The following is a 53,484-nucleotide window of genomic DNA, read 5'->3' on the forward strand; positions in this document are numbered from 1 at the left end:
TTATGTCTAGGGGTCCTAGCTACATGGTCTGTAACCTGACTCATTATGCCTAGGGGTCCTAGCTACATGGTCTGTAACCTGAGTTGATGTGTGTATAAATATGAGAAGTCAGCTTATTCAGCCAGGTGTTGAATGTACCCAGGAGACAGCAACTTACCGAGATCAGGGCTAGCTCCATCTTGACCTCTTGGTCGGCCAGTCTAAGCAGATTATCCATATGTTCATGGTGACAAAGTAAATGTGTACAGAAACCACACTACACAAATATATGCCCAACTAAAAAGGTTTTCTAACACAACAAAAACAAATAACATCTGACTGAGAGGCTTCTGTCCTCCTCTCTCTCTCCCAGACTGCCATCACCTTCATTGGCTGCACCTGATGTGCTTATCAAGGCTTAGCTCAGCACCTAGACCCTGTTGGTGCTGCCCCCTGGGGGCAGAGGGTGGAAGTGTATCCTGGATAGTGTGTGTTTGCCTTTGTTCCAACACTAACCTTTCCCCCATATCATTACACAGCATAGTGCACTACTGTTGACCAGAGCCTTATGGGTAAAACTCAGGCTGTTCTACTCTGTTTACATGACATTTATTCACCGGTTTTTTCTTCTTCTCTCTGTTTTCCCTGCAGCACTGAGTTCATGGAGGATGCTCGAGCCATAGGCTGTGTCTTGCCATCTGTGCGGTCAGCATTACTCCAGATGACCATGGGACTCACCACTACCAGTTGTTATTAACGTCTACGTTAAGCAGTTAGTCACACCAGGGTTGGGGTCAATTCCATTTCAATTCCAGTCATTTTTTAAAAACATTTATCATTGAAAAGCATTGAAGAGAATTGGAATTTCAGTGTACTTTCTGAATTGACTGGAATTGAAATGGAATTGAACCCAACACAGAGTCACACCACTGTCAAGTTACCTATTATTTTACACAGATAGATGTGTTATCATGTGTATTATTTTACACAGATAGATGCGTTATCATGTGTATTATTTTACACAGATAGATGTGTTATCATGTGTATTATTTTACACAGATAGATGTGTTATCATGTGTATTATTTTACACAGATAGATGTGTTATCATGTGTATTAATTTACACGGATAGATGCGTTATCATGTGTATTATTTTACACAGATAGATGTGTTATCATGTGTATTAATTTACACAGATAGATGCGTTATCATGTGTATTAATTTACACAGATAGATGCGTTATCATGTGTATAATTTTACACAGATAGATGTGTTATCATGTGTATTAATTTACAACTGGAACAGTAGACACTTCTGCAGCTTCAAGATGTTTTGCAATAAATCATGTTGCTTTGTGCTGGGTTTCAATCAATGAATCAATATTTTTGAGTAAAATAAACATGCTTACTACAGATTCTGGTGGACTGAGTTTTCATATTGTACCGTGGTTCCTATGTGATAAATGAACTCACACCCGAGTGGTACGTTTTGGTGTATATGTCTAATATTGTAAGAAGACATATTATTATATATAAATCATAATGTCCATCCCTGGCTGAGTGCTACACTTCAACAAGGTATTGTGTCTATGGCAGTATGGCTACATTGAATCTACACTCCAGAACTGTTATAAATGGTACATAGTTCAATATAAATATACAAAGTAACATGTGGAAGCAAAAGGCTGCTGCAGGTGCTTGAGGGTCGCTCAAGGAGAGGTCAAGGAAGGTCAATGTTTTGCCAGCTGTTACTACTGTAAATGAATAGCTTTTCCTTGTCTGTGTCCGCCCACTGTGACGTCCGACCCTCTGTGACCAGCGCCCACTGGTTTGAGTCCTCCGTGAATAACAACACAGCAGAGCTACCTGGAGAGGAAAAGGCGGAGCCAGAGGGTTTACTCACGTCAACGTCCGTCCACGGAGAGCACAGCGTTACTCACTGTGCTTCTATAGGTCTAATAAGCAGATCGATAGATAGCTGGTCACCTGCCTTCCCGCCTTCGGGACAACAACTCATTATCTGTATCTCTGCTACTACTGCATAGATTTAAACTAGGGGGCGTTACCCGACCTCCCTTTCCCCAAGAGGAGCCAATCAAGACAAAGCTTTTTTTTCTCCACCTGACCATAGATAATGATAGAGAAAGCACTGAGTATGCAAATCATTTAAGAACACCTGCTCTGTCCATGACATAGGCTGACCAGGTGAATCCAGGTGAAAGATATGATCCCTTATTGATGTCACTTGTTAAATCCACTTCAATCAGTGTAGATGAAGGGGAGGAGACCTGGTTAAAGGAGGATTTTTAAGCCTTGAGATAATTGAGACATGGATTGTGTATGTGTGGCCATTCAGAGGGTGAATGGGCAAGACAAAATATTTAAGTGTCTTTGAACGGGGTATGGTAGTAGGTGCCAGGCGCATCAGTTTGTGTCAAGAACTGCAATGCTGCTGGGTTTTTCACACTCAACAGTTTCCTGTGTGTATCAAGAATGGTCCATCACCCAAAGGACATCCAGCCAACTTGACCCAACTGTGGGAGACATTGGAGTCAACATGGGCCAACATCCCTGTGGAACGCTTTCAACACCTTGTAGAGTCAACATGGGCCAGCATCCCTGTGGAACGCTTTCAACACCTTGTAGAGTCAACATGGGCCAGCATCCCTGTGGAACGCTTTCAACACCTTGTAGAGTCAACATGGGCCAGCATCCCTGTGGAACACTTTCAACACCTTGTAGAGTTAACATGGGCCAGCATCCCTGTGGAACACTTTCAACACCTTGTGGAGTCAACATGGGCCAGCATCCCTGTGGAACGCTTTCAACACCTTGTAGAGTCAACATGGGCCAGCATCCCTGTGGAACGCTTTCAACACCTTGTAGAGTCAACATGGGCCAGCATCCCTGTGGAACGCTTTCAACACCTTGTAGAGTCCATGCCCCGACGAATTGAGGCTGTTCTGAGGGCCAACTCAACATGACGAAGGTGTTCCTAATCTTTGGTATACTCAGTGAATGCAGTAGTTATTAAGCAATAAGTCCCGAGGAGGTGTGGTACATGACCAATATATCACGGCTAAGGGCTGTTCTTATCATGATGCAATGCAGAGTGGCTGGATACAGCCATTGGCTGTGGTATATTTATTTGCCATATACACAAACCACCGAGGTGCCTAATTGCTATTATTAACTGATACGTAATTACAGCAGTAAACCCGGTCTGATTTACCACAGCTTTCAGCCAATCAGCATTAAGGGTTCAAACCACCGAGTTTATAATTCCCATTATAGCATCTGTGTGTTTGGGGCAGCGCCATTGAGGCAATCTCCATTTTGAAGTAGTACATTGAGGAGGGATCAGGAGGGATCAGCTAATGAATTTGGAAGTCCCACCCAGTACATTAATATGGTGGAAGCCAAGAATGTCTATTATTTAGTCATGTGACCGTTCTAACAATGGAAATACATGTCTTCAAAGATGGAAGGCAGGCGGGAGGAGGAGAGATCAGGTGGGACCATTCTAGCCAATGAGGGGGCAGATACACATGTGAACAGGCCATAGAGATCGACAGAGGACTCATCTTTGTACCTGTGCCATTAAGATGTAAAGGCCTGATCTGCTGTGAAGCCTTTCATGGGCTCCAGACCAATTCTGATATTTTGTGTGTTTTTTTTTTCTTCCCCCGCTGATCTTAACTTTTTTGTTTTACATAATATCTCCGTCTTCATTTCCTATGACTGAAAACAGCTTCTGGACATCTGAACAGTGATCACTAACCTACAATTTGGATGACAATTTTCTACTTCAACAAGTTGTCAGCTCTGAATGTTCTGTTTACTCCAGACCAGGCACTAATTCCCCCAGGAACTCGAAAAAGGAAGTGACGGCGCAAGAAGAGTTGGCATCCTGACTAAACTACATTGGCGTGTAAATAAACCACCTCTGTCCTCCGTTCTATTGGCTAACGGAATATTCTATGTTGTTGGGTAAATAAAACACCTATACCCTCCGTTCTATTGGCTAACGTAATATTCTATGTTGTCGGGTAAATAAAACACCTATACCCTCCGTTCTATTGGCTAATGTAATATTCTATGTTGTCGGGTAAATAAAATACCTATACCCTCCGTTCTATTGGCTAATGGAATATTCTATGTTGTCGGGTAAATAAACCGCCTATACCCTCCGTTCTATTGGCTAACGTAATATTCTATGTTGTCGGGTAAATAAAACACCTATACCCTCCGTTCTATTGGCTAACGTAATATTCTATGTTGTTGGGTAAATAAAACACCTGTACCCTCCGTTCTATTGGCTAACCCGATATTCTATGTTGTCGGGTAAATAAAACACCTATACCCTCCGTTCTATTGGCTAACGTAATATTCTATGTTGTCGGGTAAATAAACCGCCTATACCCTCCATTCTATTGGCGAACGTACAGTCACTGAAGAACAAGCTGTGCGAGTTCCGTTAGAGACTATCCTATCAACGTGACCTGAACAACTGTAATATTGTTTGGTTTTCTGAGTCGTAGCTGAACAAGGACATGGATGATATACATCTAGCTGGTTTTTCCAGATGGATGGCAGCCTCGGGTAAGGTGAACTGAAATATGTTTTACCTCATTTCTACCAGCATTTCACTTGTGCAACTAACTCTAGATAACCTTTACTCCGCACAGAAATGCATACAAGGCTCTCCCTGGCCCTCCCTTTGGCAAATCTGATCATAACTCCTGATTCTTCCTGATTCCTGTTTCCAAGCGATACCTAAAACAGGAAGTACCAGTGATGCATTCGATACTGAAGCGGTGGAATAAAGCGGATGCTAAGCTACAGGACAGTTTCGCTAGCGCAGACTGGAATATGTTCATCCGATGACATTGAGGAGTTTACCACATCAGTCTCAGGCTTCATTAATAAGTGCATCGACGATGTCATCCCAACAGTGGACCGTACGTACATATCCCAACCAGAAGCCGTGGATCACAGGCAACATCCACACTGAGCTAAAGGCTAGAGCTGCCGCTTTCAAGGAGCAGGACACTAATTCGGACGCTTGTAAGAAATCCGGCTATGACCTCCGATGAGCCATCAAACAGGCAAAGTCTCAATATAGGACTAAAATCGGATCAAACTACGTCGGCTCTAATTAATGCTCATCGGATTTGGGAGGGCTTGCAAACTATCACGGATGACAAAGGGAAACCCAGCCGCGAGCTGCCCAGTTATGCAAGCCTACTAGACAAGCTAAATGCTTTCTATGCTCGCATCAAGACAAGCAACACTGAACCATGCATAAGAGCACCACCTGTTCCCGGACGACTGTGTGATCTCGCTCTCCGTAGCCGATGTGAGTAAGACCTTCAAGGCCCTGAGGCGAGACAGATTACCAGGATGCATATTCAGAGCATGTGCTGACCAGCTGGCAAGTGACATCACTGACATTTTCAACCTCTCCCTGACCCAGTCTGTAATATCTACATGTTTCCAACAGACCACCATAGTCCCTGTGCCCAAGAATGCCAAGGTAACCTCTCCCTGTAGCACTCACATCTGTAGCCATGAAATGCTTCCAAGGCTGGTCATGGCTCACATCAACACCATCATCCCAGACACCCTGGACCCAATCCAATTTGCATACCACCCCAACAGATCCATAGATGACACAATCTATATCGCACTCCACGCTGCCCTCTCCCACCTGCACAAGAGGAACACCTATGTGAGAATGATGTTCATCGACAACAGCTCAGCATTCAACACCATAGTGCCCTCCAAGCTCATCACTAAGCTCAGGACCTGGGACTGAACATTTCCTTCTGCAACTGGATACTGGACTTCCTAATGGGCCGCCCCCAGGTGGTGATGGTAGGCAACAACACATCCGCCACGCTGACCCTCAACATGAGGCCCCTCAGGGGTGCGTGCTTAGTCCCCTCCTGTACTCCCTGTTCACCCATGGCCACGCACGACTCTAACACCATGATTAAGTTTGCTGACAACACAACAGTGGTAGGCCTGATCACCAACAACAACGAGACAGCCTATAGGGAGGAGGACAGTGACCTGGCCTGGTGGTGCCAGGACAACAACCTCTCCCTCAACATCAGAAAGACAAAAGAGCTGATTGTGGACTACAGGAAACAGATGGCAAGAGAACGCCCCTATTCACATCAACGGAGCTCTAGAGGAGTGGGTCGAGAGCTTCATGTTCCTCTGTGTCCATGTCACTAAGGACTTCATCTGGTCCACACACACACCAAGACCGTTGTGAAGAGGTCACGACAATGCCTCTTCCCCCTCAGGAGGCTGAAAAGATCTGGCATCGGCCCTCAGATTTTCAAAAAACTCGACAGCGGCACCACTGAGAGCATCTTGACTGGCTGCATACGTCACCGCTTGATATGACAACTGCTTGGCATCTGACCTCAAGTCGCACCAGAGGGTAGTGAGTACGGCCCAGTACATCACTAGGGCAGAGCTCCCTGCCATCCAGGACCTCTATACCAGGCGGTGTCAGAGGAAGGTCCTAAAACTTGTCAAAGACTCCAGCCACCCAAGTCATAGACTGTTTTCTCTAATACCTCAAAGTGGTACCGATGCACCAAGTCTAGAACCAACAGGCCGCTGAACAGCTTCTACCCCCAAGCCATAAGACTGCTAAACAGTTAACCAATAGCTACCTGGACTATTCGCATTGAACCTGTTTGCAGCTATTTTGACTCATCACATACGCTGCTGCTATTGTTTATTATCTATCCTATTGCCAAGTCAATTTACCCCTACCTACGTATACATATCTTTCTCAATTACCTCGTTACCCCTGCACATCGACTGGGTACTGGTACCCGTGTATATAACCAAGTTATCATCGACTAGGTACTGGTACCCCGTGTATATAACCCAGTTATCATTGACTAGGTACTGGTACCCCGTGTATATAACCAAATTATCATTGGCTAGGTACTGGTACCCCGTGTATATAACCAAGTTATCATTGACTAGGTACTGGTACCATCTGTATATCGCCAAGTTATCATTGACTAGGTACTGGTACCCTTGTGTAATAATCAAGTTAATATTGACTAGGTACTGGTACTCTGTGTATATAGCCAAGTTATCATTGACTCAGTACTGGTACCCCGTGTATATAACCAAGTTATTATTGACTCAGTACTGGTACCCCGTGTATATAACCAAGTTATCATTGACTAGGTACTGATACCCCGTGTATATAACCAAGTTATCATTGACTAGGTACTGGTACCCTGTGTATATAACCAAGTTATCATTGACTAGGTACTGGTACCCTGTGTATATAACCAAGTTATCATTGACTAGGTACTGGTACCCCGTGTATTTAACCAAGTTATCATTGACTAGGTACTGGTACCCCGTGTATATAACCAAGTTATCATTGACTGAGTACTGGTACCATCTGTATATAGCCAAGTTATCATTGACTAGGTACTGGTACCCTGTGTATATAACCCAGTTATCATTGACTAGGTACTGGTACCCTGTGTATATAACCAAGTTATCATTGACTGGGTACTGCTACCCCGTGTATATAACCAAGTTATCATTGACTGGGTACTGGTACCCGTGTATATAACCAAGTTATCGTTACTCATTGTATATTTATTCCTCGTCATTATTTTTCTATTATTTTTCTCTCTACATTGTTTGGAAGGGCCTATAAGGAAGCATTTCACTGTTACACCTGCTGTTTACGAAATATATGACAAATAAAATGTGATTTGATTATAGGATCTGTGACAGCATGGGCAGCACCATTGAGGCTATCTCCATTTTAAAGTAGTCGTTTACATTTTTCTTCATTGGCTGATTGCTCCCAACTCATAGGAACCCCCACCCAGTTGACTCCTTTAAGTGGTGGAAGCCCTCAATGGCAATGTCCATGCTAAAACGGGTTATTTCCACAATGAGTCCTCTAACTGAGTCTTCTTTCTATCTATGGAAAACAGGCACAACTCCAATATGAAGTCGTTTTTTCAAAGTTGGGCTTATTTTCGTGGACAGATTTTGGGCGGAGTAAACCCTTTTGCTTCGCATCTTCCCCTCTGGCGCTGCCCATGCTAAAAAATATTTTTGGCCACTACAGGCCTCTATATCATTCTCTATGCACCTGACCAATCAGAATCGAGCCGACGACAACATTGAATTTCGCTTTCAGCCAACTGGGACGGGAAATCCGAGTGACGCAACAAGCTGTCAGCTGTTCTTGTTTTGCTTCGTTTTTTTCCCTTCTTCTTTCTCCAGAGTGTCTGATCTCTTCTGTACTAAATAAGAACATTCATGGAACTCAGATTTGGATTCTAAAAACACCGGATATAAGGAGTTCAATACACTCAGGCCTATGATTAGATCGATTTATTGTTAAAAAGGCGATCGAGATTTCTTCTCAGCTGGATCCTCAATCCGACGCTATCGTGCCAAGAGGCAAAGCCGATCCCAGGCCTCCGATCCAGGGCGGAGGGAGGGAAAGAGGTCGCTGGGAATCGGGATGGAGACGGGAGAGGGAGCAGACTGTCCTAGCGGACCGGGTGAACCGGGAGCCGGGCCGGGGCCGGAGCTGACGGGGCTTGGCTGCGCCTCTTTCAACCAAGACTCCACGTAAGCGCCTCAGAACCCGCTGCCTGTTGGGTTGGTTGCCTACAACAGAATGCTCTCTCAGTAAATGTCCTTGTCATTTCCTGTAAAATAAGTTATAGATAAATACACCTTTCAGTATGATATCATGGTGATGCAATCTAAAAAATATTTCCCTTTCATTGTGAGGTCCTAAAAATCCTAATTAAATAGCCCATAGATGTTATAGAATTCTACATAGCGGCTACAGAATTCGCATGTGATGATCAGAGAGGGCAGTTCACAGTCCTCTGAACAAAACACACTAATTATGCTTAAACCTGAAACCACAGGATTTGTTCTAAAAAAAAAGCGACGGTTGACAACAGTGGATGGAACCGTTCTGGAGGCAGAACAACGGGGCTTCAAAGGCACTCCTGTTATACACACTAATGCCTATAGAAATCTATTGATCCCTTTCTTATTGACTTCATTTGACAGAGAGAGTTCCTTTGACTAATGTAAGCACTGACTGAGAATGCTTGAATCGCCACGCTCAACTACTTTTCATGAACAGAAATGTATCCCAAATGGCATCCTGTTCTCTGCACTAGTTTTGACCAGGGCCTATAGAGCCCTAATGTATGTAGGGAATAGGGACAGTATTAGTAGTTTTGACCAGGGCCTATAGAGCCCTACTGTATGTAGGGAATAGGGACAGTATTAGTAGTTTTGACCAGGGCCTATAGAGCCCTACTGTATGTAGGGAATGGGGACAGTATTAGTAGTTTGGACCAGGGCCTATAGAGCCCTACTGTATGTAGGGAATGGGGACAGTATTAGTAGTTTTGACCAGGGCCTATAGAGCCCTACTGTATGTAGGGAATAGGGACAGTATTAGTAGTTTGGACCAGGGCCTATAGAGCCCTACTGTATGTAGGGAATAGGGACAGTATTAGTAGTTTGGACCAGGGCCTATAGAGCCCTACTGTATGTAGGGAATAGGGACAGTATTAGTAGTTTGGACCAGGGACCAGGGCCTATAGAGCCCTACTGTATGTAGGGAATAGGGACAGTATTAGTAGTTTGGACCAGGGCCTATAGAGCCCTACTGTATGTAGGGAATGGGGACAGTATTAGTAGTTTTGACCAGGGCCTATAGAGCCCTACTGTATGTAGGGAATAGGGACAGTATTAGTAGTTAGGGACAGTATTAGTAGTTTGACCAGGGCCTGACCAGGGCCTATAGAGCCCTACTGTATGTAGGGAATAGGGACAGTATATCTGGGGCAGTGAATTTCAGACCAGCTCACCTGATATGAGCCCTACTGGCATGTGGGAAAATTTTCACAACCTGTCCATAGTCTGTTGTAGGTTTGGACACAAGCACACCCGGCACACCTGTCCATAGATTCAGGGTCTTAGTTAGGTAACTGGTAAAAAACCTTGAGCAGGAGAGTATTTACTTCTAAAGGAATGCAGAACAGAGTAGACCTATTGAGCCCTGGTGTAGGGAATGGGGTTTGGATCTGAACAGAGTGGGGACAGTGGTGTTGGGGTTTGGACCAGAGTAGCCTGTGGTGTAGGGAATGGGGTTTGGATCTGAACAGAGAAAATTTTAGACCTGTTGACCTGTGGTGTTGGGGTTTGGATCTGAACAGAACAGAGTAGAAGTAGACCTGTGGTGTTGTGGGTTTGGATCTGAACAGAGTAGACCTGTTGTCCTGTGGTGTTGGGGTTTGGATCTGAACCTCCTGTGGTGTTGGGGTTTGGATCTGAACAGAGTAGACCTGTTGTTCTGTGGTGTTGGGGTTTGGATCTGAACAGAGTAGACCTGTTGTTCTGTGGTGTTGGGGTTTGGATCTGAACAGAGTAGACCTGTTGCCCTGTGGTGTTGGGGTTTGGATCTGAACAGAGTAAACCTGTTGTGTTGGGGTTTGGATCTGAACAGAGTAGACCTGTGGTGTTGGGGTTTGGATCTGAACAGAGTAGACCTGTGGTGTTGGGGTTTGGATCTGAACAGAGTAGACCTGTTGTGTTGGGGTTTGGATCTGAACAGAGTAGACCTGTGGTGTTGGGGTTTGGATCTGAACAGAGTAGACCTGTGGTGTTGGGGTTTGGATCTGAACAGAGTAGACCTGTTGTTCTGTGGTGTTGGGGTTTGGATCTGAACAGAGTAGACCTGTGGTGTTGGGGTTTGGATCTGAACAGAGTAGACCTGTGGTGTTGGGGTTTGGATCTGAACAGAGTAGACCTGTTCTGTGGTGTTTGGACTGAACAGGGAGACTGCCCTGTGGTGTTGGGGTTTGGATCTGAACAGAGTAGACCTGTTGTCCTGTGGTGTTGGGGTTTGGATCTGAACAGAGTAGACCTGTTGTTCTGTGGTGTTGGGGTTTGGATCTGAACAGAGTAGACCTGTTGCCCTGTGGTGTTGGGGTTTGGATCTGAACAGAGTAGACCTGTGGTGTTGGGGTTTGGATCTGAACAGAGTAGACCTGTTGTCCTGTGGTGTTGGGGTTTGGATCTGAACAGAGTAGACCTGTGGTGTTGGGGTTTGGATCTGAACAGAGTAGACCTGTTGCCCTGTGGTGTTGGGGTTTGGATCTGAACAGAGTAGACCTGTTGTGTTGGGGTTTGGATCTGAACAGAGTAGACCTGTGGTGTTGGGGTTTGGATCTGAACAGAGTAGACCTGTCCTGTGTTGGGGTTTGGATCTGAACAGAGCCCTAGACCTGTGGTGTTGGGGTTTGGATCTGAACAGAGTAGACCTGTGGTGTTGGGGTTTGGATCTGAACAGAGTAGACCTGTTGTTCTGTGGTGTTGGGGTTTGGATCTGAACAGAGTAGACCTGTGGTGTTGGGGTTTGGATCTGAACAGAGTAGACCTGTGGTGTTGGGGTTTGGATCTGAACAGAGTAGACCTGTTGTTCTGTGGTGTTGGGGTTTGGATCTGAACAGAGTAGACCTGTTGTCCTGTGGTGTTGGGGTTTGGATCTGAACAGAGTAGACCTGTTGTTCTGTGGTGTTGGGGTTTGGATCTGAACAGAGTAGACCTTGTTGAACCCTGTGGTGTTGGGGTTTGGATCTGAACAGAGTAGACCTGTGGTGTTGGGGTTTGGATCTGAACAGAGTAGACCTGTTGTCCTGTGGTGTTGGGGTTTGGATCTGAACAGAGTAGACCTGTGGTGTTGGGGTTTGGATCTGAACAGAGTAGACCTGTTGCCCTGTGGTGTTGGGGTTTGGATCTGAACAGAGTAGACCTGTGGTGTTGGGGTTTGGATCTGAACAGAGTAGACCTGTGGTGTTGGGGTTTGGATCTGAACAGAGTAGTAGACCTGTTGGGGTTTGATCTGAACTAGTGGTGTTGGGGTTTGGATCTGAACAGAGTAGACCTGACCTGTGGTGTTGGGGTTTGGATCTGAACAGAGTAGACCTGTTGTAGACCTGTGGTGTTGGGGTTTGGATCTGAACAGAGTAGACCTGTGGTGTTGGGGTTTGGATCTGAACAGAGTAGACCTGTTGCCCTGTGGTGTTGGGGTTTTTGGATCTGTGGTGTTGGGGTTTGGATCTGAACAGAGTAGACCTGTTGTTCTGTGTTGGGGTTTGGATCTGAACAGAGTAGACCTGTTGTCCTGTGGTGTTGGGGTTTGGATCTGAACAGAGTAGACCTGTTCTGTGGTGTTGGGGTTTGGATCTGAACAGAGTAGACCTGTGGTGTTGGGGTTTGGATCTGAACAGAGTAGACCTGTTGTCCTGTGGTGTTGGGGTTTGGATCTGAACAGAGTAGACCTGTTGTCCTGTGACCTGGGGTTTGGATCTGAACAGAGTAGACCTGTGGTGTTGGGGTTTGGATCTGAACAGAGTAGACCTGTTGTCCTGTGGTGTTGGGGTTTGGATCTGAACAGAGTAGACCTGTTGTTCTGTGGTGTTGGGGTTTGGATCTCTAGAACAGAGTAGACCTGTTGTTCTGTGGTGTTGGGGTTTGGATCTGAACAGAGTAGACCTGTGGTGTTGGGGTTTGGATCTGAACAGAGTAGACCTGTTCTGTGGTGTTGTTTGGATCTGAACAGGTAGACCTGTGGTGTTGGGGTTTGGATCTGAACAGAGTAGACCCTGTGGTGTTGGGGTTTGGATCTGAACAGAGTAGACCTGTGGTGTTGGGGTTTGGATCTGAACAGAGAGACCTGTTGACCTGTGGTGTTGGGGTTTGGATCTGAACAGAGTAGACCTGTGGTGTTGGGGTTTGGATCTGAACAGAGTAGACCTGTGGTGTGAACAGAGTGACCTGGGTGTTGGGGGATCTGAACAGAGTAGACCTGTTGTCCTGTGGTGTTGGGGTTTGGATCTGAACAGAGTAGACCTGTTGGTGTTGGGGTTTGGATTGAACAGAGTAGGTGGTTTGGATCTGAACAGAGTAGACCTGTTGTCCTGTGGTGTTGGGGTTTGGATCTGAACAGAGTAGACCTGTTGTCTGTGGTGTTGGGGTTTGGATCTGAACAGAGTAGACCTGTTGTCCTGTGGTGTTGGGGTTTGGATCTGAACAGAGTAGACCTGTGGTGTTGGGGTTTGGATCTGAACAGAGTAGACCTGTTGTCCTGTGGTGTTGGGGTTTGGATCTGAACAGAGTAGACCTGTTGTGGATCTGTGGTGTTGGGGTTTGGATCTGAACAGAGTAGACCTGTTGTCCTGTGGTGTTGGGGTTTGGATCTGAACAGAGTAGACCTGTGGTGTTGGGGTTTGGATCTGAACAGAGTAGACCTGTTGTCCTGTGGTGTTGGGGTTTGGATCTGAACAGAGTAGACCTGTGGTGTTGGGGTTTGGATCTGAACAGAGTAGACCTGTTGCCCTGTGGTGTTGGGGTTTGGATCTGAACAGAGTAGACCTGTTGTCCTGTGGTGTTGGGGTTTGGATCTGAACAGAGTAGACCTGTGGTGTTGGGGTTTGGATCTGAACAGAGTAGACCTGTGGTGTTGGGGTTTGGATCTGAACAGAGTAGACCTGTTGTGTTGGGGTTTGGATCTGAACAGAGTAGACCTGTGGTGTTGGGGTTTGGATCTGAACAGAGTAGACCTGTGGTGTTGGGGTTTGGATCTGAACAGAGTAGACCTGTGGTGTTGGGGTTTGGATCTGAACAGAGTAGACCTGTTGTCCTGTGGTGTTGGGGTTTGGATCTGAACAGAGTAGACCTGTGGTGTTGGGGTTTGGATCTGAACAGAGTAGACCTGTTGTCCTGTGGTGTTGGGGTTTGGATCTGAACAGAGTAGACCTGTGGTGTTGGGGTTTGGATCTGAACAGAGTAGACCTGTGGTGTTGGGGTTTGGATCTGAACAGAGTAGACCTGTTGTCCTGTGGTGTTGGGGTTTGGATCTGAACAGAGTAGACCTGTGGTGTTGGGGTTTGGATCTGAACAGAGTAGACCTGTGGTGTTGGGGTTTGGATCTGAACAGAGTAGACCTGTTGCCCTGTGGTGTTGGGGTTTGGATCTGAACAGAGTAGACCTGTTGTTCTGTGGTGTTGGGGTTTGGATCTGAACAGAGTAGACCTGTGGTGTTGGGGTTTGGATCTGAACAGAGTAGACCTGTTGTTCTGTGGTGTTGGGGTTTGGATCTGAACAGAGTAGACCTGTTGTTCTGTGGTGTTGGGGTTTGGATCTGAACAGAGTAGACCTGTGGTGTTGGGGTTTGGATCTGAACAGAGTAGACCCTGTGGTGTTGGGGTTTGGATCTGAACAGAGTAGAGTAGACCTGTTGTCCTGTGGTGTTGGGGTTTGGATCTGAACACCTGTGGTGTTGGGGTTTGAACAGAGTAGACCTGTGGTGTTGGGGTTTGGATCTGAACAGAGTAGACGTGTTGTCCTGTGGTGTTGGGGTTTGGATCTGAACAGAGTAGACCTGTGGTGTTGGGGTTTGGATCTGAACAGAGTAGACCTGTTGTCCTGTGGTGTTGGGGTTTGGATCTGAACAGAGTAGACCTGTGGTGTTGGGGTTTGGATCTGAACAGAGTAGACCTGTTGTTCTGTGGTGTTGGGGTTTGGATCTGAACAGACCTGTGGTGTTGGGGTTTGGATCTGACAGAGTAGACCTGTTGTCCTGTGGTGTTGGGGTTTGGATCTGAACAGAGTAGACCTGTTGTTCTGTGGTGTTGGGGTTTGGATCTGAACAGAGTAGACCTGTTGCCCTGTGGTGTTGGGGTTTGGATCTGAACAGAGTAGACCTGTGGTGTTGGGGTTTGGATCTGAACAGAGTAGACCTGTTGCCCTGTGGTGTTGGGGTTTGGATCTGAACAGAGTAGACCTGTTGACCTGTGGTGTTGGGGTTTGGATCTGAACATAGACCTGTGGTGTTGGGGTTTGGATCTGAACATAGTGAACAGAGTAGACTGTTGTTCTGTGGTGTTGGGGTTTGGATCTGAACAGAGTAGACCTGTGGTGTTGGGGTTTGGATCTGAACAGAGTAGACCTGTGGTGTTGGGGTTTGGATCTGAACAGAGTAGACCTGTTGCCCTGTGGTGTTGGGGTTTGGATCTGAACAGAGTAGACCTGTTGACCTGTGGTGTTGGGGTTTGGATCTGAACAGAGTAGACCTGTTGTTCTGTGGTGTTGGGGTTTGGATCTGAACAGAGTAGACCTGTTGCCCTGTGGTGTTGGGGTTTGGATCTGAACAGAGTAGACCTGTTGCCCTGTGGTGTTGGGGTTTGGATCTGAACAGAGTAGACTGTTGTTCTGTGGTGTTGGGGTTTGGATCTGAACAGAGTAGACCTGTTGTCCTGTGGTGTTGGGGTTTGGATCTGAACAGAGTAGACCTGTTGTTCTGTGGTGTTGGGGTTTGGATCTGAACAGAGTAGACCTGTTGACCTGTGGTGTTGGGGTTTGGATCTGAACAGAGTAGACCTGTTGTTCTGTGGTGTTGGGGTTTGGATCTGAACAGAGTAGACCTGTTGCCCTGTGGTGTTGGGGTTTGGATCTGAACAGAGTAGACCTGTGGTGTTGGGGTTTGGATCTGAACAGACAGTTACTTCAACAACAGTTAATTTCATTTTTCCGGTGCAACTTTAGGCTACGTTTTCTAGCAAGATGCGATGCGCAATATAATTATGGAAAATAAAAACTTAAAGTTTGATGTCTCTGCGACGTCTTTCCAATGTTCGACTGCTCTCCAAACGACATATTCCCAATGTTCGACTGCTCTCCAAACGACATATTCCCAATGTTCGACCGCTCTCCAAACGACATATTCCCAATGTTCGACCGCTCTCCAAACGACATCCTGTGCAGTGTCTGGTGTTCAACCTTCCCAAGTTCTCTCACGTCACCCCGCTCCTCCGCTCTCTCCACTGGCTTCCAGTTGAAGCTCGCATCCGCTACAAGACCATGGTGCTTGCCTACGGAGCTGTGGGGGAACGGCACCGCAGTGCCTCCAGGCTCTGATCAGGCCCTACACCCAAACAAGGGCACTGCGTTCATCCACCTCTGGCCTGCTCTCCTCCCTACCACTGAGGAAGTACAGTTCCCCTCAGCCCAGTCAAAACTGTTCGCTGCTCTGGCCCCCCAATGGTGGAACAAACTCCCTCACGACGCCAGGACAGCGGAGTTTGACAAGGAATACCTAGGATAGGATAAAGTAATCCTTCTCACCCCCCCTTAAATGATGTAGATGCACTATTGTAAAGTGGCTGTTCCACTGGATGTCAGAAGGTGAATTCACAATTTGTAAGTCGCTCTGGATAAGAGCGTCTGCTAAATGACTTAAATGTAAAAATGTAATGTGACATATTCCCAATGTTCGAGCGCTCTCCAAACGACATATTCCCAATGTTCGACCGCTCTCCAAATGACATATTCCCAATGTTCAACCGCTCTCCAAACGACACATTCCCAATGTTCGGCGCTTCCAAACGACACATTCCCAAGAGCGCTCTCCAAACGACATATTCCCAATGTTCGAGCGCTCTCCAAACGACATATTGGTGTTCGAGCGCTCTCCAAACGACATATTCCCAATGGAGCGCTCTCCAAACGATATTCCCAATGTTAGACCTCCAAACGTCATATTCCCAATGTTTGGATCTCCAAACGACATATTCCCAATGTTCGACCGCTCTCCAAACGTCATATTCCCAATGTTGGTCTCCAAACGACATATTTGTTCGATCCAAACGACACATTCCCAATGTTAGAGCGCTCTCCAAACGACATATTCCCAATATTCGAGCGCTCTCCAAACGACATATTCCCAATGTTCGAGCGCTCTCCAAACGACATATTCCCAATGTTCGACCGCTCTCCAAACGACACATTCCCAATGTTCGAGCGCTCTCCAAACGACATATTCCCAATATTCGAGCGCTCTCCAAACGACATATTCCCAATGTTGCTCTCCAAACGACATATTCCCAATGTTCGGCGCTTCCAAACGACATATTCCCAATGTTAGACTCTCCAAACGTCATATTCCCAATGTTCGACCGCTCTCCAAACGACATATTCCCAATGGAGCGCTCTCCAACGACATATTCCCAATGCATTTTGATACGCCGGCCAAAGGAGTGCATTTTTTAAACCCATAGGCCAACGTACAGTGCCTTGAGAAAGTATTCGGCCCCCTTGAACTTTGCGACCTTTTGCCACATTTCAGGCTTCAAACATAAAAATATAAAACTGTATTTTTTTGTGAAGAATCAACAACGAGTGGGACACAATCATGAAGTGGAACGACATTTATTGGATATTTCAAACTTTTTTAACAAATCAAAAACTGAAAAATTGGGCGTGCAAAATTATTCAGCCCCCTTAAGTTAATACTTTGTAGCGCCACCTTTTGCTGCGATTACAGCTGTAAGTCGCTTGGGGTATGTCTCTATCAGTCTTGCACATCGAGAGACTGACATTTTTTCCCATTCCTCCTTGCAAAACAGCTCGAGCTCAGTGAGGTTGGATGGAGAGCATTTGTGAACGGCAGTTTTCAGTTCTTTCCACAGATTCTCGATTGGATTCAGGTCTGGACTTTTACTTGGCCATTCTAACACCTGGATATGTTTATTTTTGAACCATTCCATTGTAGATTTTGTTTTATGTTTTGGATCATTGTCTTGTTGGAAGACAAATCTCCGTCCCAGTCTCAGGTCTTTTGCAGACTCCATCAGGTTTTCTTCCAGAATGGTCCTGTATTTGGCTCCATCCATCTTCCCATCAATTTTAACCATCTTTCCTGTCCCTGCTGAAGAAAAGCAGGCCCAAACCATGATGCTGCCACCACCATGTTTGACAGTGGGGATGGTGTGTTCAGCGTGATGAGTTGTGTTGCTTTTACGCCAAACATAACATTTTGCATTGTTGCCAAAAAGTTCAATTTTGGTTTCATCTGACCAGAGCACCTTCTTCCACATGTTTGGTGTGTCTCCCAGGTGGCTTGTGGCAAACTTTAAACTACACTTTTTATGGATATCTTTAAGAAATGGCTTTCGTCTTGCCACTCTTCCATAAAGGCCAGATTTGTGCAATATACGACTGATTGTTGTCCTATGGACAGAGTCTCCCACCTCAGCTGTAGATCTCTGCAGTTCATCCAGAGTGATCATGGGCCTCTTGGCTGCATCTCTGATCAGTCTTCTCCTTGTATGAGCTGAAAGTTTAGAGGGACGGCCAGGTCTTGGTAGATTTGCAGTGGTCTGATACTCCTTCCATTTCAATATTATCGCTTGCACAGTGCTCCTTGGGATGTTTAAAGCTTGGGAAATCTTTTTGTATCCAAATCCGGCTTTAAACTTCTTCACAACAGTATCTCGGACCTGCCTGGTGTGTTCCTTGTTCATGATGCTCTCTGCGCTTTTAACGGACCTCTGAGACTATCACAGTGCAGGTGCATTTATACGGAGACTTGATTACACACAGGTGGATTGTATTTATCATCATTAGTCATTTAGGTCAATATTGGATCATTCAGAGATCGTCACTGAACTTCTGGAGAGAGTTTGCTGCACTGAAAGTAAAGGGGCTGAATAATTTAGCACGCCCAATTTTTCAGTTTTTGATTTGTTAAAAAAGTTTGAAATATCCAATAAATGTTGTTCCACTTCATGATTGTGTCCCACTTGTTGTTGATTCTTCACAAAAAAATACAGTTTTATATCTTTATGTTTGAAGCCTGAAATGTGGCAAAAGGTCGCAAAGTTCAAGGGAGCCGAATACTTTCGCAAGGCACTGTAATACATAGCCTACAGTGGGGATCTGATCCACCAGAGATCTCACAATAAAAACAGCATTCAAAACGAAGAAAGTTCTGGAAAAAAAGATGAACAAATATCCATTTTAAACAAAGTCAGGAACAATGCGTACCCGTGAAGACTGAGAGCTTAGTGTGGAATCTGTTTGTGTGTGGTCAAAAGAAAAATGGCAAACACTCTTTCTTTCTTTCAGTGACGATGATTGCAGGTTTGTTCCCGTTTCCAGAGCAGGACCAGACATGTACAGCAGACAGCCCCATCCAGGGGAACAGAGTAGTGGCTTTTAGAAACTGTCCAATGGAACAACTCAGTGAACTTTATAAACTCTCCAATGGCACCCTATTCCCTATATAGTGCACTAATCTATGGGCCATGGTCAAAAAGTAGTGCATTATTTAGGATGCCAATTGGGACGTGCCCCTAAACACACCCTAGCGAGATGACTGTCCTCCCTGCTCGATGACTGTCCTCCCTGCTCGATGACTGTCCTCCCTGCTCGATGACTGTCCTCCCTAGCTAGATGACTGTCCTCCCTAGCTAGATGACTGCCCTCCCTCGCTAGATGACTGTCCTCCCTGCTAGATGACTGTCCTCCCTGCTAGATGACTGTCCTCCCTGCTCAGTCATCTTAATGATGTAACTGTGCTGAAGGAGGACTTAACCAAAATTAATCTAGTGCATCTCAGTCAAGATTTGCACACTAGCCTCCTTTCTGTTTTTACCAGTTGAACTCAATGGTTTACTCAATACTCAATGCTCAATACTCAATGGTTTACTCAATACTCAATGCTCAATACTCAATGGTGTACTCAATGCTCAATGGTTTACTCAATTCTCAATGGTTTACTCAATGCTCAATGGTTTACTCAATGCTCAATACTCAATGGTTTACTCAATACTCAATGGTTTACTCAATACTCAATGCTCAATACTCAACGGTTTACTCAATGCTCAATACTCAATGGTTTACTCAATGCTCAATGCTCAATACTCAATGGTTTACTCAATGCTCAATGGTTTACTCAATGCTCAATACTCAATGGTTTACTCAATACTCAATGGTTTACTCAATACTCAATGGTTTACTCAATGCTCAATGGTTTACTCAATGCTCAATGGTTTACTCAATGCTCAATACTCAATGGTTTACTCAATACTCAATGGTTTACTCAATACTCAATGCTCAATACTCAACGGTTTACTCAATGCTCAATACTCAATGGTTTACTCAATGCTCAATGCTCAATACTCAATGGTTTACTCAATGATCAATGGTTTACTCAATACTCAATGGTTTACTCAATGCTCAATGGTTTACTCAATACTCAATGGTTTACTCAATGCTCAATGGTTTACTCAATACTCAATGGTTTACTCAATGCTCAATGGTTTACTCAATGCTCAATGGTTTGCTCAATAAACAGAATCCCTGGGACAGAACCAGAGACATCATATCATGTAATCCCTGGGACAGAACCAGAGACATCATATCATGTAATCCCTGGGACAGAACCATAGACCTCATATCATGTAATCCCTGGGACAGAACCTTAGACCTCATATCATGTAATCCCTGGGACAGAACCATAGATATCATATCATGTAATCCCTGGGACAGAACCAGAGACATCATATCATGTAATCCCTGGGACAGAACCATAGATATCATATCATGTAATCCCTGGGACAGAACCAGAGACATCATATCATGTAATCCCTGGGACAGAACCATAGACATCATATCATGTAATCCCTGGGACAGAACCAGAGACATCATATCATGTAATCCCTGGGACAGAACCATAGACATCATCATGTAATCCCTGGGACAGAACCATAGACATCATATCATGTAATCCCTGGGACAGAACCATAGACATCATATCATGTAATCCCTGGGACAGAACCATAGACATCATCATGTAATCCCTGGGACAGAACCAGAGACATCATATCATGTAATCCCTGGGACAGAACCATAGACATCATATCATGTAATCCCTGGGACAGAACCATAGATATCATATCATGTAATCCCTGGGACAGAACCAGAGACATCATATCATGTAATCCCTGGGACAGAACAATAGACATCATCATGTAATCCCTGGGACAGAACCATAGATATCATATCATGTAATCCCTGGGACAGAACCATAGATATCATATCATGTAATCCCTGGGACAGAACCAGAGACATCATATCATGTAATCCCTGGGACAGAACCATAGACATCATATCATGTAATCCCTGGGACAGAACCAGAGACATCATATCATGTAATCCCTGGGACAGAACCATAGACATCATCATGTAATCCCTGGGACAGAACCATAGACATCATATCATGTAATCCCTGGGACAGAACCATAGACATCATATCATGTAATCCCTGGGACAGAACCATAGACATCATCATGTAATCCCTGGGACAGAACCAGAGACATCATATCATGTAATCCCTGGGACAGAACCATAGACATCATATCATGTAATCCCTGGGACAGAACCATAGATATCATATCATGTAATCCCTGGGACAGAACCAGAGACATCATATCATGTAATCCCTGGGACAGAACAATAGACATCATCATGTAATCCCTGGGACAGAACCATAGACATCATCATGTAATCCCTGGGACAGAACCATAGACATCATATCATGTAATCCCTGGGACAGAACCATAGACATCATATCATGTAATCCCTGGGACAGAACCATAGACATCATCATGTAATCCCTGGGACAGAACCATAGACATCATCATGTAATCCCTGGGACAGAACCATAGATATCATATCATGTAATCCCTGGGACAGAACCATAGATATCATATCATGTAATCCCTGGGACAGAACCAGAGACATCATATCATGTAATCCCTGGGACAGAACCATAGACCTCATATCATGTAATCCCTGGGACAGAACCAGAGACATCATATCATGTAATCCCTGGGACAGAACCATAGACATCATATCATGTAATCCCTGGGACAGAACCATAGACATCATATCATGTAATCCCTGGGACAGAACCAGAGACATCATATCATGTAATCCCTGGGACAGAACCAGAGACATCATATCATGTAATCCCTGGGACAGAACCAGAGACATCATATCATGTAATCCCTGGGACAGAACCAGAGACATCATATCATGTAATCCCTGGGACAGAACCAGAGACATCATATCATGTAATCCCTGGGACAGAACCATAGACATCATATCATGTAATCCCTGGGACAGAACCAGAGACATCATATCATGTAATCCCTGGGACAGAACCAGAGACATCATATCATGTAATCCCTGGGACAGAACCAGAGACATCATATCATGTAATCCCTGGGACAGAACCATAGACCTCATATCATGTAATCCCTGGGACAGAACCATAGACATCATATCATGTAATCCCTGGGACAGAACCAGAGACATCATATCATGTAATCCCTGGGACAGAACCAGAGACATCATATCATGTAATCCCTGGGACAGAACCATAGACCTCATATCATGTAATCCCTGGGACAGAACCAGAGACGTCATATCATGTAATCCCTGGGACAGAACCAGAGACGTCATATCATGTAATCCCTGGGACAGAACCAGAGACGTCATATCATGTAATCCCTGGGACAGAACCAGAGACGTCATATCATGTAATCCCTGGGACAGAACCAGAGACATCATATCATGTAATCCCTGGGACAGAACCAGAGACATCATATCATGTAATCCCTGGGACAGAACCAGAGACATCATATCATGTAATCCCTGGGACAGAACCATAGACATCATATCATGTAATCCCTGGGACAGAACCAGAGACATCATATCATGTAATCCCTGGGACAGAACCAGAGACATCATATCATGTAATCCCTGGGACAGAACCAGAGACATCATATCATGTAATCCCTGGGACAGAACCATAGACATCATATCATGTAATCCCTGGGACAGAACCAGAGACATCATATCATGTAATCCCTGGGACAGAACCAGAGACATCATATCATGTAATCCCTGGGACAGAACCATAGACCTCATATCATGTAATCCCTGGGACAGAACCAGAGACATCATATCATGTAATCCCTGGGACAGAACCATAGCCATCATCATGTAATCCCTGGGACAGAACCAGAGACATCATATCATGTAATCCCTGGGACAGAACCAGAGACATCATATCATGTAATCCCTGGGACAGAACCATAGCCATCATCATGTAATCCCTGGGACAGAACCAGAGACATCATATCATGTAATCCCTGGGACAGAACCGTGAACATTCTCCGAGAACAGACATTCTCAGTGGTGGAACAGCATTCACTGATCTCAGGACTGTGTGTGTACCGTTTGTGTTGCGTCTGTAACCACAGGAACACTTAACCAAGGTACAGATGACTGTTTAGACCTGTGTTAATATCAGGTAGGATGTGTCTGTTTAGACCTGTGTTAATATCAGGTAGGATGTGTCTGTTTAGACCTGTGTTACTATCAGGTAGGATGTGTCTGTTTAGACCTGTGTTACTATCAGGTAGGATGTGACTGTTTAGACCTGTGTTAATATCAGGTAGGATGTGTCTGTTTAGACCTGTGTTAATATCAGGTAGGATGTGTCTGTTTAGACCTGTGTTACTATCAGGTAGGATGTGACTGTTTAGACCTGTGTTAATATCAGGTAGGATGTGTCTGTTTAGACCTGTGTTAATATCAGGTAGGATGTGTCTGTTTAGACCTGTGTTAATATCAGGTAGGATGTGTCTGTTTAGACCTGTGTTACTATCAGGTAGGATGTGTCTGTTTAGACCTGTGTTAATATCAGGTAGGATGTGTCTGTTTAGACCTGTGTTAATATCAGGTAGGATGTGACTGTTTAGACCTGTGTTACTATCAGGTAGGATGTCTGTTTAGACCTGTGTTAATATCAGGTAGGATGTGTCTGTTTAGACCTGTGTTAATATCAGGTAGGATGTGTCTGTTTAGACCTGTGTTAATATCAGGTAGGATGTGACTGTTTAGACCTGTGTTACTATCAGGTAGGATGTGTCTGTTTAGACCTGTGTTAATATCAGGTAGGATGTGACTGTTTAGACCTGTGTTAATATCAGGTAGGATGTGTCTGTTTAGACCTGTGTTAATATCAGGTAGGATGTGTCTGTTTAGACCTGTGTTACTTGGTTTCCTGTGTTTGTGTGGGCAGTTTTATCAGTTCTGAGAGAGAGAGAGAGAGAGAGAGAGAGAGAGAGAGAGAGAGAGAGAGAGAGAGAGAGAGAGAGAGAGAGAGAGAGAGAGAGAGAGAGAGAGAGAGAGAGAGAGAGAGACTCTCTCTGTATTTGGACTGGCTATGCAAAAATGATAACTGAGCAAGTTCAATCACAACAGCACTCCATAGGCAATATCGTGTTTAACTGAAAATGATATTTCAGTCATGAAGTTTGGGGCAAGTTCCATCCTGTCCAGAATGGATGGAGAACACAGCATTTACACGAGGAAAGAGTCACACTTGCAACTTTCCAATTCCATGTTTTTGTCTCTTTTATCAAAAGTCCTTGCAGCAAAAACTTGAAAAACAAAATAACTGTTTCTTGTTCTGGAATCCCCAAATAAACCGTGTCTCTAAAACCACTGAGAGCAAAGTCTGGTGTGCATGAGATGGGTCACACATCATTGGCTTGTTTTTATCCTAACATATTCAATGTGTTTTTAAAATGATCTACCTGTGTGTGTGTGTGTGTGTGTGTGTGTGTGTGTGTGTGTGTGTGTGTGTGTGTGCACTCTGTATTCTTAAATACTCTGGTGTGCATGAAGAAACTAGTCACACATTAGTCACTTTGACTTGTAATATTCTATATGTGTTTATCAAGCTCTGTATGTGTTGTTGTTGTTGTGTTCCCAGGTCATTGGCAGTGGGAACCAAGACAGGCTATAAGCTGTTCTCTGTGACCTCAGTGGACAAACTGGACTGCATCTACGAGAGCGGTTAGTATAGCCCTCTCCTAAAACACACCCCTAGACCCCGTCCCAAACACACCCCTAGACCCTTCCCTAGACCCACCCCTAGACCCTGTCCCAAACACACCCCTAGACCCTTCCCCTAGACCCTGTCCTAAACACACCCCTAGACCCTTCCTTTAGACCCTGTCCCAACCAAACCCCTAGACCCTGTCCTAAACACACCCCTAGACCCTTCCCTTAGACCCTGTCCCAACACACCCCTAGACCCTTCCCTTAGACCCCGTCCCAACCAAACCCCTAGACCCTGTCCCAACCAAACCCCTAGACCCCGTCCTAAACACACCACTAGACCCTTCCCTTAGACCCCGTCCCAACACACCCCTAGACCCTTCACTTAGATCCTGTCCCAACCAACCCTAGACCCTTCCCCTAGACCCCGTCCCAAACACACCCCTAACCCTGTCCCAAACACACCCCTAGACCCTTCCCTTAGATCCTGTCCTCAACACACCCCTAGACCCTTCCCTTAGACCCTGTCCTAAACACACCCCTAGACCCCGTCCTAAACACACCCCTAGACCCTTCCCCTAGACCCTTCCCCTAGACCCTGTCCCAACCAAACCCCTAGACCCTTCCCCTAGACCCCGTCCTAAACACACCCCTAGACCCTTCCCTTAGACCCTGTCCCAACCAAACCCCTAGACCCTGTCCTAAACACACCCCTAGACCCTTCCCTAGACCCTGTCCCAACCAAACCCCTAGACCCTTCCCTTAGACCCTGTCCCAAACAAACCCCTAGATCCTGTCCTAATCACACCCCTAGACCCTTCCCTTAGACCCCGTCCCAACACACCCCTAGACCCTTCCCTTAGACCCTGTCCCAACCAAACCCCTAGACCCTTCCCCTTCCCCTAGACCCCGTCCCAAACACACCCCTAGACCCTGTCCCAAACACACCCCTAGACCCTTCCCTTAGATCCTGTCCTCAACACACCCCTAGACCCTTCCCTTAGACCCTTCCCCTAGACCCCGTCCCAAACACACCCCTAGACCCTTCCCTTAGACCCTGTCCCAACCAAACACCTAGACCCTTCCCCTTCCCCTAGACCCCGTCCCAACACACCCCTAGACCCTGTCCTAAACACACCCCTAGACCCTTCCCTTAGACCCCGTCCTAAACACACCCCTAGACCCTTCCCCTAGACCCTTCCCCTAGACCCCGTCCCAAATACACCCCTAGACCCTTCCCTTAGACCCTGTCCCAACCAAACACCTAGACCCTTCCCCTTCCCCTAGACCCCGTCCCAAACACACCCCTAGACCCTGTCCTAAACACACCCCTAGACCCTTCCCCTAGACCCTGTCCTAAACACACCCCTAGACCCTTCCCCTAGACCCTGTCCTAAACACACCCCTAGACCCTTCCCCTAGACCCTGTCCTAAACACACCTCTAGACCCTTCCCCTAGACCCTGTCCTAAACACACCCCTAGACCCTTCCCCTAGACCCTGTCCTAAACACACCCCTAGACCCTTCCCCTAGACCCTGTCCTAAACACACCCCTAGACCCTTCCCCTAGACCCTGTCCTAAACACACCCCTAGACCCCGTCCTAAACACACCCCTAGACCCTTCCCCTAGACCCTGTCCTAAACACACCCCTAGACCCGTTCTAAACACACCCCTAGACCCTTCCCCTAGACCCTGTCCTAAACACACCCCTAGACCCTTCCCTTAGACCCTGTCCCAACCAAACCCCTAGACCCTGTCCTAAACACACCCCTAGACCCTTCCCTCAGACCCCGTCCTAAACACACCCCTAGACCCTTCCCCTAGACCCTGTCCTAAACACACCCCTAGACCCTTCCCCTAGACCCCGTCCAAACACACCCCTAGACCCTTCCCTTAGACCCTGTCCCAACCAAACCCCTAGACCCCGTCCTAAACACACCACTAGACCCTTCCCTTAGACCCTTCCCTTAGACCCCGTCCTAAACACACCCCTAGACCCTTCCCCTAGACCCTGTCCCAAACACACCCCAATACCCTGCCCTTAGACCCTGTCCTAAACACACCCCTAGACCTTGTCCCAACCAAACCCCTAGACCCTTCCCCTAGACCCCGTCCCAAACACACCCCTAGACCCTGTCCCAAACACACCCCTAGACCCTTCCCTTAGACCCCGTCCTAAACACACCCCTATACCCTTCCCCTAGACCCTGTCCTAAACACACCCCTAGACCCTTCCCCTAGACCCTGTCCTAAACACACCCCTAGACCCTTCCCCCTGACCCTGTCCTAAACACACCCCCCTAGACCCTTCCCCTAGACCCTTCCCCTAGACCCTGTCCCAAACAACCCCTAGACCCTTCCCTTAGACCCTGTCCCAAACAACCCCTTGACCCTTCCCTAGACCCTTCCCCTAGACCCTGTCCCAAACAAACCTCTTCCCCTAGACCCCGTCCCAAACATACCTCTTCCCCTAGACCCCGTCCCAAACATACCTCTTCCCCTAGACCCCGTCCCAAACAAACCCCTAGACCCTTCCCCTAGACCCCATCCCAAACAAACCTCTTCCCCTAGACCCTTCCCTAGACCCCGTCCCAAACATACCTCTTCCCCTAGACCCCGTCCCAAACAAACCCCTAGACTCTTCCCCTAGACCCCATCCCAAACAAACCTCTTCCCCTAGACCCTTCCCCTAGACCCTTCCCCTAGAACCCGTCCCAAACATACCTCTTCCCCGAGACCCCATCCCAAACAAACCCCTAGACTCTTCCCCTAGACCCCATCCCAAACAAACCTCTTCTCCTAGACCCATCCCAAACAAACCTCTTCCCCTAGATCCCATCCCAAACAAACCCCTAGACCCCATCCCAAACAAACCTCTTCCCATAGACCCCATCCCAAACAAACCCCTAGACTCTTCCCCTAGACCCCATCCCAAACAAACCCCTAGACCCTTCCCCTAGACCCCATCCCAAACAAACCTCTTCTCCTAGACCCATCCCAAACAAACCTCTTCCCCTAGACCCCATCCCAAACAAACCCCTAGACCCTTCCCCTAGACCCCATCCCAAACAAACCTCTTCCCCTAGACCCCATCCCAAACAAACCCCTAGACCCTTCCCCTAGACCCCATCCCAAACAAACCTCTTCCCCTAGACTCTTCCCCTAGACCCCATCCCAAACAAACCTCTTCCCCTAGACCCTTCCCCTAGACCCTTCCCCTAGAACCCGTCCCAAACAAACCCCTTCGCCTAGATCCCGTCCCAAACATACCTCTTCCCCTAGACCCCGTCCCAAACATACCTCTTCCCCTAGACCCCGTCCCAAACATACCCCTAGACCCCGTCCCAAACAAACCCCTAGACTCTTCCCCTAGACCCCGTCCCAAACAAACCCCATCCTTCCCCTAGAATAGACTTAGTTCCAACACCTCTGCCTCTCTCTGATAGGCTGCCTGTTCTCCTCTGCCTCTCTCTGATAGGCTGCCTGTTCTCCTCTGCCTCTCTCTGATAGGCTGCTTGTACTCTATGACTCCTATACCAGAGATTTATATTGGGATGTGATATTATCTCCCTTCAAGACTCTGGCTCATACAGGCCTCTGACTCATACAGGCCTCTGACTCATACAGGCCTCTGACTCATACAGGCCTCTGACTCATACAGGCCTCTGACTCATACAGGCCTCTGACTCATACAGGACTCTGCTCTGCCAAGCTGTAGAATTGTTCAGTCCATACAGAGGATCTCATTCTAGTTGTGTTGTCCAGCTCTCTCTGGACATTAGTGTCAGTTACAGGGAAATTACTTGCCAGTCCTCGTCCAATGATGGGTAATTATCTGTTAGTCTACTTCCTTGTAGTGAATCACTGGCTGTGTTCCAAATACATAGAGCCCTGTGGCTCCCAGCCAAAAGTAAATAGGCAATAGGGTGTAATTTGGGTTGCAGACACTGTGTGTAGACTGATAAATGGTTGACAGACAATAGTAGATGGATAACTTCACTAGCCAGCAGTCTCTGCTGATTTACGGTTCACTTCATTATTACTGGCAGACACAGTGGTGTGGAGATTGAAACCAACCATGTCAGGACACTAATACCAGGCTACCTCAGCCCCCCCCAGGACACTAATACCAGACTACCTCAGCCCCCCAGGGCACTAATACCAGGCTACCTCAGCCCCCCCAGGACACTAATACCAGGCTACCTCAGCCCCCAGGGACACTAATACCAGGCTACCTCAGCCCCCCAGGACACTAATACCAGGCTACCTCAGCCCCCCAGGACACTAATACCAGGCTACCTCAGCCCCCCAGGACACTAATACCAGGCTACCTCAGCCCCCAGGACACTAATACCAGGCTACCTCAGCCCCCCAGGACACTAATACCAGGCTACCTCAGCCCCCAGGACACTAATACCAGGCTACCTCAGCCCCCCAGGACACTAATACCAGGCTACCTCAGCCCCCCACAGGACACTAATACCAGGCTACCTCAGCCCCCCAGGTCACTAATACCAGGCTACCTCAGCCCCCCCAGGACACTAATACCAGGCTACCTCAGCCCCCCAGGACACTAATACCAGGCTACCTCAGCCCCCCAGGACACTAATACCAGGCTACCTCAGCTCCCCCCAGGACACTAATACCAGGCTACCTCAGCTACCCCCCCCAGGACACTAATACCAGGCTACCTCAGCCCCCAGGACACTAATACCAGGCTACCTCAGCCCCCCCAGGACACTAATACCAGGCTACCTCAGCCCCCCCCAGGACACACTAATACCAGGCTACCTCAGCCCCCCAGGACACTAATACCAGGCTACCTCAGCCCCCCAGGACACTAATACCAGGCTACCTCAGCCCCCCAGGACACTCAGCCCCCAGGACACTAATACCAGGCTACCTCAGCTACCTCCCCCCAGGACACTAATACCAGGCTACCTCAGCCCCCCAGGACACTAATACCAGGCTACCTCAGCCCCCCCAGGACACTAATACCAGGCTACCTCAGCCCCCCCAGGACACTAATACCAGGCTACCTCAGCCCCCCAGGACACTAATACCAGGCTACCTCAGCCCCCCCAGGACACTAATACCAGGCTACCTCAGCCCCCCAGGACACTAATACCAGACAACCTCAGCCCCCCCAGGACACTAATACCAGGCTACCTCAGCCCCCCAGGACACTAATACCAGACTACCTCAGCCTCCCAGGACACTAATACCAGACAACCTCAGCCCCCCAGGACACTAATACCAGGCTACCTCAGCCCCCCAGGACACTAATACCAGGCTACCTCAGTCCCCCCAGGACACTAATACCAGGCTACCTCAGCCCCCCAGGACACTAATACCAGGCTACCTCAGCCCCCCAGGACACTAATACCAGGCTACCTCAGCCCCCCAGGACACTAATACCAGGCTACCTCAGCCCCCCCAGGACACTAATACCAGGCTACCTCAGCCCCCCAGGACACTAATACCAGGCTACCTCAGCTACCCCCCCCCAGGACACTAATACCAGGCTACCTCAGCCCCCCCAGGACACTAATACCAGGCTACCTCAGCCCCCCAGGACACTAATACCAGGCTACCTCAGCCCCCCAGGACACTAATACCAGGCTACCTCAGCCCCCCCAGGACACTAATACCAGGCTACCTCAGCCCCCCAGGACACTAATACCAGGCTACCTCAGCCCCCCAGGACACTAATACCAGGCTACCTCAGCCCCCCAGGACACTAATACCAGGCTACCTCAGCCCCCCAGGACACTAATACCAGGCTACCTCAGCCCCCCAGGACACTAATACCAGGCTACCTCAGCCCCCCAGGACACTAATACCAGGCTACCTCAGCCCCCCAGGACACTAATACCAGGCTACCTCAGCCCCCTAGGACACTAATACCAGGCTACCTCAGCCCCCCCCCAGGACACTAATACCAGGCTACCTCAGCCCCCCAGGACACTAATACCAGGCTACCTCAGCCCCCCAGGACACTAATACCAGGACTCAGCCCCCCAGGACACTACCAGCTACCTCCCCCCAGGACACTAATACCAGACTACCTCAGCCCCCCCAGGACACTAATACCAGGACAACCTCAGCCCCCCCAGGACACTAATACCAGGCTACCTCAGCCCCCCAGGACACTAATACCAGGCTACCTCAGCTACCTCCCCCCAGGACACTAATACCAGGCTACCTCAGCCCCCCCAGGACACTAATACCAGGCTACCTCAGCCCCCCCCCAGGACACTAATACCAGGCTACCTCAGCCCCCCAGGACACTAATACCAGGCTACCTCAGCCCCCCAGGACACTAATACCAGGCTACCTCAGCCCCCCAGGACACTAATACCAGGCTACCTCAGCCCCCCCCCAGGACACTAATACCAGGCTACCTCCCCCCCAGGACACTAATACCAGGCTACCTCAGCCCCCCAGGACACTAATACCAGGCTACCTCAGCCCCCCAGGACACTAATACCAGGCTACCTCAGCCCCCCAGGACACTAATACCAGGCTACCTCAGCCCCCAGGACACTAATACCAGGCTACCTCAGCCCCCCCAGGACACTAATACCAGGCTACCTCAGCCCCCCAGGACACTAATACCAGGCAGGACACTCAGCTACCTCAGCCCCCCCCCAGGACACTAATACCAGGCTACCTCAGCCCCCCAGGACACTAATACCAGGCTACCTCAGCCCCCCAGGACACTAATACCAGGCTACCTCAGCCCCCCAGGACACTAATACCAGGCTACCTCAGCCCCCCAGGACACTAATACCAGGCTACCTCAGCCCCCCAGGACACTAATACCAGCAGTCTACCTCAGCCCCCCAGGACACTCATGCCTTCATACCATCTGACTACCCTACAGTAACCCCTGCTCTTCAGACATCACAGACCCCAGAACTGTAACCACATCCTCTCAGGTAACAGTACAGTAACTCCAGCAGTCTGGTGGACTCAACAGGTGGTCAGAGTCTGGTGGTGGTGGTCAGTCTCTCCATCCCCAGACGGATGAACGTCTATCACTTCAAGTAAAGAAACAGGAGATCTGCAACTACAGCTACAGTAACAACATCCTCTCTGTCAGACTCAACAGACAGGTAACAGAACAGTAACCACATCCTCTCAGGTAACAGAACACATAACCACATCCTCTCAGGTAACAGAACTACAGTAACCACATCCTCTCTGTCGGACTCAACAGACAGGTAACAGAACTACAGTAACCACATCCTCTCAACAGACAGGTAACAGAACTACAGTAACCACATCCTCTCAGGTAACAGAACTACAGTAACCACATCCTCTCAGGTAACAGAACTACAGTAACCACATCCTCTCAGGTAACAGAACTACAGTAACCACATCCTCTCTGTCGGACTCAACAGACAGGTAACAGAACTACAGTAACCACATCCTCTCAGGTAACAGAACTACAGTAACCACATCCTCTCTGTCGGACTCAACAGACAGGTAACAGAACTACAGTAACCACATCCTCTCTGTCGGACTCAACAGACAGGTAACAGAACTACAGTAACCACATCCTCTCAGGTAACAGAACTACAGTAACCACATCCTCTCTGTCAGACTCAACAGACAGGTAACAGAACTACAGTAACCACATCCTCTCAGGTAACAGAACTACAGTAACCACATCCTCTCTGTCAGACTCAACAGACAGGTAACAGAACTACAGTAACCACATCCTCTCTGTCGGACTCAACAGACAGGTAACAGAACTACAGTAACCACATCCTCTCAGGTAACAGAACTACAGTAACCACATCCTCTCTGTCGGACTCAACAGACAGGTAACAGAACTACAGTAACCACATCCTCTCTGTCAGACTCAACAGACAGGTAACAGAACTACAGTAACCACATCCTCTCAGGTAACAGAACTACAGTAACCACATCCTCTCTGTCGGACTCAACAGACAGGTAACAGAACTACAGTAACCACATCCTCTCTGTCGGACTCAACAACAGTAACATAACTACAGTAACCACAACTGTCAGACTCAACAGACAGGTAACAGAACTACAGTAACCACATCCTCTCAGGTAACAGAACTACAGTAACCACATCCTCTCTGTCGGACTCAACAGACAGGTAACAGAACTACAGTAACCACATCCTCTCAGGTAACAGAACTACAGTAACCACATCCTCTCTGTCAGACTCAACAGACAGGTAACAGAACTACAGTAACCACATCTCTGTCAGACTCAACAGACAGGTAACAGAACTACAGTAACCACATCCTCTCAGGTAACAGAACTACAGTAACCACATCCTCTCTGTCAGACTCAACAGACAGGTAACAGAACTACAGTAACCACATCCTCTCAGGTAACAGAACTACAGTAACCACATCCTCTCTGTCGGACTCAACAGACAGGTAACAGAACTACAGTAACCACATCCTCTCAGGTAACAGAACTACAGTAACCACATCCTCTCTGTCGGACTCAACAGACAGGTAACAGAACTACAGTAACCACATCCTCTCTGTCGGACTCAACAGACAGGTAACAGAACTACAGTAACCACATCCTCTCTGTCGGACTCAACAGACAGGTAACAGAACTACAGTAACCACATCCTCTCTGTCGGACTCAACAGACAGGTAACAGAACTACAGTAACCACATCTCTCAGGTAACAGAACTACAGTAACCACATCCTCTCTGTCAGACTCAACAGACAGGTAACAGAACTACAGTAACACACATCCTCTCAGTAAACACATCCTCTCTGTCGGACTCAACAGACAGGTAACAGAACTACAGTAACCACATCCTCTCTGTCGGACTCAACAGACAGGTAACAGAACTACAGTAAACACATCCTCTCTGTCGGACTCAACAGACAGGTAACAGAACTACAGTAACCACATCCTCTCAGGTAACAGAACTACAGTAACCACATCCTCTCTGTCAGACTCTACAGACAGGTAACAGAACTACAGTAACCACATCCTCTCTGTCGGACTCAACAGACAGGTAACAGAACTACAGTAACCACATCCTCTCTGTCGGACTCAACAGACAGGTAACAGAAACAGTAACCACATCCTCTCAGGTAACAGAACTACAGTAACCACATCCTCTCAGGTAACAGAACTACAGTAACCACATCCTCTCAGGTAACAGAACTACAGTAACCACATCCTCTCTGTCAGACTCGACAGGTAACAGAACTACAGTAACAACAACAGAGACATACATATAGAGACCACGTGGAGCAGCTATTGATTTTGAACACTTTTTGTTAGGACATGTTGACATAGGATAACCTGCCAGGAAATGATCAGCGCAATTCACATACTAACAGTCACCTCTCTCTCTCTCTCCCCCCCCCCCTCTCTCTCTCTCTCTCTCTCCCCCCCTCCTCTCTCTCTCTCTCTCTCCCCCCCCTCTCTCTCTGTCTCTCCCCCTCTCTCCCCCTCCCCCCCTCTCTCTCTCTCTCTCTCTCCCCCCCCTCTCTCTCTCTCTCTCTCTCTCTCCCCCTCTCTCTCTCTGTCTCTCCCCCCTCTCCTCCCTCCCTCCCTCCCCTCCCTCCCTCCCTCCCTCCCCTCTCCCCCCCTCTCTCTCTCTCTCTCTCTCTCTCTCTCCCCCCCTCTCTCTCTCCCCCCCTCTCTCTCTCGCTCTCATTCTCTCCCCCCTCTCTCTGTCTCTCCCTCCCTCCCTCCCTCCCTCCCCCCCTCTCCCCCTCTCTCCCCCCCTCTCTCTCTCTCTCCCCCCCCCTCTTCTCCCCCCCCCTTCCCCCCCTCCCTCCCTCCCCCCTGTAGAGGCTGGTGGTGTGTCTGGAGGAGTCAGTGTACATCCACAACATCAAAGACATGAAGCTGCTGAGGACCCTTCTCAACACGCCCTCCAACCCCTCAGGTAAACACAGTGTGCAGAACAGTGGTTCCTCAGCCAGTGCTGCTCTGTGGGTTTCTGATGGGGACAAGCAGAAGCTGTCTTTCTGTGGACTGAAATGAACATGGTTGTTGTGTTCAGGTCTGTGTGCTCTGTCCATCAACCATTCCAACTCGTACCTGGCCTACCCAGGCAGCTCCACCATCGGAGAGATCATAGTTTACGATGCCAACAACCTGGTAAGGCCTACTACTACTATACTACTGTTGTACTACTGTACCACTGTACTACTACTACTGTACTGCTATACTACTGTACTACCATACTACTGTACTACTATACTACTGTACTACTACTGTACTACTATACTACTACTACTACTCTACTACTACTACTACTACTACTATACTACCATACTACTGTACTACTATATACTACTGTACTACTACTGTACTACCATACTACTGTACTACTATACTACTGTGCTACTATACTACTGTACTACTACTATACCACTGTATTACTACTATACTACTGTACTACTACTATACTACTGTACTACTACTATACTACTGTACTACTACTATACTACTGTACTACTACTATACTACTGTACTACTACGTATACTACTATTACTACTATACCACTGTATTACTACTATACTACTGTACTACTACTATACTACTCTACTACTACTACTACTACTACTATACTGCTACTATACTACTACTACTACTATACTACTGTATTACTACTATACTACTGTACTACTACTATACTACTGTATTACTATTATACTACTACTACTACTATACCACTGTACTACTACTATACTACTGTACTACTACTATACTACTGTATTACTACTATACTGCTCTATTACTACTACTACTACTGCTACTACTATACTACTACTGTATTACTACTATACTGGATACTAGCTCTGCCAAATGACTTAAATGTAAAATATGTAAATGTAATACTACTGTATTACTACTGTGCTACTACTGTACTACTATACTACTGTACTACTATACTACTGTACTACTGTACTACTACTATACTACTGTATTACTACTATACTACTGTATTACTACTATACTACTCTACTGCTACCATACTACTGTACCACTGCCATACTACTGTACTTGCTGCTATACTACTGTACTGCTACTACTATGCTACTATGTTACTACTATACTACTGTACTACTACTATACACTACATTTGCTTTAAGTCATTTACTACTACTTATGCTGCAAATTGTACTCACTTCTATACTACTGTGCTACTACTATACTACTGTACTACTACTAGGCACTGAACTATACTACTATAGGCTTACTACTACTGCACTGCTGCTCACTACTACTGCTACTACTACTACTTACTACTGTACTAATACTATACTACTACTACTGCTGATACTACTGCTGCTACTCACAGCTCCTACAAGCATCTGGTCTGCTACTACAGTACTGGAACTTGGGAAGAGTTGAACACCACTCTACTGCTACTGCTACTCTACTGCTACTGCTACTACTTTACTGCTACTATACTACTCTACTGCTACTATACTACTGTACAACTACTGCCTGGACTAATGTACTGCTACTATACTACTGTACAACTACTATACTACTCTACTGCTACTATACTACTGTACTACTACACTACTGTACAACTGCTATACTACTCTACTCCTACTGTACAGCTACTACTCTACTGCTACTGTACTACTACTATACTACTATACTACTGTACAACTACAGCTACTGTACTGCTACTATACTACTGTACTACTGCTGTACTACTTTAATACTACTGTAGAACTACTATACTACTATACTACTATACAACTACTATACTACTGTACTACTGTACTGCTACTATACTCTGCTACACTACAACTACTATACTACTGTACCACTGCTACTACTACTATACTGCTGTACTGCCACTATACTACTATACTACTCTACTGCTACTGTGCCACTGTACTACTACTATACTACTGTACTACTACTGTACTACTATACTACTGTGCAACTACTGTACTATACTGCTGCTGTACTACCACTATACTACTATACTGCTACTGTACTACTATGCTACTGTACTACTGTACTACTACTGCTGCTGTACTACTACTGTACTACTATACTACTGTACAACTACTATACTGCTGTACTACTGTGCTGCTACTATACTACTGTACTACTACTGCACTACTGTACTACTACTATACAACTACTGTACTACTGCTACTGTACTACTGTACTACTACTACTGTACTGTTACTATACTACTATACTACTGTACTACTATGGCACATCTACCATACTACTGTACTTCTCCTTTACTACCACTATACTACTGCTTTCTCTGCTACTATACTACTGCACTGCTACTGTATTACTACTATACTACTGCACTGCTACTATACTACAAAACAACTGTACCACTACTGTAACACTGTACTACTACTATTATACTGTACTACTACTGTACTACTCTACTACTGCACTACTATATTACTGTACTCTATTATCTCTCTACTCTCTATCCTCTCTACTGTACTACTACTATACTACTGTACTACTACTGTATGTCTCTGCTACTGTACGATTCTCTCTATACTACTGTACAACTACTATACTACTGTACTACTGTACTGCTACTATACTACACTACTCTCTACAACTACTATGCTAATGTACTACTACTGTTTTACTGACTCTACTACTGCACTACTACCATACTACTGTACTACCACTATACTACTATACTACTCTACTGCTACTGTACCACTGTACTACTACTGTACTCCTCTACTACTACTGTACTACTACTATACTACTGTACTACTACAAAACGAATGTACTACTGTACTACTGTACTACTACTGTACTACTGTACTACTACTGTACTACTATACTACTACTGTACTACTACAAAAGCGAATGTACTACTGTACTACTCTCATTCTACTACAAAGCTACTACTATACTACGACTGTACTACTGTACTACTACAAAACAAATGTACTACTGTACTACTGTACTACTACTCTACTACTGTACTACTACTGTACTACTACAAAGCTACTACTGTACTACTGTACTACTATACTACTACTGTACTACTACAAACGAATGTACTACTGTACTACTGTACTACTACAAAGCTACTGTACTACTATACTACTACTGTACTACTGTACTACTACAAAACGAATGTACTACTGTACTACTACTGTACTACAATACTACTGTACTACTGTACTACTATACTGTACTACTACTGTACTGTTATTATACTGTGCTCTATAGCTTGGTTGTCAGTACTACTATTGTACTGCTATTATACTGTGCTCTCTGCTACATTGAAGTGATGTTTGAAGTGATGTACAGACATTGCAGTCAGGTTGTTATATGGCAGTAGCACCATGTTTCTGTTTTATGACTCAGTGGTATAATTGTGTTGCAGTCCCATGTAAAGCAGTCAATCATTCTCTCTCTCTCTCTCATCCTCTCTCATTCTCTATCTTTCTTTCTCTCTCTCTCATCTCATTCTCTCTCTCTCTCTCTTCTCTCTCTCTCATTCTCTCATTCTCTCTCTCTCTCTCTCTCTCTCTCATCCTCTCTCATTCTCTATCTTTCTCTTCTCTCTCTCATTCTCCTCTCTCTCTCTCTCATTCTCTCTCTCTCTCTCTCTCTCTCTCTCTCTCTCTCTCTCTCTCTCTCTCTCTCTCTCTCTCAGAGCACTGTCACAATGATCCCGGCCCATGACAGTCCCCTGGCTGCTCTCTCCTTTAACTCGTCAGGCACCAAGCTGGCCAGCGCTTCGGAGAGGGTAAGCACTACCAGGACAGCTGCCCCTAGTGACCGGAGGCCAGCGCCTCGGAGAGGGTAAGCACTACCAGGACAGCTGCCCCTAGTGACGGGAGGCCAGCTGCCCCTAGTGACCGGAGGCCAGCGCCTCGGGGTAAGCACTACCAGGACAGCTGCCCCTGCCCCTAGTGACGGGAGGCCAGCGCCTCGGAGAGGGTAAGCACTACCAGGACAGCTGCCCCTAGTGACGGGAGGCCAGCGCCTCGGAGAGGGTAAGCACTACCAGGACAGCTGCCCCTAGTGACGGGAGGCCAGCGCCTCGGAGAGGGTAAGCACTACCAGGACAGCTGCCCCTAGTGACGGGAGGCCAGCGCCTCGGAGAGGGTAAGCACTACCAGGACAGCTGCCCCTAGTGACGGGAGGCCAGCGCCTCGGAGAGGGTAAGCACTACCAGGACAGCTGCCCCTAGTGACGGGAGGACGGGAGGCCAGCGCCTCGGAGAGCCAGGCCTAAGCACTACCAGGACAGCTGCCCCCAGGACAGCTACCAGGACCCTAGTGCACTACCAGGACACGGGAGGCCAGCGCCTCGGAGAGGCCAGCGCCTAAGCACTACCAGGACAGCTGCCCCTAGTGAGCGCCCGGGAGGCCAGCGTAGTGCGTTTTTTGACAACATACCTGGATATTGCAGTTAGGCCCTGGCCATGTCCAAAACATTCAGTACGTGACTAGTAGTAGATGTACTCTGCTGCAGCACACAGTGTATTATAAGCCCAGGTGGGCGGGGCATCCTGAAGAGGCATGACACCATAATAATAAAATCTAGATAACTACAGTGGAGCTGGACAGTCCTGACTGTGAGGGACTCTCTTCCTCCCTCTAGTTAGACAGTCCTGACTGTGAGGGACTCTCTTCCTCCCTCTAGTTAGACAGTCCTGACTCTAGGGACTCTGATTTCTCCCTCCAGTTAGACAGTCCTGACTGTGAGGGACTCTCTTCCTCCCTCTAGTTAGACAGTCCTGACTGTGAGGGACTCTCTTCCTCCCTCTAGTTAGACAGTCCTGACTGTGAGAGACTCTCTTCCTCCCTCTAGTTAGACAGTCCTGACTGTGAGGGACTCTCTTCCTCCCTCTAGTTAGACAGTCCTGACTGTGAGGGACTCTCTTCCTCCCTCTAGTTAGACAGTCCTGACTGTGAGGGACTCTCTTCCTCCCTCTAGTTAGACAGTCCTGACTGTTAGTCCCTCACAGTCAGGACTGTCTGACTCTCTTTCTTACTCCCTTCTTCATATCCCCTTCTTCATATCCCTCTCTCACTCTCTCCTTTCTGTTCTCTCTCCCTCACTCCCCCCTCTCTCCCTCCAGGGTACTGTAATCCGTGTGTTCTCCATCCCAGAGGGACAGCGTCTGTTTGAGTTCCGCAGAGGGATGAAGAGGTCAGAGTTCACACAATAGAACATAAACTGTATAAACTCACTTTACTACACAACATAGTCTACATCTAGTGTAATGAACAGGACTAACAGAACACATTAAACACACCTACTGAACAGGACTAACAGAACACATTAAACACACCTAATGAACTGGACTAACAGAACATATTAAACACACCTACTGAACAGGACTAACAGAACACATTAAACACACCTACTGAACAGGACTAACAGAACACATTAAACACACCTACTGAACAGGACTGAACAGGAAACACACCTACTGAACAGGACTAACAGAACACATTAAACACACCTACTGAACAGGACTAACAGAACACATTAAACACACCTACTGAACAGGACTAAAAACTACTGAACAGGACACAGGACTAACAGAACACCTAATGAACTAACAGAACACATTAAACACACCTACTGAACAGGACTAACAGAACACATTAAACACACCTACTGAACAGGACTAAACACACCTAATGAACAGGACTAACAGAACACATTAAACACCCTACTGAACAGGACTAATCACACCTACTGAACAGGACTAACAGAACACATTGCTGGACAGGACTAAACACACCTACTGAACAGGACTAACAGAACACATTAAACACACCTACTGAACTGGTAAACACACCTACTGAACAGGAATAACCTGAACACATTAAACAACCTACTGAACAGGACTCACATAAACACACCTACTGAACAGGACTGACCTAATGAACAGGACTAACAGAACACATTAAACACACCTACTGAACAGGACTAACACACACATTAAACCCAGCCTACTGAACAGGACTAACAGAACACATTAAACACACTAATGAACAGGACTAACTGAACAGGACTAACAGAACACATTAAACCACCTACTGAACAGGACTAAACACACCAACTGAACAGGACTAACATTTATTAAACACACCTACTGAACAGGGTAAACACACCTAATGAACAAGTGAACAGGACAACGTAAAACCCACTAGAATAATCCAGTGATTTGCTGATCTCATGCTGGTACCAGACGGCTGCACATATCCTTGTCAAGGTTCTCTGGTCCCAGCAATTGACCTGGTTCGGGTTTCCGACCGTGATTGGGAGTCCCATGAACAGGCGTCGTTATTGGCCCAGCGTTGTCCGGGTTTGGCCTGGGGTAGGTCGTTATTGGCCCAGCGTTGTCCGGGTTTGGCCTGGGGTAGGTCGTTATTGGCCCAGCGTTGTCCGGGTTTGGCCTGGGGTAGGTCGTTATTGGCTCAGCGTTGTCCGGGTTTGGCCTGGGGTAGGTCGTTATTATGGCCCAGCGTTGTGCGGGTTTGGCCTGGGGTAGGTCGTTATTGGCCCAGCATTGGCCCCTGGGGTAGGTCGTTAAACACGTTGTCCTGGCGTTGGTTGACCGGGGTAGGTCGTTGGCCCAGCGTTGTCCGGGTTTGGCCTGGGGTAGGTCGTTATTGGCTCAGCGTTGTCCGGGTTTGGCCTGGGGTAGGTCGTTATTGGCTCAGCGTTGTCCGGGTTTGGCCTGGGGTAGGTCGTTATTGGCCCAACATTGTCCGAGTTTGGCCTGGGGTAGGTCGTTATTGGCCCAGAGTTGTGCGGGTTATAATGTGGACTGGGCAGGGATATTTAACCCCCAAATATGGTCAGGGCAGGGATATTTCACCCCCAAATATGGTCAGGGCAGGGATATTTCACCCCCAAAGATGGTTTGGGCAGGGATATGTAACCTCCAATCTTGATAAGAAATGACCATACTTTTTAAGACAAGTTGTAATTAATGTTTTACATAAATTGGAAATGAAAAATGTGTTAGAGCGAGCTAAAACATGAGTTGTCCATTTATAAAATACGTAGGGTAAATTGCCACAGTAGATTTTGCTGATTTTTTGTCAAATAGTTAAATCTACTCTTGATCAGCTGTAAAAGCAGGTTTCATTTACACTGATGATAACACCCACCTGAGGGTGAAAATATCTTCAAAGATGTTGACCTCAAACAGCACTATAATTAACACTGACAACACTGATAACACTACCCATAGATGTAACCTCCAGATTGGGGAGACAGGCATGGGTGTGTATATGTCTGGAATGTAGAGTAGTAGACTCTCATTATGACATCATTAGAACACACTGAAGACAGGTTTATAATGACACATCTCTCATTATGACATCATTAGAACCGACTGAAGACAGGTTTATAATGACACATCTCTCATTATGACATCATTAGAACATTAGAACAGACTGAAGACAGGTTTATAATGACACATCTCTGAAGACAGGTTTATAATATGACATCATTAGAACAGACTGAAGACAGGTTTATAATATTATGACACATCTCTCATTATGACATCATTAGAACAGACTGAAGACAGGTTTATAATGACACATCTCTCATTATGAATGAAGACAGGTTTATTATGACATCATTAGACATCATTAGAACAGACTGAAGACAGGTTTATAATGACACATCTCTCATTATGACATCATTAGAACAGACTGAAGACAGGTTTATAATGACATTATGACATCTCTTTATGACATCATTATGACACAGACTGAAGACAGGTTTATAATGACACATCTCTCATTATGACATCATTAGAACAGACTGAAGACAGGTTTATAATGACACATCTCTCATTATGACATCATTAGAACAGACTGAAGACAGGTTTATAATGACACATCTCTCATTATGACATCATTAGAACAGACTGAAGACAGGTTTATAATGACACATCTCTCATTATGACATCATTAGAACAGACTGAAGACAGGTTTATAATGACACATCTCTCATTATGACATCATTAAAACAGACTGAAGACAGGTTTATAATGACACATCTCTCATTATGACATCATTAGAACACACTGAAGACAGGTTTATAATGACACATCTCTCATTATGACAGACTGAAGACAGGTTTATAATGACACATCTCTCATTATGACATCATTAGAACAGACTGAAGACAGGTTTATAATGACACATCTCTCATTATGACATCATTAGAACAGACTGAAGACAGGTTTATAATGACACATCTCTCATTATGACATCATTAGAACAGACTGAAGACAGGTTTATAATGACACATCTCTCATTATGACATCATTAGAACACACTGAAGACAGGTTTATAATGACACATCTCTCATTATGACATCATTAGAACAGACTGAAGACAGGTTTATAATGACACATCTCTCATTATGACATCATTAGAACACACTGAAGACAGGTTTATAATGACACATCTCTCATTATGACATCATTAGAACAGACTGAAGACAGGTTTATAATGACACATCTCTCATTATGACATCATTAGAACAGACTGAAGACAGGTTTATAATGACACATCTCTCATTATGACATCATTAGAACAGACTGAAGACAGGTTTATAATGACACATCTCTCATTATGACATCATTAGAACAGACTGAAGACAGGTTTATAATGACACATCTCTCATTATGACATCATTAGAACAGACTGAAGACAGGTTTATAATGACACATCTCTCATTATGACATCATTAGAACAGACTGAAGACAGGTTTATAATGACACATCTCTCATTATGACATCATTAGAACAGACTGAAGACAGGTTTATAATGACACATCTCTCATTATGACATCATTAGAACAGACTGAAGACAGGTTTATAATGACACATCTCTCATTATGACATCATTAGAACAGACTGAAGACAGGTTTATAATGACACATCTCTCATTATGACATCATTAGAACAGACTGAAGACAGGTTTATAATGACACATCTCATTATCATCATTAGAACAGACTGAAGACAGGTTTATAATGACACATCTCTCATTATGACATCATTAGAACAGACTGAAGACAGGTTTATAATGACACATCTCTCATTATGACATCATTAGAACAGACTGAAGACAGGTTTATAATGACACATCTCTCATTATGACATCATTAGAACAGACTGAAGACAGGTTTATAATGACACATCTCTCATTATGACATCATTAGAACAGACTGAAGACAGGTTTATAATGACACATCTCTCATTATGACATCATTAGAACAGACACAGGTTTATAATGACACATCTGAAGACAGGTTTATAATGTCCTTCATTATGACATCTAGAACAGACTGAAGACATTATGACATCATTATGACATCATTATGACAGACTGAAGACAGGTTTATAATGACACATCTCTCATTATGACATCATTAGAACAGACTGAAGACAGGTTTATAATGACACATCTCTCATTATGACATCATTATGACAGACTGAAGACAGGTTTATAATGACACATCTCTCATTATGACAGTGTGTGATAGAACAGTCAAAGCAAAGGAATGGCCAGCGGAAATGTTTCAAATGCTTCTTTCATAGCTAGATAATGTAATTTGTGTAATTAAGTTCTTACTAACAGTATGACTGTTGAAGAAACTTCTAATAACTTCCTGTGTGTGTGTGTGTGTGTGTTTGTATGTGTGTGTGTGTGTCTCTGCAGGTACGTCAATATCAGTTCCCTGTCCTTCAGTCCTGACGCCCAGTTCCTCTGTGCCTCCAGCAACACTGAGACCGTACACATCTTCAAACTGGAACAGCACGGACCCAGGTACACACACACACACACACACACACACACACACACACACACACATAGAAGGAGTCACCTCCAACCCGGCAAGCCTACATACAGTGGGGCAAAAAAGTATTTAGTCAGCCACCAATTGTGCAAGTTCTCCCATTTAAAAAGATGAGATGCCTGTCATTTTCATCATAGGTACACTTCAACTATGACAGACAAAATGAGAAAAAAATCCAGAAAATAACATTGCAGGTTTTTTTAATGAATGTATTTGCTAATTTTGGTGGAAAATAAGTATTTGGTCAATAACAAAAGTTTATCTAAATACTTTGTTATATACCCTTTGTTGGCAATGACAGAGGTCAAACGTTTTCTGCAAGTCTTCACAAGGTTTTCATACACTGTTGCTAGTATTTTGGCCCATTCCTCCATGCAGATCTCCTCTAGTGCAGTGATGTTTTGGGGCTGTTGCTGGGCAACACAGACTTTCAACTCCCTCCAAAGATTTTCTATGGGGTTGAGATCTGGAGACTGGCTAGGCCACTCCAGGACCTTGAAATGCTTCTTACGAAGCCACTCCTTCATTGCCCGGGCGGTGTGTTTGGGATCATTGTCATGCTGAAAGACCCAGCCACGTTTCATCTTCAATGCCCTTGCTGATAGGAGGTTTTCACTCAAAATCTCACGATACATGGCCCCATGCATTGGACTAGTAACTGAAAGGTTGCAAGTTCAAATCCCCGAGCTGACAAGGTACAAAATCTGTCGTTCTGCCCCTGAACAGGCAGTTAACCCACTGTTTTTTGATTTTGATTTTTTGTTCCTAGGCCGTCATTGAAAATAAAAATTTGTTCTTAACTGACTTGCCTAGTAAAATAAAGGTAAATTTAAAATTTAAATTCATTCTTTCCTTTATACGGATCAGTCGTCCTGGTCCCTTTGCAGAAAAACAGCCCCAAAGCATGATGTTTCCACCCCCATGCTTCACAGTAGGTATGGTGTTCTTTGGATGTAACTCAGCATTCTTTGTCCTCCAAACACGACGAGTTGAGTTTTTACCAAAAAGTTATATTTTGGTTTCATCTGACCATATGACATTCTCCCAACCTTCTTCTGGATCATCCAAATGCTCTCTAGCAAACTTCAGACGGGCCTGGACTTGTACTGGCTTAAGCAGGGGACACATCTGGCACTGCAGGATTTGAGTCCCTGGCGGCGTAGTGTGTTACTGATGGTAGGCTTTGTTACTTTGGTCCCAGCTCTCTGCTGGTCATTCACTAGGTCCCCCCGTGTGGTTCTGGGATTTTTGCTCACTGTTCTTGTGATAATTTTGACCCCACGGGGTGAGATCTTGCGTGGATCCCCAGATCGAGGGAGATTATCAGTGGTCTTGTATGTCTTCCATTTCCTAATAATTGCTCCCACAGTTGATTTATTCAAACGAAGCTGCTTACCTCCTGCAGATTCAGTCTTCCCAGCCTGGTGCAGGTCTACAATTTTGTTTCTGGTGTCCTTTGACAGCTCTTTGGTCTTGGCCATAGTGGAGTTTGGAGTGTGACTGTTTGAGGTTGTGGACAGGTGTCTTTTATACTGATAACAAGTTCAAACAGGTGCCATTAATACAGGCAACGAGTGGAGGACAGAGGAGCCTCTTAAAGAAGTTACAGGTCTGTGAGAGCCAGAAATCTTGCTTGTTTGTAGGTGACAAAATACTTATTTTCCACCATAATTTGCAAATAAATTCATTAAAAATCCTACAATGTGATTTTCTGGATTTTTCTCCTTTTGTCTGTTATAGTTGAAGTGTACCTATGATGAAAATTTACAGACCTCTCTCATCTTTTTAAGTGGGAGAACTTGCACAATTGGTGGCTGACTAAATACGTTTTTGCCCCACAGTACATCTCTCTCTATCCCCCCTCTCTCTATCCCCCCTCTCTCTATCCCCCCTCTCTCACCCACTCTTTCTCTCTAACCCTGTCTCTCTCTGTGCATCTCCCTGTCTCTCTAACCCTGTATCTCCCTGTCTCTCCCTGTGTCTCTAACCCTGTCTCTCTAACCCTGTCTCTCTAACCCTGTCTCTAACCCTGTCTCCCTAACCCTGTCTCTCCCTGTCTCTCTCTGTGCATCTCCCTGTCTCTCTAACCCTGTATCTCCCCGTCTCTAACCCTGTCTCTCCCTGTCTCTCTAACCCTGTATCTCCCCATCTCTAACCCTGTCTCTCCCTGTGTCTCTAACCCTGTCTCCCTAACCCTGTCTCCCTAACCCTGTCTCCCTAACCCTGTCTCTCCCTGTCTCTCTAACCCTGTATCTCCCCGTCTCTAACCCTGTCTCTCTCTGTGTCTCTAACCCTGTCTCCCTAACCCTGTCTCCCTAACCCTGTCTCCCTAACCCTGTCTCCCTAACTCTGTCTCTCTAACCCTGTCTCTCCCTGTCTCTCTAACCCTGTATCTCCCCGTCTCTAACCCTGTCTCTCTCTGTGTATCTCCCTGTCTCTCTCTGTGTATCTCCCTGTCTCTCCCTGTGTATCTTACTGTCTCTCTAACCCTGTCTCTCCCTGTGTATCTCCGGCTCTCCCTGTGTATCTCCCTGTCTCTCTCTGTGTATCTCCCTATCTCTCTAACCCTGTATCTCCCTGTCTCTCTAAACCTGTATCTCCCTGTCTCTCTCTGTGTATCTCCCTGTCTCTCTAACCCTGTCTCTCTCTGTGTCTCTCTCTGTATCTCCCTGTGTATCTCCCTGTCTCTCTAACCCTGTATCTCCCTGTGTATCTCCCTGTCTCTCTCTGTGTATCTCCCTGTCTCTCCCTGTCTCTCTCTGTGTCTCTCCCTGTCTCTCTCTGTGTCTCTCCCTGTCTCTCTCTGTGTCTCTCCCTGTCTCTCTCTGTGTCTCTCCCTGTCTCTCTCTGTGTATCTCCCTGTCTCTCTCTGTGTCTCTCCCTGTCTCTCTCTGTGTCTCTCCCTGTCTCTCTCTGTGTCTCTCCCTGTCTCTCTCTGTGTCTCTCTGTGTCTCTCCCTGTCTCTCTCTGTGTCTCTCCCGGTCTCTCTCTGTGTAGTGGAGAGGAGGAGTGTCCTACCTGGGGATCCTACGTAGGGAAGATGTTCTCTGCAGCCAGCAGCTACCTCCCAGCCCAGGTGTCTTGTCTTATTGGCCTTTTCTGTCTTGTTCCCTGCATGTTTATATATTACGCTTCTTCTAATTCAATACTATTTGTTTACTTGCTGTACTGAGAGGAGATCTTGTAAGTAGCCTGTACATTGTACTGTATACACTAGGCTGTATCCTATCATGGGGCGGCAGGGTAGCCTAGTGGTTAGAGCGTTGGACTAGTAACCGAAAGGTTGCAAGTTCAAACCCCCGAGCTGACAAGGTACAAATCTGTCGTTCTGCCCCTGAACAGGCAGTTAACCCACTGTTCCTAGGCCGTCATTGAAAATAAGAATTTGTTCTTAACTGACTTGCCTAGTTAAATAAAGGTTAAAAACAATAAAAAAATTAATACAAAATATGACTGTAAACTTTGATTGCAGGTGTCTGGAGTGATGAGTCAGGAAAGAGCCTTCGCCACTGTACGCCTCCTAGTGGCCGGGCAGAGGAATGTCTGTACCCTCTCCACGTGAGTTTCCCTGTCTGTGTATTTTTGTGTTTAGGGATTGTGGGTGTATGGTGTGTGTGTGTGTGTGTGTGGTACTGTATAGGGAGTTGGTGTGTTTTTTTTGTCTCAGTAGGTTTTGGTCTTCTATTTGTTATACACAGTAGTAGACAGTAGTACACAGTAGTAGACAGTAGTACACAGTAGTAGACAGTAGTAGACAGTAGTACACAGTAGTAGACAGTAGTACACAGTAGTAGACAGTAGTAGACAGTAGTAGACAGTAGTACACAGTAGTACACAGTAGTAGACAGTAGTAGACAGTAGTACACAGTAGTAGACAGTAGTACACAGTAGTAGACAGTAGTACACAGTAGTAGACAGTAGTAGACAGTAGTAGACAGTAGTAGACAGTAGTAGACAGTAGTAGACAGTAGTACACAGTAGTAGACAGTAGTACACAGTAGTAGACAGTAGTAGACAGTAGTAGACAGTAGTAGACAGTAGTAGACAGTAGTACACAGTAGTAGACAGTAGTAGACAGTAGTAGACAGTAGTACACAGTAGTACACAGTAGTAGACAGTAGTACACAGTAGTAGACAGTAGTACACAGTAGTAGACAGTAGTACACAGTAGTAGACAGTAGTAGACAGTAGTAGACAGTAGTAGACAGTAGTACACAGTAGTAGACAGTAGTACACAGTAGTAGACAGTAGTAGACAGTAGTAGACAGTAGTACACAGTAGTAGACAGTAGTAGACAGTAGTAGACAGTAGTAGACAGTAGTAGACAGTAGTAGACAGTAGTAGACAGTAGTAGACAGTAGACAGTACAGTAGTAGACAGTAGTAGACAGTAGTACACAGTAGTAGACAGTAGTAGACAGTAGTAGACAGTAGTAGACAGTAGTACACAGTAGTAGACAGTAGTAGACAGTAGTAGACAGTAGTACACAGTAGTACACAGTAGTACACAGTAGTAGACAGTAATACACAGTAGTAGACAGTAATACACAGTAGTAGACAGTAGTAGACAGTAGTAGACAGTAGTAGACAGTAGTAGACAATAGTAGACAATAGTAGTCAGTAGTACACAGTAGTAGACAGTAGTACACAGTAATACACAGTAATACACAGTAATACACCGTAATACACCGTAATACACAGTAGTACACAGTAATACACAGTAGTAGACAGTAGTAGACTGATATACACAGTTTAAAAGACTATATCGTAGATCATCCTGACCTGATCCTAGAGTGATGGCCATAAATGAAAGTGCTGTATGTCCTGTTCCACTGGGTGTGAGGGTGTCATGGCTGGCTGGGTCCCTGTGTCTGTCTGTCAGGATCCAGAAGCTTCCTCGTCTGCTGGTGGCCTCCTCCGACGGACAGCTGTTCATCTATAACATCGACCCTCAGGATGGAGGAGAGTGCGTCCTGGCTCAGAAACACAGGTGAGAGGTCATCTCAGGTCAGAGGTCAATCGAGGTCAGAAGCCTTTACAGCTGCTTTGCTAATCAAACAAACTGCTGAAAGTGACATCTGGAAAACCGTATTTATGATGTCATCTGGAACTTATTCAATACCAGACCTAGTATTTATGACGTCATCTGGAACTTATTCAATACCAGACCTAGTATTTATGATGTCATCTGGAACTTATTCAATACCAGACCTAGTATTTATGATGTCATCTGCAACTTATTCAATACCAGACCTAGTATTTATGATGTCATCTGGAACTTATTCAATACCAGACCTAGTATTTATGATGTCATCTGCAACTTATTCAATACCAGACCTAGTATTTATGATGTCATCTGCAACTTATTCAATACCAGACCTAGTATTTATGATGTCATCTGCAACTTATTCAATACCAGACCTAGTATTTATGATGTCATCTGCAACTTATTCAATACCAGACCTAGTATTTATGATGTCATCTGGAACTTATTCAATATCTGACCTAGTATTTATGATGTCATCTGGAACTTATTCAATACCAGACCTAGTATTTATGATGTCATCTGCAACCTAGTGTTTATGCTTTATTGGCAGGGGATACATATGTTTACATTGCCAAAGCAAGTGAAATAGATAATAAACAAAGGCGAAATAAACAATAAAAAATGTACAGTAAACATTACACTCACAAGTCTATATACAGTGTTGTAATGATGTTCAAATAGTTAAAGTACAAAGGGGAAAATAAATAAACAGAAATATTGGTTGTATTTACAATGGTGTTTGTTCTTCACTGGTTGTCCTTGTGGCAACAGGTCACAAATCTTGCTTTTGTCTCTCTGTCTCTCAGATTGTTTGGTGAGGATGAGGACAAGGAGGAGGGGGTGGAGTCAGAAGGGTCAGAGGTCACGGTGCCTGTCCAGGCATGTCCATCATACGCCGCCACTGTTGCCATACCAGCCACCGGTCCAGTCACTACCACGCTCACAGGTGTGTGTGTGTGTGTGTGTGTGTGTGTGTGTGTGTGAGAGAGATACACAATTGTGTGTGTGTGTGTGTGTGAGAGAGAGCGATTGTGTGAGAGAGTGAGGAAGACAGAGAGAAAGAGATGGACAGAAAGAGAGATTTGTGTTGTACCTGCAAGGGTGTGTGTGTGTGTGTGAGAGAGAGAGAGATAAATATTGTGTGTGTGAGAGAGAGATTGTGTGAGAGAGTGAGGAAGACAGAGATGTGTGTTGTATTATCTGAAAGGGTGTGTGTGTGTGTAACTTTACCTGTAACCCCTCCTCTCCTCCTCTCCAGGTTACTCTGAGGATGGTGGGGCTAAGAAGGGAGAGGTGATCCCAGAACATGAGTTAGCCGCTGGTCCCGTCTGTCTGGATGATGAGAACGAGTTTCCTCCAGTGAGCAACCAGCAACTCTCCTAGCCTGGTCCTATACAGAGACAGTAGTCATGCTAACTCTCCTAGCCTGGTCCTATACAGAAACAGTAGTCATGCTAACTCTCCTAGCCTGGTCCTATACAGAAACAGTAGTCATGCTAACTCTCCTAGCCTGGTCCTATACAGAGACAGTAGTCATGCTAACTCTCCTAGCCTGGTCCTATACAGAAACAGTATTCATGCTAACTCTCCTAGCCTGGTCCTATACAGAAACAGTAGTCATGCTAACTCTCCTAGCCTGGTCCTATACAGAAACAGTAGTCATGCTAACTCTCCTAGCCTGGTCCTATACAGAAACAGTAGTCATGCTAACTCTCCTAGCCTGGTCCTATACAGACAGTAGTCATGTAAGTAGCCTGGTCCTATACAGAAACAGTAGTCATGCTAACTCTCTCCTAGCCTGGTCCTATACAGAAACAGTAGTCATGCTAACTCTCCTAGCCTGGTCCTATACAGAAACAGTATTCATGCTAACTCTCCTAGCCTGGTCCTATACAGAAACAGTAGTCATGCTAACTCTCCTAGCCTGGTCCTATACAGAAACAGTATTCATGCTAACTCTCCTAGCCTGGTCCTATACAGAAACAGTATTCATGCTAACTCTCCTAGCCTGGTCCTATACAGAGACAGTAGTCATGCTAACTCTCCTAGCCTGGTCCTATACAGAAACAGTAGTCATGCTAACTCTCCTAGCCTGGTCCTATACAGAAACAGTAGTCATGCTAACTCTCCTAGCCTGGTCCTATACAGAAACAGTAGCCTGGCTAGCTAGCCAGAGACTGAGAGAAGCAGAGTTTGGCCAAAGCGAGACATTTCAACCTGTAAAAACATTGGACAAAGGGAAAGGGTGCAACTCCACCCTCCTGCCTTCATAAACTACAGGACAGCTCCTCAATCGTGGTGAGCAGCAGTAGTGCTTCTGGGATACTGAGTCTGGAAGGCCATAAGTAGGATCAGAGGAGCACATGTAAAGAGTTGACCCTACTGTCTTTATATTCCACTCAGGTGCTAGCCGGGTTCCATTTAGAAACATAGGAACTACAGTACAAGCCTAGTGCCCTTCCCTAACCCCTACAGACTTGTCCCCTTCCTTAACCCCTACCCTCCTACAAACTAGTCACCTTCCCTAACCCCTACCCTCCTACTAGCCTAGTCCCCTTCCCTAACCCCTACCCTCCCACAAACTAGTCCCCTCCCCTAACCCCTACCCTCCCACAAACTAGTCCCCTTCCTTAACCCCTACCCTCCCACAAACTAGTCCCCTTCCCTAACCCCTACTACGAACTAGTTCCCTTCCCTAACCCCTACAAACTAGTCCCCTTCCCTAACCCCTACTCTCCTACAAACTAGTTCCCTTCCCTACCCCTTATAACATTGGCACAGTTAGCAAGGCCTCCACACTAACTCCTACAAAACGTTGGGTTTAAATCCTACAGTATACACCGAGTGAACATCTTCCTAATATTGAGTTTAACCAGGTCTCCTCCCCTTCATCTACACTGATTGAAGTGGATTCAACAAGTGACATCAATAAGGGATCGTATCTTTCACCTGGATTGCCCTGGTCAGTCTGTGTCGTGGAAAGAGCAGGTGTTCCTAATGTTTTGTGCAGTCAGTATATATACACAGTAGGTTTTATAAGAAGGTTTGGTTTAATGCTGACGGTTGCAATGCGTTTCACTCTATGAATACCGGAATTACTTTAATACATAATTTCTCTGGAATAGCTATTTTGGTTTATGTGATTTCATAAGTGTTACCTTCTTAATATGACATGTATAAGGAATCAAATGGGGGTTTGAAAAGAACCGGATTTTTGAAAGAACCGTTCAGATGTTTCGGCCAGGATTAAATTAGATCCTGGGTGATAAGCAGGACATGTTCCCGCGTTCGCGGAGATTCCATTTACAGGAAAACTCAATCGGATATTGCCTTTAAAAGTCACAATGCAGATAACCCGCGATCAGATTGAATCCTCGTTGCATGTGGCCAGTTCTGTTGGTGTAATTGCTATATTAATCCACTAGGGGGTGCTGTTGTCCCCGTGTGAGTTCCTATTGTTCAGTGCAACCTGTAAGCAAGTAGAAGTCGCTCCTAAGTACTGATCTAGGATCAGCATACTCCTGGCCAGTCCTGACCATTACTATATGAAGGTTAAGCGCAATACTGGTCCTAGATCAGTGCATGAAGAGAAGATTCTATGTTGCTTTATTGGGTATAGAGAGAGCCCATGATTCTCAATGTCAGCGCCTGATTATAGTAATCAAGTGCTCGTTGACCGGTTGTAGCATCAGGTGTGCTAGTTCTGGAACAGTTCAAATACATGGACAGGCTGGGGGTTGCCAAGGAGAGGTTGTGATAATACATGGACAGGCTGGGGGTTGTCAAGGAGAGGTGATAATACATGGAC

The 53,484-nt window shown here is 45.9% G+C and overlaps 1 protein-coding gene and 1 pseudogene across 1 annotated transcript in view; one reads left to right on the plus strand and one right to left on the minus strand.

The window, feature by feature from the left end:
- The window catches only part of LOC135531942 (WD repeat domain phosphoinositide-interacting protein 1-like), a 25,996-nt gene extending 24,002 nt beyond the window's left edge, over positions 1 to 1,994 (minus strand). The window contains exons 1-2 of the mRNA XM_064959634.1: positions 1,964 to 1,994; positions 1,771 to 1,843 (exon numbers count right to left, since the gene is read on the minus strand). Coding sequence (XP_064815706.1) covers positions 1,771 to 1,843; positions 1,964 to 1,994 — 104 coding nt within the window. The remainder of the gene's footprint in view (positions 1 to 1,770; positions 1,844 to 1,963) is intronic.
- Positions 1,995 to 8,215: 6,221 nt separating this feature from the next.
- On the plus strand, positions 8,216 to 51,035 carry LOC135531943 (WD repeat domain phosphoinositide-interacting protein 1-like; annotated as a pseudogene).
- Positions 51,036 to 53,484: the final 2,449 nt, after the last annotated feature.

The sequence above is a fragment of the Oncorhynchus masou genome, unplaced genomic scaffold, assembly GCF_036934945.1.
Source record: "Oncorhynchus masou masou isolate Uvic2021 unplaced genomic scaffold, UVic_Omas_1.1 unplaced_scaffold_1676, whole genome shotgun sequence".
Taxonomy (NCBI): Eukaryota; Metazoa; Chordata; class Actinopteri; order Salmoniformes; family Salmonidae; genus Oncorhynchus; species Oncorhynchus masou.